This window comes from Pristiophorus japonicus, chromosome 3, assembly GCF_044704955.1.
Source record: "Pristiophorus japonicus isolate sPriJap1 chromosome 3, sPriJap1.hap1, whole genome shotgun sequence".
Lineage (NCBI taxonomy): Eukaryota > Metazoa > Chordata > Chondrichthyes > Pristiophoridae > Pristiophorus > Pristiophorus japonicus.
In genome coordinates, this window is record NC_091979.1 from 123,079,866 (window position 1) to 123,151,954 (window position 72,089).

At 44.4% G+C, this 72,089-nt stretch overlaps 1 protein-coding gene across 3 annotated transcripts; it reads left to right on the plus strand.

Moving 5' to 3' along the window:
* The first annotated feature begins 21,944 nt into the window (after positions 1 to 21,944).
* plekha3 (pleckstrin homology domain containing, family A (phosphoinositide binding specific) member 3) lies at positions 21,945 to 55,438 on the plus strand. 3 transcript variants are annotated; one of them, XM_070875788.1, is made up of 9 exons: positions 21,945 to 22,212; positions 28,318 to 28,434; positions 32,687 to 32,842; positions 36,550 to 36,686; positions 37,551 to 37,721; positions 37,901 to 37,944; positions 43,472 to 43,599; positions 43,794 to 43,860; positions 52,263 to 52,349. In XM_070875788.1, exons 1-8 carry the CDS (start codon positions 22,173 to 22,175, stop codon positions 43,835 to 43,837), a joined length of 837 nt encoding a protein of 278 aa, XP_070731889.1. In that variant the 5' UTR covers positions 21,945 to 22,172; the 3' UTR covers positions 43,838 to 43,860; positions 52,263 to 52,349. The 3 variants fall into 3 exon arrangements, with proteins under 3 accessions (XP_070731889.1, XP_070731887.1, XP_070731888.1); XM_070875786.1 differs by lacking the exon at positions 43,794 to 43,860 and having other exon boundaries at positions 52,263 to 55,438; XM_070875787.1 differs by lacking the exon at positions 43,794 to 43,860 and having other exon boundaries at positions 43,475 to 43,599; positions 52,263 to 55,438.
* The last annotated feature ends 16,651 nt before the right edge of the window (positions 55,439 to 72,089 follow it).

A 72,089-nucleotide genomic window follows, 5' to 3' on the forward strand; every position in this document is an offset into this window, starting at 1 on the left:
CTGTCCATTTCACCAGTCTGCCTATATCCTTCTTATTGTTTACTACATTTTCAAGTTTCATGTCATCAGTAAACTTTGAAATTATGCCCTGTGTACCCAAGTCCAGGTCATTAATATATATCAAGAAGAGCGGTTGTCCTAATACCTAACACCACTGTATAATTACCTCCAGCCTGAAAATCACCTGTTCACCTCTACTCTCTGCTTTCTGTCCCTTAGCCAATATAATATCCATGCTATCACTGTCCCTTTTGTAAGATTTCTAAATCTCTGGCATTAAATTTGACAGTGAGACAATTCTTTTAAAAGAAATGGAACAGTTTATTAAAAAAACACACATAAATGCACATCCACCTTAGTTACAACAGATACAATGAGGTTATAATAAAGAGTGATATACGTTACTTCTCTTTGGCTGGCTAGTTCAAGAGAGAGAGAAGAGTCTTTGGCTGAGTTCTTTATACCTCTCAAAAGCCATTGTCCCTCAGAAAGTCTCAGGATTTCAGGTTCCAGGGCAGTTCCTTGTTGGCTCTCCTCATACATGTTGCTGTCTGGCCTGGCTCAGCCATCTCTTGATTAGATTAAATGCCGTTCCAATACACAAAACCCATGCGGCAGTTCTGTAGACTTCCATTTTGTTTCTTACAAAACTCAGCCCATGCTGGCAACCTGTGGGCTTTCATTTTGTTTCAACACAAACAGGCCTTTCCGTATAATCTACACTTTTAACACTTATACATACACAGAATCAATTTTAATTATTAATAAACACCTTTATTCTTACAAACTCCCCACCTTGAGGGGAAAATATCCTTATTGACCCCTCATATGGTTTATCTCCTCAGGGATCACATATCATAGACATTGAGAGGGAGAGAGAGAAAAGTGATGGCCTGACTTGTTCACCACCTCGTAAGGTGTAGGCCACGTAGGGGATTTATTATAGTCCAATCACATTGCTATGTCCTTACTATACAGTATAAATGCACATGAGACCCATACTTGAGAGAAGGTCACTCTGTAACCAGTAACCTTTATTTGCCAGCACTGAAGTGATGAAGGTGGGTGGAGCTTCCCCTTTTATACCTGAAAGTCCAGGTTAGGCGTGTCTCCCACAAATTCACCACCTATTGGTCAATGTTCTCACGGTGTACAACTTAGGTCAGTTTATACATGGGTTATAATGACAGTTGAATACATGACATCACCTCCCCCCCAAAGTCTTATTGGGATCACAGGTTAAGTCTCTCTGGTGGTTTACGCTCCCTTGTAGAGCGCCTGAGTTGGGGCTCCGGTTGTTGGGCGCTGGCCTGAGTGTCTGCTGTTTGCGGTGCCTCAAGCCTGTCCGGACTGCCCACAGTGACTGGGCTCTCCTCCACTCGGTTCTGGTGTTCGGTCACCTGTGGTGGAGTGAACTCTACATTGTGTTCTTCCTCTGCTTCTTCTAAGGGGTTGCTGAACCTCCTTTTTGTTTGATCCACGTGTTTGCGGCAGATTTGTCCATTGGTAAGTTTAACTACCAGAATCCTATTCCCCTCTTTGGCAATCACAGTGCCTGTGAGCCATTTAGGCCCTGCAGCATAGTTCAGGACAAAGACAGGGTCATTGACATCAATACATCGCGCCCTCGCATTCCCGTCATGGTAGTCACATTGTGACTGGTGCCTGCTCTCAACAATTATTTTCATGGTGGGGTGTATAAGGGATAACCTGGTTTTGAGCGTCCTTTTCATTAGCAGCTCTGTGGGTGGGACCACTGTGAGCGAGTGTGGTCGGGATCTATTGGCCAACAGGAGGCGTGATAAGCGGGTTTGTAGGGAACCCCCTTGGATTCTGAGCATCCCCTGTTTGATTATCTGCACTGCTCGTTCCGCCTGGCCGTTTGAGGCCGGCTTGAACGGTGCAGTTCTGACATGGTTGATACCATTTCCTGCCATGAAGTCCTGGAATTCAATGCTTGTAAAGCATGGGCCATTGTCACTGACCAAGACGTCCAGTAGACCATGGGCAGCGAACATTGCCCGTAGACTTTCTACCGTGGCAGAGGATGTGCTTGAATTGAGAATGTCACACTCGATCTGTTTGGAGTAGGCATCTACTACAACCAAAAACATTTTTCCCATGAAAGGACCTGCGTAGTCCACATGGATGCATAACCATGGCTTGGCGGGCCAGGACCAGGGGCTAAGGGGGGCTTCCCTGGGTGCATTGCCCAGCTGGGCACACGTGTTGCACCTGCAAACACAAAGTTCCAGGTCTGCATCTATCCCTGACCACCAAACGTGTTACCTGGCAATTGCCTTCATCATGACAATGCCCGGGTGCTCATTGTGGATTTCTCTGATGAACATCTCTCTGCCCCTCTGGGGCATGACTACACGGTTTCCCCACAGTAGGCAATCAGCCTGAATCGGGAGTTCATCCTTGTGCCTGTGAAATGGTTTGAATTCCTCAGGACATGCCCCGTACGTGGCTGCCCAGTCCCCATTCAGGACACATTTCTTGACTAAAGACAGTAGCGGGTCTCTATTTGTCCAGACTTTGATCTGACGGGCTGTCACGGGTGAGCCTTCGCTTTTGAAAGCTTCAACAGCCATGACCATCTCAGCAGCATGCTCGGTTGCCCCCTCGGTGGTGGCTAGTGGGAGCCTGCTGAGTGCATCGGCGTAGTTTTCAGTGCCCGGTCTATGCCAAATTGTATAGTCATAGGCGGCTTATGAGAGCGCCCACCTCTGTATGCGGGCCGATGCATTTACATTTATGGCCTTGTTGTCGGCCAAAAGGGACGTTAGGGGTTTGTGATCTGTCTCCAGCTCAAATTTCCTGCCAAACAGGTACTGGTGCATTTTTTTTACTGCATATACACATGCAAGCGCTTCCTTTTCTACCATCCCATAGCCCCTTTCTGCCTGGGACAGACTTCTGGAGGCATAAGCTACCGGCTGTAACTGACCCTTGGCATTAACATGCTGTAACACACACAAGACCCCATAGGACGACGCATTGCACATTAAAACAAGTTTCTTACATGGGTCATATCGCGTTAACAGATTGTTGGAGCATTAGAAATTGCGTGCTCTATCAAAAGCCCTTCCTGGCTGTCCCTCCAGGCCCATTCGCGACCTTTGTGTAGGAGCACATATAGCGGCTCTAGCAGCGTGCTCAATTTGGGAAGAAAGTTACCAAAATAGTTCAGGAGCCCCAAGAACAAACACAGCTCCGTTGTGTTACGGGGTCTGGGTGCTCTCTGGATCGCTTCCGTTTTGGACGCAGTAGGTCTGATCCTGTCTGCTGCTACCCTCATCCCCAGGAACTCTACCTCTGGAGCTAGGAAGACGCACTTTGTCTTTTTCAGTCGCAGACCTATCTGGTCTGCGTAGCACCTCCTCCAGGTTGTGGAGGTGTTCTTCAGTATCACGATCCATGATGAGGATGTTGTCTTGAAAAACCACCGTCCCTGGAATCGACTTGAGGAGGCTTTCCATATTTCGCTGAAAGATCGCGGCGGCCAAGCGAATCCCGAACGGACATCTGTTGTACTCAAACAATCCCTTGTGTATAGTGATGGTGGTCAGCTTCTTCGACTCACTCACCAGCTCCTGGGTCATGTAAGCTGAGGTCAGGTCCAATTTTGAAAAAAGTTTGCCACCGGATAGCGTTGCAAAGAGGTCCTCCGCTCTCGGTAGCGGGTACTGATCTTGGAGTGACACCCGATTTATGGTGGCCTTATAATCACCACATATCCTGACCGACCCATCCGCCTTGAGCACTGGCACAATCGGGCTCGCCCAGTCACTGAATTCGACTGGCAAGATGATGCCTTCCCGCAGCAGGCGGTCCAATTCGCCTTCTATCTTTTCCCGCATCACGTACGGCACCGCTCTGGCCTTGTGTTGTACTGGCCTGGCGTTGAAGTTTATGTGAATCACTGCCTTGGTCCCCATGAAAGTGCCAATGCCGGGTTGAAATAGTGAATCAATTTTGTCCAGGACCTGTGAGCATGATATTCGCTCCACAGAAGAAATTGCATTGACATCGCCCAATTCCCAGTTCATGACAGCAGTGCGGGACCGTCGCCCCGGACAATCCAGAGTGGCAATCTGTTCTCCGAATCTTTGTGGGTCACAACTACCGCGGAGCTGCCTAGCACCGGAATGATCTCCTTTGTATATGTTCGTAGCTGTGCGTTGATCGGCAATAATTTTGGCCTCCTGGCCTTGGACACCCACAACTTTTCGAACTGTTTGATACTCATCAGGGACTGGCTGGCCCCCCGTGTCTAGCTCCATTGATACTGGGATGCCATTGAGGAGCACTTTCATCATTATCGGTGGCGTCCTGGTCTATGAACTGTATATGTGCTCCACATGAACTCGCTGAACTTCAGCTTCCAGCGATTTCCCCCAGTGTCCATTTGGCCTCGTCGGGCTTACATCGGGCCCATCCTCCTCGTTCATCAACCTGGCTGCAGGCTTCTTGCACATACATGCCAAGTGACCGCTGACATTGCAATTTCTGCAGGTATATTGCTGATACCTGCAAGCTCTGGCTGGGTGTTTGCCTCCACACCTGCAACATGAGCCGTTGTTGAAACAAAAGGTTCATTACCAGTCGATCGTCTCTGACTGTCTCTGTAACTGTCCTTAAGCACACCATTGACAGGTGTTGATGGCCCCATTACTGGCCGCATTGTCCCTTGCGATGGCATGAATCACCGTTCAGCTAGCCATTGTCTCTGTTGAATTCCCCCTTTGGGTTCGACTACATGCTCGGGCATGTCCGATGGCCCCTGTCTGCCTGGAGAACTTATGCTACGTTAACAATGTTGACTCCCTGTCCATTTGCTGCATTTAAGCCAAGATTTTTGTCAAACATCATTCTGGTCTCTTCCTCTCCTGAGATAAATGTCTGGGCCATCAAAGCCGCCTTTTCCAGGGTCAAGTCTTTGGTCTCAATCAGTTTCCTGAAAACCCCAGCGTGCCCGATGCCCTCAATAAAAAAGTCTCGCAGTATCTCCACTCTGCATGCATCTGGGAACTTACATAGGCTCGCCAGTTGCCGGAGGTCTGCCACGAAGTCTGGAACGCTTTGCCCTTCTCGCCGCCGGTGCGTGTAAAACCGGTGTCTCGCCATATGCATGCTGCTCGCCGGTTTAAAGTATTCCCCAATCAACTTACTGAGCTTTTCAAAAGTCTTGTTCGCTGGCTTCTCTGGCGCTAGAAGGTTCTTCATCAGGGAGTACGTCCTGGATCCACAAACCGTCAGGAGATGAGCCCTGCGTTTGTCGGTCGAATCCTGTCCCAACCATTCCTTAGTGACGAAATTTTGCTGTAGTCTCTCAATAAAATCGTCCCAATCATCACCAACACAGTACCTCTCGTCTGTGCTGCTAATGGCCATGCTCACGTGGTTTAAATCCCAGTTTCTCGTCGCCAATGATATGTCCTTACTATACAGTACAAATGCACACAAGGCCCATGCTTGAGAGAAAGTCACTCTGTGACCAGTTACCGTTATTTGCCAGCACTGAAGTGATGAAGGTGGGTGGAGCTTCCCCTTTTATACCTGAAAGTCCAGGTTAGGAGTGTCTCCCACAAGTTCACCACCTAGTGGTCAATGTTCTCACGGTGTACAACTTAGGTCAGCTTTATACATGGGTTATAATGACCCTTGAATACATGACACACATCTCCAGAGGAGACTCTCCCCTTCCTGTATCTTTAGTGCACCGTCGCTTCTCAAAGCATATTAATGATTGATGATGTTCGTGAGTCATGCTGCAGCTCCCACTTCTCCATCTTCCCTCGGCTTCGGTCGTGGCCGGTATCGTCCTGACAATCGTGAGGATCCGTAACATGGTCTGTGGGAAACAAGATCAGTGCAGTATTTACTCTTTGGCAGTTTTTGTACTTAATGTCATTTTCCCCCGCTAACTGAATCAAATAAACCGCGGGGTTCAATCGGTCTATAATCTTATGCAGTCTCCACCACCCGGACTCAAAGGCAGCTTCTTTTTCCCATAATTTGGAATCATTACTGAGTCTCTCACCTCGTATTCAAAGGGATGTACTTTCTTGTCAAAGTACTTTTTAATTTGTTTTCTTGACTTCCCCAATTTGGTGGCCACAAATCGATTGATCTGATCGGTGTGATCTACCACTTGTTCCAGCCACTTGGAACTACATGTTTTCATTGTCAGGGGACTCATCCCTGTTAGTGTTAGCTGGCCTGGTGTTCTCATGAGCCTCCCCGTCATAGCCCGATATTGGGAGACCCCTGTTGTTCTATGAGGTGTGGAGCTCATTGCCATTAAGCACATTGACAGCATGTTAGCCCATTGAGTGGGGTGGTCCGTGCATAATTTTTTTAACATTAACTTGAGGGTCCTGTTCCCCCTTTCGACCCCTCCGGACAACTGGTGATGGTGAGCAATATGTAATTTGTGTTTTATCCGCAACGTTTCCTGCAGGTGGGTAAAAATTTTATCGGTAAAGTATGAACCTTGATCGCTGTCCACTTGTACTGGTATTCCCCATCTACAAAACACATGATTCAATAGTGTTTTGGCTGCTGTGATTGCGGTGTTGGAGCGGCAGGGGAATGCTTCAATCCATTTAGTGAATTGATTCACCACCACTAGGGCATGCTGAAAATTGCCTTGCGTCTATGGAAGTGGCCCAATGAAGTCTATCTGGAGGTGAGTCCATGGCCCTTGAGGTGGAGGTGCACTTTGAAGCAAGGCTCAGTTAGTGCATGTGGGAAGATTGTGTTGCAGGCACGGTAGGCATCGTGCCACGTATTGGTTGATTGTTTCCCTCATGGAAGGCCACCAAGCTATGGATGCCACCTTATAGAAGGTTACCAGGGCCGAATAGTGCCCTGCTGTGGGGTGGGAGTGAAAGAGGGAGAGCAGTTCCTGACCCATCTCTGGTGGAACACACACAAGCGGGCAGGCGTTTGGCTTTCTTTTGAACATCAGCAACTGCTCATCTGAGTCAGGGGCAGTGGCTAGTATGGTATTGGGAGCTCAGGCTGTTGGTTGCTGTTTAAGGTATGACCAGAGCAGGCATAACCAAGACCCATGGACCAGGGCTTTACCGTCTATCGTACAATAGTCATTTTTGTGGTATAGGGGCAGGGAGAGCATGGTGTTTATAGCATAGGCACTATCGGATCAAATATTCACAGGTCTATCTGAGGTCTCAGTTACAGCAGTTAGAAGTGTGGCGATTTGTGAAGACCTGTTGCATCTTCGCTGGATGGTTCTTTCTGGCAATACGACAGCATATCGCTGTCCTGGTGTGTGCTACTATGGTTGCAAATAACATTTCAATTGGGGCTCGTTGGATTTATTTATTAGTTTTGTACTTTCACATGTTTTCATTAACTATAGCGGTACAAGTTTCATATCTCATATTTCAAATACAAATATAGAAAGCTTTAAAATTTTAGACAGGGAAATGGCGATAAAGAAAATTTAAAGGCAAAGATGTTGATATTTTCTGTGAAACATGATTGTGTACAAGACTCAATAAAGATACCTGTACTGCATTTCAAAAATCAACATGTTGGTATTTTGTTACATAATTTTAACAAAATGCTGATATATGAAATGTCCAAGTACCAGTTTTGGTAACTGTGCAGTTCTACATATTTTGCCAACAATTCTAACTTCGCTATTTGTTTTTGTTTAATGCATTCAGTAACTGTCTCGCAATGAAATATGTAATGTGAATGTTCTCTAAAATACTTACATCTAAATTTAATATTGAGGAACAATTTGCCGTTTAATTAAAAGTTTTTTAAATTATTTAAAAGTTTTTTAAAGTCTTTAGAAGGAAATTTCAATGCTACAAACAAAAAAAAGTTTCTGTGGGCATGCCTTAGTTTTAACAGATTTTGTGGGCATAGGCTGCACGCTACGTTCCTGTACTCAGTGATGCAATATGTTGTGCACAACTCTGCAGCGCACAAGGCAAGTGCGAATTCTCTTTGTCGATCGGTGGCGTACTCCATAGCCGCCAACCGCAATTCTAATTTTTCAATGTTTATTTCCAGATGGGGATTTGTGAAATGCTTGAAGATTTAAGATAGAGGCATTTTGGGGTGAAATGATAATGCCTTTTTCCACACTTGCTATTTTCAGTGGAAGTCTTCTTGACAAACCACAGGTGTGTATGAAAACAAAGACAACCCAATAGTTTGCAATCCTTCTAAAAGATGACAGAACTGCAACACAAATCTGAAATGATTCATTTGTACCTTATGCTAAAAACAGCCTAACATATGTAGGAATACCCACAAGGGATAGTACGTTAGCCAAGGTGAAATTTCAGGACTAGGCTGAAGCTGCTTTTATATTGCGCTAAGACATACTCCTGATAGCCAAATCCTGCACCGCTAACTGCAATCCAAGAGTAAATTTGTTAGGATTTGCTAAGACTGGTAACCATATAAGAACATAAAAATATAGCAGGATTAGTTTATACGGCCCCTCAAGGCGGCTACTGTTGTCAGGTCAATCAGCTACTAATAACCAACCTATGTAAGCAGTTATGGAATGATGTGAAGAATCTCACAATCAAGAATGCCATGCGAGAGTTAAGGTGACCGTTGCATTGCTCATTGTAAAGACCTTTAAGATGACTGCTAAGATAGCAGTAATAATCAACTCTGTAAGAATAAAAGTGTTTAGTAATGATAAAATTGATTGTGTGTGTATATATATATATATCTAAATGTTAAAAGTGTAGATTATACGAAAAGACAAGTTTGAAGAGACAAAATGGATACTTTCCCCGTTCATGTCTCCTGGCTGGGCAGAGCTCAAGTTACAAAAGAAGCATGGCTTTGAAACTCACCAAACTAGAAAAGATGTTAATTGGAAAAACATTAACATAATCAAGGAATGGCACCGACCCTCCAGACAGACATATGTATGAGGAGGCTAATCAGGAACCGAGACCCAATCTTGAGGCTTTCTGAGAAAATATGGCCTTAAGAGGTATAAAAACTCAAGCAAAAGATTGTTCTGTCTCTTTTCTTAAGCACACGGCAAAAAGCAAGACCTTCCTCTACAGACAAAGGAGCAGGCCTCGTGCTTTGCCAGAAGGAAGTAAAGTATACCTTTTTATACCTTTTTTATTGTAACATCATTGTATCTGTTGTAATTAAGTAGAGTCCATAGGATACTAATAGACTGCTGTTGTGCTCGATAGGCTATTTGCACGTGTGTGTTTAATAAACTTATTCCAAATTGTTTCAAAAGAATTGATCTTGCTGTCAATTTAATGCCAGAGATTTAGAAATCTTACAACTCCTTCATGATTAAATGTGTCAGCTAGGTAAACTGCTGCTTTGTCAGGACAATTGCTCATTACATCAGCATCCCAATAAATAATTGTAATGTTTCTGCACCTTGTTGGAAACCCAGGTGAGAAGTGTCTCCCACAAGCTCACCCCTTGTGGTCAGTGTGTGCATTTCAAGGGTACAGGTACAGTGTGCATGAGTTACAGTTACATAACTATTGTCATTGCAAGATGGGAAATACATGACATCACCTCCCCCCTTAAGTCTTTTAGTTTCAGAGGTTAAGTCTATCGGGTGGTCGACGCTCTCTCGTGGAGCGCCGCAGTTCTGGCTCTGGTGGCTGAGCCTCAGCACGCGTCTCTGTCACTTGAGGTGATTCCGGACTGTGCATGCTGAGGGCAGTCTTTGTTGCTCGTACGCTGGCAGTGGTGTGGGTGCTATCTCATCATGCTCTTCTTCCGGTTCCTCCGTGTCTATGCTGAACCTTGTCTTTACTTGGTCCAAGTGTTTGCGGCATATCTGCCCATTGTTTAGTCTGACCACCATGACCCTGTTTCCTTCTTTGCCAATTACGGTGCTCTCAAGCCATTTGGGTCCCAAAGCATAGTTAAGAACAAATACCGGGACATCTATTTCTATACACCTCTCCCTTGAGCCTCGATCATGGAGCTCGGTTTGGGACTGGCGCTTGCCTCAACAATGTCTGCCAGGGCTGGGTGAATGAGGGACAGCCGCGTCTTGAGCGTGCATTACATGAGGAGTTCAGCTGGCGGGATTCCTGTGAGCGAGTGCGGCCGGGACCTGTAGGCCAGCAGGAGGCACGATAGGCGGTACTGAAGGGAGGGTCCTTGGATGCGTAGCATGCCCTGCTTTATGACTTGGACCGCCTGTTCCGCCTGGCCATTGGAAGCCAGTTTGAACGGCGCTGTCCGGACATGTTTGATGCCATTACCTGACATAAACTCCTGGAATTCATGGCTGGTAAAACATGAGCCATTGTCGCTGACCAGATGTCTGGCAAGCCGTGGGACGCAAAAACCATACGCAGACTCTCCACTGTGATGGATGTCGTGCACGAGTTCAATACGATGCACTCGATCCACTTCGAGTATGCATCGACAACGATCAGGAACATTTTCCCCATGAACGGGCCCGCATAGTCTACGTGAATACGTGACCATGGTCTGGTGGGCCAGGGCCACGGGCTGAGTGGGGCCTCCCTGGGGGCATTGCCGAGCTGGGCACACATCATGCACATGCGAACCCAGTGTTCCAGGTCTGAGTCAATCCCCGGCCACCATACATGTGACCGGGCAATGGCCTTCATTAACACGATGCCAGGGTGCTCGCTGTGGAGTTCCCTGATGAACGCTTCCCTTCCTTTCTGGGGCATGACTACCCGGCTGCCCCATAACAGGCAGTCGGCTTGGATGGAGAGTTCATCCATCCGTCTCTGAAACGGCCTGACTTCCTCGGGGCATGCCCTGTTTGCGGGCGCCCAATCCCCAGTCAGGACACATTTCTTTATCATGGATAGGAGGTGGTCCCTGTTGGTCCAGAGTTTGATCTGGCGGGCTGTGATGGGGGAGCCCGCAGTGTCAAAAGCCTCAATGGCCATGACCATCTCGGCGCTCTGCTCCGACGCCCCCTTGGCGGTGGCCAGTGGGAGCCTGCTGAGTGCGTTGGCGCAATTTTCGGTGCCTGGCCGGTGCCGTATGGTGTAGTCATACGCAGCCAGCGTGAAGGCCCATTGGTGTATGCGAGCTGACGCGTTAGCGTTGACAGCCTTGCTGTCAGACAACAGGAATGTTAACGGCTCGTGGCCCGTCTCTAGCTCGAACTGTCTACCGAAAAGGTACTGGTGCATCTTTTTCATATCGTACACACACGCGAGTGCCTCCTTCTCGACCACGCGCTGCCTGGGAGAACGACTTGGAGGCTTAAGCCACCGGTTGGAGTCGGCCATCATCGTTACCTTGCTGCAACAGACACCCAACCACGTAGGATGACGCATCGCATGTTAAAACCAGTTTTTTGCAGGGGTCATACAAAGTCAAGTTTGTTGGAACACATCAGGTTCCACGCCTTATTGAAAGCCCGTTCTTGACAATCCCCCCAAAACCATTCACACCCTTTACGGAGGAGCATGTGTAACGGCTCCAACAATGTGCTTAAGTTCGGCAGAAAGTTCCCAAAATAGTTCAAAAGTCCCAGGAATGATCGCAACTCCAACGTGTTGCTGGGCCTGGGCACCCGGCGGATCGCCTCCGTTTTTGATTCAGTGGGCCGGATCCCATCTGCGGCAGCCCTCCTGCCCAGGAACTCGACCTCTGGGGCCAAAAACGCGCACTTGGCCTTTTTCAGCCGCAAGCCTACCCAATCCAATCGGTGTAGCACCTCCTCCAGGTTGCGGAGGTGTTCCTCGGTGTCTCGACCCGTTATAAGGACGTCGTCTTGGAATACACCCATTCCAGGGATGGACTTGAGCAAGCTTTCCTTGTTTCGCTGAAAGATAGCCGCTGCCGAACGAATGCCAAACGGGCACCTGTTGTAGACAAATAATCCCTTGTGCGTCGCGATGGTGGTCAGAAGCTTGGAATCTTCCGCCAGTTCCTGAGTCATGTAGGCCGAAGTGAGGTCCAACTTCGTGAACAGCTTGCCACCTGCCAGCATGGCAAAAAGATCCTCTGTTCTCAGAAGCGGGTATTGGTCCTGCAGCGACACTCGATTGATGGTGGCTTTGTAGTCGCCACAAATCCTAACCGAGCCATCTGCTTTGAGGACGGGAGGTCGAGAGGTGGCGGCAGTCAGAGAGAGGCGTGGCTTGTACAGCTCCAGCCGGGAGAAAAAGCAAAAAAGACGTAGAAAGAAATCAAAAGGCGACGTCACAGCCAAAGGGGTAAGTGGTTGGTTGGTGATTGGTGAGTAGCTTTTCTTTTTCTTTTTTATATCAGTAAGTAACCTGTTAACAGTGTTGTCGCCAAATTAAGTGTATCTAAGGGTTAAGTCATGGCAGGAGAGCTAGGTCACGTGATATGCTCCTCCTGTACCATGTAGGAACTCAGGGACACTTCCGGTGTCCCTGACAACTACGTGTGCGGGAAGTGTATCCGCCTCCAGCACCTCCCCGACTGCGTTGCGGAATTGGAGCTGAGGGTGGATTCACTCTGAAGCATCTACGATGCTGAGAATGACGTGAGTAGCACGTGTAGCGAGTTGGTCGTACCGCAGGGAAAGGGTCCACAGCCAGATAGGGAATGGAAGACCAGCAGGAAGAGCAGTGCAAGGAAGGTAGTGCAGGGGTCCCCTGCGGTCATCCCCCTGCAAAACAGATACACCGCTTTGAGTACTGTTGAGGGGGATGACTCATCAGGGGAGGGCAGCAGCAGCCAAGTTCATGGCACCGTGGCTGGCTCTGCTGCACAGGAGGGCAGGAAAAAGAGTGGGAGAGCGATAGTGATAGGGGATTCAATTGTAAGGGGAATAGATAGGCGTTTCTGCGGCCGCAACCGAGACTCCAAGATGGTATGTTGCCTCCCTGATGCAAGGGTCAAGGATGTCTCGGAGCGAGCGCAGGACATTCTGAAAAGGGAGGGTAAACAGCCAGTTGTCATGGTGCACATTGGTACCAACGATATAGGTAAATAAAGGGATGAGGTCCTACGAGACGAATTTAAGGAGCTAGGAGCTAAATTAAAAAGTTGGACCTCAAAAGTAGTAATCTCGGGATTGCTACCAGTGACATGTGCTAGTCAGAGTAGGAATCGCAGGATAACTCAGATGAATACGTGGCTTGAGCAGTGGTGCAGCAGGGAGGGATTCAAATTCCTGGGGCATTGGAACCGGTTCTGGGGAAGGTGGGACCAGTACAAACCTGACGGTGTGCACCTAGGCAGGACCGGAACCAATGTCCTAGGGGGAGTGTTTGCTAGTGCTGTTGGGGAGGAGTTAAACTAATATGGCAGGGGGATGGGAACCAATGCAGGGAGACAGAGGCAAATAAAATGGAGACAGAAGCAACAGACAGAAAGGAGATGAGTAAAAGTGGAGGGCAGAGAAACCCAAGGCAAAAAACAAAAAGGGCCACTGTACAGGAAAATTCTAAAGGGTCAAAGTGTAATAAAAAGGCAAGCCTGAAAGCTCGGTGCCTCAATGCGAGGAGTATTCGGAACCCAGGAGAGGGCTCTGAGCTAGTTATAGAGTGAGCGAGAGCTCAGATGAACAGGACCCCAAGAAAGAATGCAAAAGGCAGGAGGCAACAGAGCAGAGTAGCACTGGGGTAAGTGTAAACCACAAAGTGATAGGAAGGGACAATATGTATGAATATAAAGGGGCTGCAGGAGGGGTCAAAACTAAAAATCATGGTTTAAAAACTAGTATTAAAACACTCTACCTGAACACACGCAGCATTCAAAATAAAGTAAATGAGTTGACGGCACAAATCATTACAAATGGGTATGATTTGGTGGCCATTACAGAAACGTGGTTGCAGGGTGGCCAAGACTGGGAATTAAACATACAGGGGTATCTGACAATTCGGAAAGATAGACAAGAAGGGAAAGGAGGTGGGGTAGCTCTGTTAATAAAAGATGATATCAGGGCAGTTGTGAGAGACGATATTGGCTCTAATGAACAAAATGTTGAATCATTGTGGGTCGAGTTTAGAGATAGTAAGGGGAAAAAGTCACTGGTGGCCATAATTTATAGGCCCCCAAATAATAACTTCACGGTGGGGCGGACAATATTCAAGGGAATAATGGAGGCATATGAAAAAGGAACAGCAGTAATCATGGGGGATTTTAACCTACATATCAATTGGTCAAATCAAATCGCACAGGGTAGCCTTGAGGAGGAATTCATAGAATGCATACGGGATTGTTTCTTAGAACAGTATGTTACAGAACCTACAAGGGAGCAAGCTATCTTAGATCTGGTCCTGTGTAATGAGACAGGAATAATAAATGATCTCCTAGTAAAAGATCCTCTCAGAATGAGTGATCACAGTATGGTTGAATTTGTAATACAGACTGAGGGTGAGGAAGTAGTGTCTCAACGAGCGTACTATGCTTAAACAAAGGGGACTACAGTGGGATGAGGGCAGAGTTGGCTAAAGTAGACTGGGAACACAGACTAAACGGTGGCAGAATTGAGGAACAGTGGAGGACTTTTAAGGAGCTCTTTCATAGTGCTCAACAAAAATATATTCCAGTGAAAAAGAAGGGCGGTAAGAGAAGGGATAACTAGCCATGGATAACCAAGGAAATAAAGGAGAGTATCAAATTAAAAACCAATGAATATAAGGTGGCCAAGATTAGTGGGAAACTAGAATATTGGGAAAATTTTAAATGACAGCAAAGAATGACTAAGAAAGCAATAAAGAAAGGAAAGATAGATTACGAAAGTAAACTTGCGCAAAACATAAAAACAGATCTTAAAAGCTTTCACCGATAAATAAAACGGAAAAGAGTGACTAAAGTAAATGTTGGTCCCTTAGAAGATGAGAAGGGGGATTTAATAATGGGAAATGTGGAAATGGCTGAGACCTTAAACAATTATTTTGCTTCGGTCTTCACAGTGGAAGACACAAAATCCATGCCAGAAATTGCTGGTCACGGGAATGTGGGAAGGGAGGACCTTGAGATAATCACTATCACTAGGGGGGTAGTGCTGGACAGGCTAATGGGACTCAAGGTAGACAAGTCCCCTGGTCCTGATGAAATGCATCCCAGAATACTAAAAGAGATGGCGGAAGTTATAGCAGATGCATTCGTTATAATCTACCAAAATTCTCTGGACTCTGGGGAAGTACCAGCGGATTGGAAAGCAGCTAATGTAACGCCTCTGTTTAAAAAAGGGGGCAGACAAAAGGCAGGTAACTATAGGCCGGTTAGTTTAACATCTGTAGTGGGGAAAATGCTTGAAGCCATCATTAAGGAAGAAATAGCGGGACATCTAGATAGGAATAGTGCAATCAAGTAGACGCAACATGGATTCATGAAGGGGAAATCATGTTTAACTAATTTACTGGAATTCTTTGAGGATATAACGAGCATAGTGGATTGAGGTGTACCGATGGATGTGATGTATTTAGGTTTCCAAAAGGCATTCGATAAGGTGCCACACAAAAGATTACTGCTGAAGATAAAGGTACGTGGAGTCAGAGGAAATGTATTAGCATGGATCGAAAATTGGCTGGGATAAATGGGTCCTTTTCGGGTTGGAAATCGGTGGTTAGTGGTGTGCCACAGGGATCGGTGCTGGGCCCACAACTGTTTACAATATACATAGATGACCTAGAAGAGGGGACAGAGTGTAGTGTAACAAAATTTGCAGATGACACAAAGATTAGTGGGAAAGTGGGTTGTGTAGAGGACACAGAGAGGCTGCAAAGAGATTTAGATAGGTTAAGCGAATGGGCTAAGGTTTGGCAGATGGAATACAATGTCGGAAAATGTGAAGTCATCCACCTTGGAAAAAAAAACAGTAAAAGGGAATATTATTTGAATGGGGAGAAATTACAACATGCTGCGGTGCAGAGGGACCTGGGGGTCCTTGTGCATGAATCCCAAAAAGTTAGTTTGCAGGTGCAGCAGGTAATCAGGAAGGGGCGAATGCAATGTTGGCCTTCATTGGGAGAGGGATGGAGTACAAAAGCAAGGAGGTCCTGCTGCAACTGTACAGGGTATTTGTGAGGCCGCACCTGGAGTACTGCGTGCAGCTTTGGTCACCTTACTTAAGGAAGGATATACTAGCTTTGGAGGGGGTACAGAGACGATTCACTAGGCTGATTCCGGAGATGAGGGGGTTACCTTATGATGATAGATTGAGTAGACTGGGTTTTTACTCGTTGGAGTTCAGAAGGATGAGGGGTGATCTTATAGAAACATTTAAAATAATGAACGGGATAGACAAGATAGAGGCAGAGAGGTTGTTTCCACTGGTCGGGGAGACTAGAACTAGGGGGCACAGCCTCAAAATACGGGGGAGCCAATTTAAAGCCGAGTTGAGAAGGAATTTCTTCTCCCAGAGGTTTGTGAATCTGTGGAATCCTCTGCCCAAGGAAGCAGTTGAGGCTAGCTTATTGAATGTATTCAAATCACAGATAGATAGATTTTTAACCAATAAGGGAATTAAGGGTTATGGGGAGCGGGCGGGTAAGTGGAGCTGAGTCCACAGCCAGATCAGCCATGATCTTGTTGAATGGCGGAGCAGGCTCGAGGGGCTAGATGGCCATCCTCGTGGTTCGGTGATTCCCGTTTCTCGTCGCCAAATGTAGTGTCTCTGCACCTTGTTACAAACTCACACGAGGCATGTATATATCAGACACGGTCACTCTCTGACCTTCACTTTATTCCCAGGACCAAGGAGTGCTGACCCTGAGTGGGACCTCCCCTTTTATACCTGGAAACCCAGGTGAGGAGTGTCTCCCGCAAACTCACCCCCTGTGGTCAGGGTGTGCACTTCAAGGGTACAGGTACAGTGTGCATGAGTTACAGTTACATTACTATTGTCATTGCAAGATGGGAAACACATGACAATAATAGCTTAAAGTCCTATGAACAATCTATCTACCTTCTAAAAGTCTGCATCTATACAAATCATAACAAGACTACCACTTGATGAACATACGGGCTATGTTTGGTGTCAATAGCCTTTTCTCATATTTGAGTTTCCGTCATGACATGCATTTTAGTAACTCTGGTTTGTCTGATATTTTCAGTGGTAACAAGATGAAAAAAAGTTGGCTTGTCAAGATTAGGATGGCTGACATGAGAATGAAAGAAATTCACATTAACGGAGTATAGCACACTTTTCTGGAGTTGGGGTTCAATTACACTGTTGGGCAGAGTGGAGTGAGCTTTACTGTAAAACTAGCCATATGGCATCTTACACTGTACTGCTTCATATTAACACATATCAGTGAAAGTGCTTCCACAGCATTGGCAGGAGTACATAACTTCACATATAGTATCATAACTTCACATATAGTATTGTAACTATATGAAGAAGTTATTTTAATGTGCTATGAATGGTCAGTCTTTAAGATTGTAACAAGGTGGAAAAATACAGATTGTTTGTAAAACTCGCTTATAAATGATAGAAAATGGCCGTATAACATTGAAGTGGGACAGTAGGTCACACTGGACATATAATCAGACATGGATAAAGGATTAAATGTGAACGTGCAAAAGCCAGGTTGGTGAAGCAGCAGTACAGCTGTGAGTTAGTGACAAAATAGGCACCACTTGCCTGCAATAACAGGATGGATGGGGGGCCCCTCTGGTCAAGCAGCAAGAGAGATAAGGTAACATTCCAATGTGCAAATGCACTCGCGGGACACAGTGAGGTTTGTGGAGACACAGTGAGGTACTGGAGACAAGCTGGTCAGTATAGTATCATACCTTTGCTTTGAGTGATAAGGGTTTTGACCATTCAAATCAATGTATGTCTCAAGTATTGAATGTCCGGCCATTATAGGCCGAGTAACTGTGTAAAAAGCCCGTGTTTTCTTTGTTCGAAGAGAGCAAGTGTGGACAACTCAGCAACAGGTTGACTGCAGACTCGACTCTCCCTTGTAAGCAAAATAAGCTCTGTTTTAGGCTGCTAAGGCAGAGCTTACCCCACCATATGCCAGAATGAAAGATTGTTTCAAACCTATCTCGAGTCTGTCATCAATTGGGCGTAGATACTCTATTTCAGTGGGTCCGTTCGGGCGAGAGGAAGGTTTCTCCACAACAATTGGAGTAGTCTTGGCAGGATCCTGCGGCACCCGAGTGTGACCAGCAAAGGTGAACCAAAAAGGGTGAGTATTTTAAGTTACCACCCAATAATTGGGTTCAACCAAATGCTGGTCGCCCGGTAAGACCAAGGTATTCGAACAAATTTGAGACAGTCCCAAGGGAAGATGCGATCGGGTCGGAACGTACTTGTAAAGCTGCGTAACTATAGAGCGAACCACAGAGTCAGATCTGTTAAAGAACAGAAAAGCAAGTCGCGCAAGAACCACCCAAAAGCAGTGGTAGGGAAAAACCTGCTAGGCTTACGATTTTAAAGGCATAGCCGAAACAACCATGGATTGGGGACCCGGGGGGTCGATTACTATGTTCCTAGCTGATGGACGAAACAACCATGGATTGGGGACCCGGGGGGTCGATTACTAAATTCTTGGCCGAGAGAGAAAAAAAGAGAAAGATGTGAAAGTGTGTGTGTAAGTTTTCTTGACTGTGGAATGTTTGGGGTGGGAGTTAATGAATTTTTCATTTGTCTAAAAGCCTGTCTTTTAAAAAGAAAGTAGAATCTTTGTTTGTTTTAGCTCCTCCACTTTTCGGATATGGAGCTGAAAGCTTTTTTAACCCTTTGTAATGTTGTACTGGAAATGGGAAAGTATGAATAAATGTTCATTGTGTACCTAGAATTGAACTAGACTTTAAATTAGAAATGCAGGTGCAGATTTATGATTTTTGCTAGGAAAAATAAAAGTTGCCGTTTGGTTGTTTGGAAAATTTTATTTTAAATTACGGGAAAGTTTCTAGTTCAGTAAAATAAATTTAAATTTCAGGTTTGGAAACCTTTTTAAAATGGATGATACTGGACAGTTTGGAAATAATGCTAGAAACTTTAGAGGCAATCTAAAATGCCGTAATCTCTGGTGAGAGACAGTCGTGCTCGAGGTGGGGAGATCGAGATGAATTGCGCGCACTTGCCTTTCATATCAGGGAAGGTTCTAAAAAGAATTACCCGAATACCCGAATCGGGCGTAGATACTCTATTTCAGTGGGTCCACTCAGGAGAGAGGAAGATTTCTCCACAACCAGATGATCAGTCTTCAGATCAGCCATGATCTTATTGAATGGCGAAGCAGGCACAAGGGGTCAAATTTCTTATGTTTTTATATTCTTATGACAGTGGACATTAGATTCAAAAGCGAATCAAGCCAAGAAATATATATGGGGACTAGAATATAGTCCTAGACTTGTACTTCTAAGAACAAAAAGTTAATGGAAACCCAATGGAAACATGAATACAATAATATTAACAGCAATTTGCTACACTAAGTATGATTTTGCAATGTAATGGTTAAAAAAACTATATCTATGGTAAAAATGTGAACCTGGCTTTGGCCCTATCTGTTTGCATCTCACATTTATCAATCAAGTGACAAAATTAAGTATAATTATTTGCATGGGTTGGTAAGAGAATGTGCAATGGAGGTGGGAAAGCCATATACTGGCGCAGAAGATGCAACAACTGCCCTTTTACCTCTTGTCTTCCCACCATCAAGGGCCCCAAACACTCCTTCCAGGTGAAACAGCGATTTACTTGTACTTCTTTCAATTTAGTATACTGTATTTGCTGCTCACAATGCGGTTTCCTCATCACTGGGAAGACCAAATGCAGATTGGGTGACTGCTTTGCAGAACATTTCTGTTCGGTCCGCAAACATGGCCCCGAGCTTCCAGTCGCCTGTCACTTTAATTCTTTGCTCCACTCCCACTGAGTCTCTTACACTGTTATAACAAAGCTCAACATAAGCTCGAGGAACAGCATCTCATCTTTCGATTAGGCATTTTACAGCCTTCTGAACTCAACATCGAGTTCAACAATTTCAGACTTTAACCTCTGCCCCCATTTTTTCGGATGGCAGCTGTTGATGACTCTGCCATTCCCATTTACACATCTCTAGACCCATCTTTTGTTTCTTTACTTGTCCCATTACCATCTCCTTTTGCTTTGTACAATCATAGCTTTTGTCATTTAATCTCTCCTGCCCTCCAACCTATCACAGACCTTCCCTTTTGTTCTTTCCTCCCCCTCCCCCCCCACTTTCCTTGCCTCTGCACTTGCTTAAAATCTGTTACATCTTTTTCCGGTTCTGATGAAAGGTCATCGACCTGAAACATTAACTCTGTTTCTCTCTCCGCAGATGCTGCCTGACCTGCTGAATATTTCCAGCATTTTTTGTTTTTATTTCAGTTTTCCAGTATCCAGTCTTTTGCTGTTGTACATATAAAGTGCTTGGTTTTGCACTTGAAGTGCTGTAACTTACAGGGCTACAGACCAAAAGCTGGAAAGTGGGATTATGCTGGATAGCTCTTTTTACATAAGCACATATGAAATAGGAGCAGGAATAGGCCTTTTGAGCCTGCTCCACCATTCAATAAGATCATCGCTGATCTGATCTTGGCCTCAACTCCACTTTCATGCCCGCTCCCTATAACCCTTGAATTCCCAATCATTCAAAAATCTGTCTATCTCTACCTTAAATATATTCAATGACCTAGCCTCAATAGCTCTCTGGAGTAGAGAATTTCAAAGATTCACAACCCTCTGAGAGAAGAAATTAGCCTCATCTCCATTTTACGGCCGGCACAGACATGATGGGCTGAATGGCCTCCTTCTGTGCCATAAATTTCTTTGATGCTATGATTTAGTTGGAGGTCTGAGTGGAAAAGCAGTGATGGCTTCCTCATCAGGGCAGAGCTGCTGGGTGGTGGATCATGGGCCAGATAAGATCAAGGCTGGCAAGCTCTAAAATGTTATTTAAAGTTTCCTTGTAGGACAAGCGAAGCAGGAGTACTTACGTAACTGAGTGCACATTTATTTTGTAGGACAGTTGGAATTTGCTGGTCAAAAATTACAATTGATGTCAGATTAGCCATGTTCTTATCGAATGGTGGAGCAGGCTCGAAGGACCGTATGGCCTACACCTATTTCTTATGTTCTTAGGCAGGATTTACTTCAGCTTTAACACATGATCTCAGGTGGTATCATGGCAGCTGGAAAAGGAAAATCAGGCAAAAACCCTGCCGACTGGAAATGTGATGGGTTTGCATACCGGCATGTTTCAGTGAGTGGCATTCAAGCTCTAACTGCAAACAACTTGTATTTATATAGCACCTTTAACATAGTAAAAAGTCCCAAGGTGCTTCACAGGAGTATTATAAGACAAAAAAGTTGACACTGGGCTACATAAGGAGAAAATCTTGGTCAAAGAGGTAAGTTTTAAGGTGTCTTAAAGGCAGAAAGAGAGGTAGGGGTAGAGAGATGAAGAGGTTTAGGCAGGGAATTCCAGAGCTTAGGGCTTTGGCAGCTGAAGGCAAGGCCACCAATGATGGAGTGATTAAAATCAGAGATTCTCAAGAGGGCAGAATTAGAGGAGTGTAGATATTTTGGGAGGTTGTGGGGCTGGAGGACATTACAGAGAGGGAGGGGTGGGGGCCATGGAGGGATTTGAAAACAAGTATGAGAATTATGAACGCAAGACGTTGCTTCACCGGGAGCCAATGTAAGTGCATTTTAGACATTTTAAAACGATTTTTCTGGGGATTTTCTCGTTTCCACTATTAATGTGGTCAGTGGAAGTTGCTGCAGGCAAAGCAGATATACCGACCGCACAGATGTCCGCTGAATGCACCACATTAACAGTCCCCACATCTCAGCCACCCCTGAACCTGACCCCGACCGCACACAAACGCGGGGCGGGGCCGGCTGTCCTGGTGACTATGACGACCTGGTGATGCAAGGCGGGCTGTGATGTCATTGGACGGCGATCGATCTCTCCGGTATTCGGCTCGATGGCCTGAGGTTCGCTGGCGGCTGCGCCGGTACAGCCGCTTCCGGTGCGGAGGTGAGAGGTGAGAGGTGAGCGCTGTCGTTCCCAGGGAGGCTGTGTGACGGGATGCTGGCGAGCCGGCGATGTGTGTGTGAAGCAGGAGCCGGGGGCGAGCCGAGGCCCGCGCAGCAATGAGAGCCAGAACGCGGGCCGGCCCGGGCCACTCGCTGTGTGCTGCGGGCGCCGCCTCGGTGTGAGTCGCTCGGCACCGACTGACGCAGCAGTGAGGCGGAATCGGAAGATGTGAAAATGGAAGGGATCCTGTACAAGTGGACGAATTACCTGACGGGTGAGCGGGGCCGGGCTGGGATCGCCCCCTAACCCCCGGGGTGAGCCCTGGGCTCTCCGCTCCAACAGTCCCGCCAAGCCGCGCGGCCCGGGCCCGATGTGATGACATTTTGGGCCCGCACCGAACTGGGCCGCGCGGCTGCTTAAAGGGACCACGTCCCCTCCCTCCCCAAATATATATATATATATATAGTGGGGGACATAGCTCTGCTCCCCACTCCAGCGGATCGGCGGAGCCTTGCGGCTCTTTAATGTCGCCTCTTCGTCTGGGACCCTCATTAGCTGAGAGTCCCGATAGTTTCCGAAATGAAAGTGTTTCAATGTTGGCGGTTTGTTGTTAAAAGGTCATTTACTCCGTGTGCCGAGCTGTTCAATATTACATAGAATTTTGCAGCACACAAACGGGCCTTTCGGCCCAACACGGCTGTGCCCACGAGTCTCCTCCCACCCTACTTCATCTAACCCTATCAACCTACCCTGTTCCCCTTTCCGTCATGTGGTTCTCTAGCTTCCCCTGGTGAGAATGTGGAACTCGCTACCACAGGGAGTGGTTGAAGCGAATATTATCGATGCATTTAAGGGGAGGTTAGATAAGCATAAGGGGGAGAAGTGACTGGAGGGTTAGGCTGATAGATTTAGATGAGGAAAGGCGGGAGGAGCCTCGAGTGGGCAATAATCAAGGGAATAATGGAGGCATGTGAAAAAGGAACGGCGGTAGTTATGGGGGATTTTAACCTACATATCGATTGGTCAAATCAAATCGCAGGGGGTAGCCTGGAGGAGGAATTCATAGAATGCATACGGGATTGTTTCTTAGAACTGTATGTAACAGAGCCTACAAGGGAGCATTTTGGATCTGGTCCTGTGTAACGAGACAGGAAAAATAAACGATCTCCTCGTAAAAGATCCTCTCGGAATGAGTGATCACAATATGGTTGAATTTGTAATACAGATTGAGGGTGAGGAAGTAGTGTCTCAAACGAGCGTACTATGCTTAAACAAAGGGGACTACAATGGGATGAGGGCAGAGTTGGCTAAAGTAGACTGGAAACAAGGACTAAACGGTGGCAGAATTGAGGAACAGTGGAGGACTTTTAAGGAGCTCTTTCATAATGTGCAACAAAAATATATTCCAGTGAAAAAGAAGGGCGGCAAGAGAAGAGATAACCAGCTGTGGATAACCAAGGAAATAAAGGAAAGTATCAAATCAAAGACCAATGTGTATAAGGTGGCCAAGGTTAGTGGGAAACTAGAGGATTGGGAAGATTTTAAGCAACAGCAAAGAATGACTAAAAAAGCAATAAAGAAAGGGAAGATAGATTACGAAGGTAAACTTGCGCAAAACATAAAAACAGATAGTAAAAGCTTTTACAGATATATAAAACGGAAAAGAGTGACTAAAGTAAATGTTGGTCCTTTAGAAGATGAAAAGGGGGATTTAATAATGGGAAATGTGGAAATGGCTGAGACCTTAAACAATTATTTTGCTTCTGTCTTCACAGTGGAAGACACAAAAACCATGCCAAAAATTGCTGGTCATAGGAATGTGGGAAGGGAGGACCTTGAGATGATCACTATCACTAGGGAGGTAGTGCTGGACAGACTAATGGGACTGAAGGTAGACAAGTCCCCTGGTCCTGATGAAATGCATCCCAGGGTATTAAAAGAGATGGCGGAAGTTATAGCAGATGCATTTGTTATAATCTACCAAAATTCTCTGGACTCTGGGGAGGTACCAGCAGATTGGAGAGCAGCCAATGTAACGCCTCTGTTTAAAAAAGGGGGCAGGCAAAAGGCAGGTAACTATAGGCCGGTTAGTTTAACATCTGTAGTGGGGAAAATGCTTGAAACTATCATTAAGGAAGAAATAGCGGGACATCTGGATAGGAATAGTGCAATCAAGCAGACGCAGCATGGATTCATGAAAGGGAAATCATGTTTAACTAACTTACTGGAATTCTTTGAGGATATAATGAGCATGGTGGATAGAGGTGTACCGATGGATGTGGTGCATTTAGATTTCCAAAAGGCATTCGATAAGGTGCCACACAAAAGGTTACTGCAGAAGATAAAGGTACGCGGAGTCAGAGGAAATGTATTAGCATGGATAGAGAATTGGCTGGCGAACAGAAAGCAGAGAGTCGGGATAAATGGGTCCTTTTCCGGTTGGAAATCAGTGGTTAGTGGTGTGCCACAGGGATCAGTGCTGGGACCACAACTGTTTACAATATACATAGATGACCTAGAGGAGGGGACAGAGTGTAGTGCAACAAAATTTGCAGATGACACTAAGATTAGTGGGAAAACGGGTTGTGTAGAGGACTCGGAGAGGCTGTAATGAGATTTGGATAGGTTAAGCGAATGGGCTAAGGTTTGGCAGATGGAATACAATGTCGGAAAGTGTGAGGTCATCCACCTTGGGGGAAAAAAAACAGTAAAAGGGAATATTATTTGAATGGGGAGAAATTACAACATGCTGTGGTGCAGAGGGACGTGGGGGTCCTTGTGCATGAATCCCAAAAGGTTAGTTTGCAGATGCAGCAGGTAATCAGGAAGGCAAATGGAATGTTGGCCTTCATTGCGAAAGGGATGGAGTACAAAAGCAGGGAGGTGTTGCTGCAACTGTATAAGGTATTGGTAAGGCCGCACCTGGAATACTACGTGCAGTTTTGGTCACCTTACTTAAGGAAGGATATACTAGCTTTGGAAGGGGTACAGAGACGATTCACTAGGCTGATTTGAGAAATGAGGGGGTTACCTTATGATGATAGATTGAGTAGACTGGGTCTTTACTCCTTGGAGTTCAGAAGGATGAGGGGCGATCTTATAGAAACATTTAAAATCATGAAAGGGATAGACAAGATAGAGGCAGAGAGGTTGTTTCCATTGGTGAGGGAGACTAGAACTAGGGGGCACAGCCTCAAAATACGGAGGAGCCAATTTAAAACCGAGTTGAGAAAGAATTTCTTCTCCCAGAGGGTTGTGAATCTGTGGAATTCTCTGCCCAAGGAAGCAGTTGAGGCTGGCTCATTGAATGTTTTCAAGTCAAAGATACATAGATTTTTAAGCAATAAGGGAATTAAGGGTTACGGGGTGAGGGCGGGTAAGTGGAGCTGAGTCCACGACCAGATCAGCCATGATCTTATTGAATGGCGGAGCAGGCTCGAGGGGCTAGATGGCCTACTCCTGTTCCTAATTCTTATGTTCTTATGTTCTTATGAGTGGACTGGCTTGTTTCTGTGCTGTATATCCTATGTAAATGCATCTATGCTATTCGCCTCAACCATTCCATGTGGTAATTATCATGCTGAGACCATGAGCTATGGTGTTTGGTGTCACTAGTTTTCCTTTTCAACCTAACCACAAACCCAGAGTAACATGATTAAATATGGTATTACACTTTTCCAAGAGCTTCCAGTCGTTTTTGTAATTGCACCAATCTTGTCAATTCTGGTTCCTTTTGTGTTATTTAAAACCTTGCATTTGAGGGAAAGGAATCCAATGTGCCTTTGGGAGCAAAAAAATAATGGTGGAAAACTATGCGAAACCCTAAAGTAGCTATTGAAAACATTAATCCCCAAATTAACACATTCTGTAGATTTTCTGAACTATTGCATTTGTTCAGCTATTCCATCTAAGACATTGCTTCACATGTTGCATTTGCTTGAATAACAGTAAATTTCAGAATGCAGTACAATTGGGCTGAGTTTTTTTTTCTGAGCTGAACCGTTCTTTTATTCAACTTTGATATAATTTTGACAATCTTGCTACAGGCTGGGTGAACAGTGGTTGAGAATGCACTTTGGGGATATGGATTTGGTTATTTAGGGCATTACATTAGGTGTCAGTCATGGCTAAATTGGTAGTATTTTCACCCTGCCGAGTCAGAAGGTTGTGGGTTCCCACTCTAGAGACTAGAACACAAAAATCTAGGATGACACTCCAGTGCAGTACTAAGGGAGTACTGTCTAAGGAGCCAAAAGTATTAAACCGGGACTCCTGTCCCCACCACTGGACATAAAAGATCCCATGGCGCTACATAAATGCAAGTCTTTCTTTTACATTTTGGGAGGTAATCTGAGTTTGAGATGAATGCAGGGCAAGGCTCACTCTAAAATGTCCCAATAATTTTCATTGCCACCAACTTAGCTCAGCTGCCGTAATGAAAATGCACTTCTGAAGTTGTCGATGAATATTTTTGTGACAGTTTAGAGCATTGGTCATACCAGACCAGAAGTTGCTAAATACTGTCAGTAAATGTGGGTGAGGGAAATAAAATGTTGTTGAGAATTAAAATGCACTAAGAAGGTAATTGTTAAATTGAGTGTACTGTTTATTCCCAAAGTAACATGGTGACAGTGGGGAAATTGGTATTGGCATATGGAGGCCTGATTTTGTGAAGTTCCTTGGCAACAGAACAGTCCTTTATCATGTAGTTGCAGATATTATGGAGATGTACACATTTAATTTTTTTTAAATTGTTTGTGGGATGTTGGGCAACTCTGGCAAGGCTGCATATAATCCTCAAACCTTGTTGCCATGAGATTTTAGACTGATACTTATAGTTGAGGAAGTGCTACATTGTTGGTGGTGCTATCTTTTAGATAAGATGTAAAACCAAGGCCAGGTGGAGTACAAGATCCCATTATACTATTCGTAGAAGAGCAGCGGAGTTCTCCCAGTATCCAGGTCATTATTAATCCCTCAATCAACACATCCTCTGAACATTACTATTTGTCGGACCTTATTGTGTAACAATTGACAGCCATGATTTCCTATATATGAAAAGAGACCGCAATGGTTGCACTTCAAAAGTAATTCAATGGCTATGAAGCACATTAGGACCTTCCTGAGGATGTGAAAGTTGCTACATAAATGCAAATATGTTTTTTCTTTAACAGTTTTTGAGTTTGTTTAATAACAAACGAGGAGTGGGAATTTTTTAAAATTTGAAAGTAGTAAAAAAAAGTATTTTTCTCTTTAACTCAGCTGCATCTTACAATCTATTCTCGCATCGGACAGTGGGCAGGGAATCTGCTATTAAACCACTGACAGTGGTATTCTTGACGTACCACCAGTTGAGTTTTTCTCCTGGATTTTTTTTCTTCAAATTAGAGCATATTGGCTACACCCAGTATGACCTCTGAACTTGTCATCATGAATCCAAGTTTTAAAATGCATGGTATGGTGATGTATGTTTGTGCTGGGAATGGAGCACTTTTCTGCTTCAGGCTCCAGTGCTGGTATCAAATACTCCCAGGCCAGGTGTGTAGCACAGCAAGTTCCAAAGTAAAGTTTATTTTCCAATGAGATGCTTTACTCTTACCTGAAATGTGCCAGTGTGGCATTTCCAACAACAACAGCTTTTATTTATATAGCGCCTTTAACGTAAAACATTCCAAGGCGCTTCACAGCAGTGTTATAAGACAAAACAAATAAATTTGACACTGAGCCACACAAGAAGAAATTACGGCAGATGATTAAAAGCTTGGTCAAAGAGATAGGTTTTGAGGAGTGTCTTAAAGGAGGAAGGAGAGGTTTAGGGAGGGAGTTCCAGAGCTTGGGGCCCAGGCAGCTGAAGGAATGGCCACCAATGGTTGAGCAGTTATAATCAGGGATGATCAAGAGGGCAAAATTCAGGAGCACAGATATCTCGTGGGGTTGTGGGGCTGAAAGAGATTACAGAGATGGGGAGAGGAGAGGCCATGGAGGGATTTGTAAATGAGTATGAGAATTTTGAAATCGAACCGTTGCTTAACCGGGAGCCAACATAGGTCAGCGAGCACAGGGATGGTGAGTGATCGGGACTTGGTGCGAGTTAGGACACGAGTTAATTACATTTAATGTTTAAGTTTATTTTCTTGTTTTTAGTTGTACAATATAAAATTGGAATCAAAATAAGAAAGAAAGAAATACTTGCATTTATGCAACGCCTTTCACGACCACCGGATGTCTCAAAGCACTTTACAGCCTTTTCACAGGCCAAAAATAGTTGCGTAAGATTAGTTTCAAATACACTGAAGATTAACTCCTGCCTATCCTGTGAACTTTGGTGCTTCAAAAAATTAGTTGCAATCTAACCTTCCAATTGTTATTTCTCTCCTAGGTTGGCAGCCTCGTTGGTTCGTACTGGATAATGGCATACTTTCCTATTATGATTCTCAGGATGATGTTAACAAAGGCAGCAAAGGAAGTATCAAAATGGCTGTATGTGAAATTAAAGGTAAGGAATAAAGACCTATAAATTGGCGCTGGTCACAAAACAGGCAGTGTTAAGGCCCAACGATGTTAAGCTGCGCCAGGTCAAAATGGTCTAGGTAGTACGCAAAATTCGTGCTCAGTCCTTATTAACATGATTCTATTCTTGATCTCAACACTAAAACTGCTGCTCATTGGCTTACTGCTCAACAGATGGACCAATATTAGGTCCAGTCTAATTCCCAGTCATGTTTGGCCCAGGCTTTAATCAGTACTTAAAGGCTGATGTGCATTGATGCTACAGCACCTCATTGTCAAGCCACTTACAACTTCAACTGGAATATCAGCAGTGGAAACACATGGCAGAGCCTCAGCACAGGGAACGAGACGATAGATTCTGCAACGCAGTTCTTGAGGAACTGGCTGTGAAGAGGAGGCGGGCTGTCCTCTTCCCATACACTGGCAGGAAGCCCTCGCCCCACAACTCGAAGATTTTGGCAGGAGATAGCCGTCTAAGTGACGGCCATTCAGTGTGGAAAGAAGTTTACTGATCTCACACAGCAGATCAAGGTGAGTGAAGGCTTCAGCAAATTCCATATCTCACCATCTGCACCACAAGCCCCTCACACACTGCTCAATGCATCACACCCCAGCACTTACCTGCCAACAACCTCTACCTATCACCACTCGCGCCTCACAATCAGCTTCATTTCACCCTCACAACCGTACCACTGCTGCAACACACACACCCACATCTCGCACCTTGCATATGTTGACAGCTATTCAATCATGGCAAGCACATTGCATCACACTCACTCACACACTTCTCTTTCTCTTGCAGGCCAAGGTCGCGCATAATTGGAGAGAGCAGCAGCAGACAGGCATGAGGCAAGCTGCCATCCAGGACTTCAACCAGCTGGAAGAGAGAGAAGCTAGATCATTGGGCAGCAGATAATAGAGGCCGTGACAACTGGTGTGATTGAACCCATTGGGGACAACAATGAAATGCTTATTTCATTCCTAATCCTTCTCATCCCATTTGCCCCTCATCTCACAATCTCTTCTCACTTGCTGCTGATGTATGCAGCATATTTTGCTCCCACCTCTCATAACCTGACCATAGCCATAATCTGACTTTCTGCTTTCACCTAATCAAGAACAAGCACCAGATCAGCCTGTCTCTGAGGTGATGCACAAGAGCGAGGGGGAGAAAAAGATGACCCAGCGTCACCTAATCTGCCACTCGCAGACCCCAACTCAGAAATGGGCACAGTGGGTACTTTAGAGGCTAGTATAGAAGCGGGATCTGCACAGAATGAGGCACTGGACGTGAGTGGGTTGCAGCAAGGCAAGGGTAGCTCGGGGACCAGTTTGCTGGAGGGCAAGATCGCGCACAAGTTCTGCTGCACAGGACTCAGATGAGGACCCAGAGGGGATGGCCTTCAGAAGAAGGGTGGTGGGCATGCACACCGAATTGCTAGGTGCAATGACCAGTCTGCCAGAGAGGCTCTTGACAATGCCAAGGAGCATGGAGGAGTCCGCCTCCAATATTGCATGGGGCTTTGTGCAGAGTTTGGAGCCCAGGATTTCCAGGCTGTCGATCCAGACCTGGTGCTGCGTGTGATTGGAGATGTCGCAGCTGCCATTGCAGCACAGGCGGAAGCGGCCCAACTTCTTAGTGGTGCAGCAGAAGCGCAGACCCGCTCTCGTGCAGTCTCAGCTTGATGACACCCAAGCACAGATTGCTCTCGTGAAATCTTAGCTTGCTGCCGTCATGGCTGGTTTTACCAGTGTCGACTGGGGCTTGCAGGGTGTTGCAGCAGCCTAGCAATCTCTGCTCCAACAGATTGCAAGGAATGCTGAAGCACTGCCCTGGGTGACTGGCAGTGGGTCTGTGGAGCAGGACCCTGCTGTCCCCTCAGGATGACAGCATTCCTGTTCCCACAACTGCCACTCCGCCATTGCCCTTGCCGCTGCTTGCCAGCCCAGACTGCTGCTGCCCATGCCAAGGTGGTGCAGTCTATCTATGGTCAGGCCTTCTAGGGCCAGAGCTGCTCAAGGCCATCCTGCAAGGCCACCTGAAGTCTTCCCCCATGGAAACTCAGCAGCTTTCAACCAGCCACGCTGCAGCCACTAGGGGCGCATGTTGTAAGAGCACTAGATCAGGAGAAGGCACCCGAATGACAGGCACTAAGGGATTGCACAAGGTGATTAGTGCATATCCTGTGTCAATTGATTTTGGATAAATTTATTAATTTAGTTTGGAATCTTTTGTGGTGGCTCTCATTTCAGTTTTGTGCCTCGGAGGACACTGATATTCCATGACTGAGGGATGGAATGATGGGATATGGTAAGCAATGGCGATCTGGGATTTCTTTCATTGGAATCTGAATTTGATGAGGCGTTCACGGACAGCCCGCCCGGAAGGGGGATTGGGTGCTGGCCGCATTCCTTCCTCCTCGTCCTCTTCCACTTGCTCACCTTCCTCTTCTTCTCCTCCTCCTCCTCCTGAGACGGTTCCGCAATCCCTGGTGGCCAAGTTGTGAAGCATGCAGCAGACCACTGCGAAATAGGACACCCACTTCGGCGTCTACTGGAGGGCTCCTCTCAAGCGATCAAGGCAGCGGAACCGTTGCTTCAGTAGCTCGATGGTCTGCTCGATGATGTTCCTGGTGGAAGCATGGCTGAGCACTCATACGATTGCGGAGGGGAGTCATGAGCTCGGTGCAGAGCGGATAGCCCTCATCTCCGAGCAGCTGTCCTCAGGTTTGATGTGGTTGCTGAAAGATTGTTGGCATACAGGATTGGCGCAGGATGAAGGCATCGTGGCTGCTGCCAGGATAGCGAGCATTGAGCGTTAGGAAGCACTGGACGTGGTCGCACACTAACTGCACCTTAAGTGAGTGGTAGCCTTTGTGGTTAAGGAAGATCTCAGGATTGCTTTACGCCACCCGCAAAGTGGGCCGATGATCCTGCACTGTGGAGAAGCCTGCTATCCATTCAAAGCCACGTGCGCTTGTCCTGCTTCTCTTTGCTCAGAGAGAAGAACACACAGTTTTTCTCCTGGTGTAGAGAGCCTCAGTGACCTCAGAGAAGCAGCGATGGATGGCGAACTGAGATGTTAGCTATGGGTCCTGTTGCAGACTGGAAGGATCCGCTGGTGATGAAATTGAGGGCCACGGTGACCTTGACTGCCACTACTAGAGCTGTGGTTGCCCTGCTCAGGCTAAAAGTCTGATTGCAGGAGATGGCAGAGTTCTGTGACTACCTTCTTGGTGAAACGTAACCTCCTAATACACTGCTCCTCACTTAAGTGGATATACGAGAAGTGCTTTCTGAAGACACTAGGTGGGTAAGGCCTCCTGTTGAGAGCACTCCTGCCCCCCCCCCCCTTCTCCCTCTGCGCAAGTCTTCTCGTCTTCACTGCCTCCACCCCCTCTCCTGAAGATACTCGAGCGCGAGGATGTGTGCTAGTAGAGCCTCCATGATCGTGAACAAATGTTGTGAGCTGAAGCCTTTAAATAGGAATGAAGGCGTTCTCCACTTGCAACAACACTCTGTTAATAAAGCTGGTGAAGTTGAAGAATATTTCACAGAAACATGTTGGGTGCAAGTAGTTGCTGGAGCCTCCCTCCTGCTTGTCAATGCTTGCTCAGCTTATGGCACTTAAGGCATGCCGGTAAGTGCAGCGACAAAGCTGAAACTCGTAGATTGAGGGTCAAGTGAACATTGCACGCTCACTGACTTTATGATCTGCATAATTTACATATCTCTAGTGAGCGTGGACATCGGCCACACTGCCGACCATCCAAAAATGGCAACCGCCATTTTTTCACCCGAATCTGGGGTTAACAGGTGGTGCTAAACACCAAATTTCTAAGCTTAAAGTGTTTTCCCAAGTCAAAGGATCATAAATGAAAGAAGTTTGGCACATACGTTTCTTTTTATAATCTGCGACATATTACTAGACTGAAATCTTTACTTCAGAGTTCCTTAAATTCTCTGTCTAGAGTTTAGGGTGGTATGTCCGAAGCATTGGTTTTATTCACACTTGCTTAACATAGAAACATAGAAACATAGAAAATAGGTGCAGGAGTAGGCCATTTGGCCCTTCGAGCCTGCACCACCATTCAAGGTTAGCTTTCAGAAAATTTGAAACTGATAATTTCTAAGATACCTTTTGTGGGTTTACTATATATTGCTAAACTTTTCATGGAAATTAGATTACTTGCAGTACGACTGGAGCGTTTCATAATTTGTTTCTCTTTTAAAATCAGTGCATCCAACTGACAATACACGAATGGAGCTGATCATTCCTGGAGAGCAACATTTCTATGTGAAATCGGTCAATGCTGCTGAGAGGCAGAGATGGTTGGTGGCACTAGGGAGTTCAAAAGCATGTCTGACCGATACCAGGACTAAAAAGGAAAAAGGTAATATTAAATGCAAGCAGGATTTGTAACACAAATAAAGGAAACTATAAGCCATCTGTCATAACTTTGTTTTCCTGACAAACTGTGGTGCAAATAATGAAGCTTTTCTGGTCACCCTTCTGACACTATTGTGTCCATTGTATTGTGTTGTTCATTGTTTTTTAAGACAGTAAGTAGATCTTGGAGCCATTTGGGGATGTGTTTCTATGAAAAAGTTGTCGTGTCAACAGATTATTGGCTGTGCCTATTAAACCCATGTGATTAGGAAAATGAATTAGCAATTATAACCTTGTAGATATATGGTGAAACATAATTATATAAGAACATAAGAATTAGGAACAGGAGTAGGCCATCTAGCCCCTCGAGCCTGCTCCGCCATTCAACAAGATCATGGCTGATCTGGCCGTGGACTCAGCTCCACTTAACCGCCCGCTCCCCGTAACCCTAAATTCCCTTATTGGTTAAAAATCTATCTATCTGTGATTTGAATACATTCAATGAGCTAGCCTCAACTGCTTCCTTGGGCAGAGAATTCCACAGATTCACAACCCTCTGGGAGAAGAAATTCCTTCTCAACACGGTTTTAAATTGGCTCCCCCATATTTTGAGGCTGTGCCCCCTAGTTCTAGTCTCCCCGACCAGTGGAAACAACCTCTCTGCCTCTATCTTGTCTATTCCTTTCATTATTTTAAATGTTTCTATAAGATCACCCCTCATCCTTCTGAACTCCAAGGAGTAAAGACCCAGTCTACTCAATCGATCATCATAAGGTAACCCCCTCATCTCCGGAATCAGCCCAGTGAATCATCTCTCTACCCCCTCTAAAGCTAGTATATCCTTCCTTAAGTAAGGTGACCAAAACTGCAGTACTCCAGGTGCGGCCTCACCAATACCCTGCACAGTTGCAGCAGGATATCCCTGCTTTTGTATCCATCCCTCGCAATGAAGGCCAACATTCCATTCACCTTCCTGATAACCTGCTGCACCTGCAAACTAACTTTTTGGGATTCATGCACAAGGACCCCCACGTCCCTTTGCACTGCAGCATGTTGTAATTTCTCCCCATTCAAATAATATTCCCTTTTACTGTTTTTCTTTTCCAAGGTGGATGACCTCACATTTTCCGACATTGTATTCCATCTGCCAAACCTTAGCCCATTCGCTTAACCTATCTAAATCTCTTTGCAGCCTCTCTGTGTCCTCTACACAACCCGCTTTCCCACTAATCTTTGTGTCATCTGCAAATTTTGTTACACTACACTCTGTCCCCTTTTCCAGTCATCTATGTATATTGTAAACAGTTGTGGTCCCAGCACCGATCCCTGTGGCACACCACTAACCACCGATTTCCAACCCGAAAAGGACCCATTTATCCCGACTCTCTGCATTCTGTTAGCCAGCCAATTCTCGATCCATGCTAATACATTTCCTCTGACTCCGCGTACCTTTATCTTTTGCAGTAACCTTTTGTGTGGCACCTTATCGAATGCCTTTTGGAAATCTAACTACATCACATCCATCAGTACACCTCTATCCACCATGCTCGTTATATCCTCAAAGAATTCCAGTAAATTAGTTAAACATGATTTCCCCTTCATGAATCCATGTTGCGTCAGCTTGATTGCACTATTCCTATCTAGATGTCCTGTTATTTCTTCCTTAATGATAGCTTCAAGCATTTTCCCCACTACAGAAGTTAACCGGCCTATAGTTACCTGCCTTTTGTCTGCCCCCTTTTTTTAAACAGGCGTTACATTAGCTGCTTTCCAATCCGATGGTACCTCCCCAGAGTCCAGAGAATTTTGGTAGATTTTAACGAAAGCATCTGCTATAACTTCCGCCATCTCTTTTAATACCCTGGGATGCATTTCATCAGGACCAGGGGACTTGTCTACCTTGAGTCCCATTAGCCTGTCCAGCACTACCCCCTTAGTGATAGTGATTGTCTCAAGGTCCTCCCTTCCCACCTTCCCGTGACCAGCAATTTTTGGCATGGTTTTTGTGTCTTCCACTGTGAAGACCGAAGCAAAATAATTATTTAAGGTCTTAGCCATTTCCACATTTCCCATTATTAAATCCCCCTTCTCATCTTCTAAGGGACCAACATTTACTTTAGTCACTCTCTTCCGTTTTATATATCGGTAAAAGCTTTTACTATCTGTTTTTATGTTTTGCGCAAGTTTACTTCCGTAATCTATCTTTCCTTTATTGCTTTCTTAGTCATTCTTTGCTGTCATTTAAAATTTTCCCAATCTTCTAGTTTCCCACTAACCTTGGCCACCTTATACGCATTGGTTTTTAATTTGATACTCTCCTTTATTTCCTTGGTTATCCATGGCTGGTTATCCCTTCTCTTGCCGCCCTTCTTTTTCACTGGAATATATTTTTGTTGAGCACTATGAAAGAGCTCCTTAAAAGTCCTCCACTGTTCCTCAATTGTGCCACCGTTTAGTCTGTGTTCCCAGTCTACTTTAGCCAACTCTGCCCTCATCCCACTGTAGTCCCTTTTGTTTAAGCATAGTACGCTTGTTTGAGACACTGCTTCCTCACCCTCAATCTGTATTACAAATTCAACCATACTGTGATCGCTCATTCCGAGGAGATGTTTTACTAGGAGATCGTTTATTATTCCTGTCATTACACAGGACCAGATCTAAGATAGCTTGCTCCCTTGTAGGTTCTGTAACATACTGTTCTAAGAAACAATCCCGTATGCATTCTATGAATTCCTCCTCCAGGCTACCCTGTGCGATTTGATTTGACCAATCGATATGTAGGTTAAAATCCCCCATGATTACTGCCGTTCCTTTTCACATGCCTCCATTATTCTCTTGATTATTGTCCGCCCCACCATGAAGTTATTATTTGGGGGCCTATAAACTATGCCCACCAGTGACTTTTTCCCCTTACTATCTCTAATCTCCACCCACAATGATTCAACATTTTGTTCATTAGAGCCAATATCGTCTCTCAAAACTGCCCTGATATCATCCTTTATTAACAGAGCTACCCCACCTCCTTTCCCTTCTTGTCTATCTTTCCGAATTGTCAGATGCCCCTGTATGTTTAATTCCCAGTCTTGGCCACCCTGCAACCATGTTTCAGTAATGGCCACCAAATCATACCCATTTGTAATGATTTGTGCCGTCAACTCATTTACTTTGTTTCGAATGCTGCGTGCGTTTAGGTGAAGTGTTTTAATACTAGTTTTTAAACCATGATTTTTAGTTTTGACCCCTCCTGCAGCCCCTTTATATTCATACATATTGTCCCTTCCTATCACCTTGTGGTTTACACTTACCCCAGTGCTACTCTGCTCTGTTGCCTCCTGCCTTTTGCATTCTTTCTTGGGGTTTTGGTCATCTGAGCTCTCACCCACTCTAACTAGCTCAGAGCCCTCTCCTGGGTTCCCATTCCCCTGCCAAGCTAGTTTAAAGCCCTCCCAACAGCACAATCAAAACCACCCGCGAAAACATTGGTCCCGTCTCTGTTGAGGTGTAACCTGTCCGACTTGTACAGGTCCCACCTACCCCAGAAGCGGGTATGGATGTTAGTCTTGCACTGACTTTCCTCATCAGTCCATTATAATTAATGCATTCTGTTCTTGCTAAACAAACTATATGGCACTGAACTTGTTTGTAAAAATGTGGTGAATTAATCCATTAGTTCATATCTGTAAATTGTGTACTTTTATTTGGTTTCTCTAGAAATCAGTGAAACCAATGAGTCTCTCAAAACTAAGATGTCAGAACTTCGGTTGTACTGTGACTTATTGTTGCAACAAGTTCATACAATACAAGAGTCTGTCAAACAAGACCAGCCAAGTTTGTCACCTGCTGCTGAGGTATGATATGTTTCAGAAGATATACTGGTGACTAGTTTAGATTTTGTAGATATGTGTTTATATTTCTTGCTCTAGGATATCCAGTGGAATATTGGGCCCTAACTAGAAGGTCCTGAATACAAATTCTAAGCCATCTGACTTTCTCTCATTGTACAATTTTTTTTACTATATCTAGGTCATTCTACTAGATCACAGAAATGCATAGAAGTTGCAATATGAAAATGGGCTATTCGCCCAAGAATTCCACATTGGCATTCATCCTTCACCTTTCACATTTATCCACCCTGTTCCCAGATCCTTTCAACCCCTTCATCCTTCATCCACCTATCCAATCTTGAATATTGACATCGTTTCTGCCATAACCATGAACCTGGAAGTTATATAGGCCTCACTATCTCTGAACATTATATGAAAGGCATTCAATAAGGTGTCACATGAAAAGCCACTACACAAGATAAAGGCTCATTCAGTTGGGGTAATATATTAGCATGGGTTGAAGATTGATTAAAGGACAGAAAACACAGTTAGGAATGAATGGGTCGATGTTTACATCATTATGGGATTACTTTAAAGTAAGTGATATTCTATGTGCCTGCTACAATTTAGTGAATTAATTAAAAGTTGTCCAGCTAAGTCTCTACAATGAACAAAAGTTGAGTTTTCTTTAAAATTATGTAATATAAATCCGGTAAAGTGTTGCTCCACGTTTTGTAATTTATTAAAAACACCATGTGGCTTGGAACCTGTAAATTGTGTAAAGCTTGTGGTTGTTTAGTATTTGGGCAACTATCGATCACCGTTGTGTACATATAAAACACGTTGTGAAATGTGTATAGTTAAATAACAATTTTGTTTGTTTCTTAGAACATGAATGAAGCCTCATCCTTGCTCAGTGCCACTTGCAATACCTTCATTACAACTCTTGAAGAGTGTATGAAAATAGCCAATGCCAAGTTTAAGCCAGAAATGTTCCAGTTTTCTCACTCTGATCCACTTGTCTCTCCTGTATCACCTTCACCTGTTCAGATGGTTCGGGTATGGTACTATAAAAAGCAACAAATATACATTTACTAATGCTTCTGCATTTTGTCTGCTGTTGTTTCTCATGTAAAATTTTATTGTCTTTCCAGTGACATGCACTTGATATAAATTGAGCTGTGATACAAGTCTAATATGATTTTCATGTTGGTAATGTTTTTTTTTCAATATTGCAGATGAAACGATCCATTAGTCATCCTGGTATCATTATTTATGATGGGTAAGGGAATGGCATTCTGTTATTGGTTACAGAAATAAATTATATTTGGGCACTGGTAATTGTGATGATCATTGTTTAATAGCGCAGATGAATACGTGGCTTGAGCAGGGAGGGATTCAAATTCCTGGGGCATTGGAACCAGTTCTGGGGGAGGTGGGACCAGTACAAACCGGACGGTCTGCACCTGGGCAGGACTGGAACCAATGTCCTAGGGGGAGTGTTTGCTAGTGCTGTTTGGGAGGAGTTAAACTAATATGGCAGGGGGATGGGAACCAATGCAGGGAGACAGAGGGAAACAAAAAGGAGACAAAAGCAAAAGACAGAAAGGCGATGAGGAAAAGTGGAGGGCAGAGAAACCCAAGGCAAAGAACAAAAAGGGCCACTGTTCAGCAAAATTCTAAAAGGACAGAGGGTGTTAAAAAAACAAGCATGAAGGCTTTGTGTCTTAATGCAAGGAGTATCCGTAATAAGGTGGATGAATTAACTGTGCAAATAGATGTTAACAAATATGATGTGATTGGGATTACGGAGACGTGGCTCCAGGATGATCAGGGCTGGGAACTCGACATCCAGGGGTATTCAATATTCAGGAACTTTTCAGAATGGCAGGCAGTGACTAGTGGGGTACCGCAAGGTTCTGTGCTGGGGCCCCAGCTGTTTACACTGTACATTAATGATTTAGACGAGGGGATTAAATGTAGTATCTCCAAATTTGCGGATGACACTAAGTTGGGTGGCAGTGTGAGCTGCGAGGAGGATGCTATGAGGCTGCAGAGCGACTTGGATAGGTTAGGTGAGTGGGCAAATGCATGGCAGATGAAGTATAATGTGGATAAATGTGAGGTTATCCACTTTGGTGGTAAAAACAGAGAGACAGACTATTATCTGAATGGTGACAGATTAGGAAAAGGGGAGGTGTCATGGTACATCAGTCATTGAAGGTTGGCATGCAGGTACGGCATGCAGGTACAGCAGGCGGTTAAGAAAGCAAATGGCATGTTGGCCTTCATAGCGAGGGGATTTGAGTACAGGGGCAGGGAGGTGTTGCTACAATTGTACAGGGCCTTGGTGAGGCCACACCTGGAGTATTGTGTACAGTTTTGGTCTCCTAACCTGAGGAAGGACATTCTTGCTATTGAGGGAGTGCAGCGAAGGTTCACCAGACTGATTCCCGGGATGGCGGGACTGACCTATCAAGAAAGACTGGATCAACTGGGCTTGTATTCACGAGTTCAGAAGAATGAGAGGGGACCTCATAGAAACGTTTAAAATTCTGACGGGGTTAGACAGGTTAGATGCAGGAAGAATGTTCCCAATGTTGGGGAAGTCCAGAACCAGGGGACACAGTCTAAGGATAAGGGGGAAGCCATTTAGGACCGAGATGAGGAGGAATTTCTTCACCCAGAGAGTGGTGAACCTGTGGAATTCTCTACCACAGAAAGTTGTTGAGGCCAATTCACTAAATATATTCAAAAAGGAGTTAGATGAAGTCCTTACTACTCGGGGAATCAAGGGGTATGGTGAGAAAGCAGGAATGGGGTACTGAAGTTGCATGTTCAGCCATGAACTCATTGAATGGCGGTGCAGGCTAGAAGGGCCGAATGGCCTACTCCTGCACCTAGTTTCTATGTTTCTATGATAGAATAAAAGGAAAAGGAGGTGGGGTAGCATTGCTGGTTAAGGAGGAGATTAATGCAATAGTTAGGAAGGACATTAGCTTGGATGATGTGGAATCTATATTGGTAGAGCTGCAGAACACCAAAGGACAAAAAACGTTAGTGGGAGTTGTGTACAGACCTTCCTACAGTAGTAGTGATGTTGGGGAGGGCATCAAACAGGAAATTAGGGGTGCATGCAATAAAGGTGCAGCAGTTATAACGGGTGACTTTAATATGCACATAGATTGGGCGAGCCAAACTGGAAGCAATACGGTGGAGGAGGGTTTCCTGGAGTGCATAAAGGATGGTTTTCTAGACCAATATGTCGAGGAACCAACTAGGGGGGAGGCCATCTTAAACTGGGTGTTGTGTAATGAGAGAGGATTAATTAGCAATCTCGTTGTGCGAGGCCCCTTGGGGAAAAGTGACCATAATATGGTGGAATTCTGCATTAGGATGGAGAATGAAACAGTTAATTCAGAGACCATGGTCCAGAACTTAAAGAAGGCTAACTTTGAAGGTATGAGGCGTGAATTGGCTAGGATAGATTGGCGAATTATACTTAAGGGGTTGACTGTGGATGGGCAATGGCAGACATTTAGAGACCGCATGGATGAACTACAACAATTGTACATTCCAGTCTGGTGTAAAAATAAAAAAGGGAAGGTGGCTCAACCGTGGCTATCAAGGAAATCAGGGATAGTATTAAAGCCAAGGAAGTGGCATACAAATTGGCCAGAAATAGCAGCGAACCCGGGGACTGGGAGAAATTTAGAACTCAGCAGAGGAGGACAAAGGGTTTGATTAGGGCAGGGAAAATGGAGTACGAGAAGAAGCTTGCAGGGAACATTAAGACGGATTGCAAAAGTTTCTATAGATATGTAAAGAGAAAAAGGTTAGTAAAGACAAACGTAGGTCCCCTGCAGTCAGAATCAGGGGAAGTCATAACGGGGAACAAAGAAATGGCAGACCAATTGAACAAGTACTTTGGTTCGGTATTCACTAAGGAGGACACAAACAACCTTCCGGATATAAAAGGGGTCAGAGGGTCTAGTAAGGAGGAGGAACTGAGGGAAATCCTTATTAGTCGGGAAATTGTGTTGGGGAAATTGATGGGATTGAAGGCCGATAAATCCCCAGGGCCTGATGGACTGCATCCCAGAGTACTTAAGGAGGTGGCCTTGGAAATAGCGGATGCATTGACAGTCATTTTCCAACATTCCATTGACTCTGGATCAGTTCCTATCGAGTGGAGGGTAGCCAATGTAACCCCACTTTTTAAAATAGGAGGGAGAGAGAAAACAGGGAATTATAGACCGGTCAGCCTGACATCGGTAGTGGGTAAAATGATGGAATTAATTATTAAGGATGTCATAGCAGCACATGTGGAAAGAGGTGACATGATCGGTCCAAGTCAGCATAGATTTGTGAAAGGGAAATCATGCTTGACAAATCTTCTGGAATTTTTTGAGGATGTTTCCAGTAGAGTGGACAAGGGAGAACCAGTTGATGTGGTATATTTGGACTTTCAGAAGGCTTTCGACAAGGTCCCACACAAGAGATTAATGTGCAAAGTTGAAGCACATGGGATTGGGGGTAGTGTGCTGACATGGATTGAGAACTGGTTGTCAGACAGGAAGCAAAGAGTAGGAGTAAATGGGGACTTTTCAGAATGGCAGGCAGTGACTAGTGGTGTACCGCAAGGTTCTGTGCTGGGGCCCCAGCTGTTTACACTGTACATTAATGATTTAGACGAGGGGATTAAATGTAGTATCTCCAAATTTGCGGATGACACTAAGTTGGATGGCAGTGTGAGCTGCGAGGAGGATGCTATGAGGCTGCAGAGCGACTTGGATAGGTTAGGTGAGTGGGCAAATGCATGGCAGATGAAGTATAATGTGGATAAATGTGAGGTTATCCACTTTGGTGCTAAAAACAGAGAGACAGACTATTATCTGAATGGTGACAGATTAGGAAAAGGGGAGGTGCAACGAGACCTGAGTGTCATGGTACATCAGTCATTGAAGGTTGGCATGCAGGTACAGCAGGTGGTTAAGAAAGCAAATGGCATGTTGGCCTTCATAGCGAGGGGATTTGAGTACAGGGGCAGGGAGGTGTTGCTACAGTTGTACAGGGCCTTGGTGAGGCCACATCTGGCGTATTGTGTACAGTTTTGGTCTCCTAACCTGAGGAAGGACATTCTTGCTATTGAGGGAGTGCAGCGAAGGTTCACCAGACTGATTCCCGGGATGGCGTGACTGACCTATCAAGAAAGACTGGATCAACTGGGCTTGTATTCACTGGAGTTCAGAAGAATGAGAGGGGACCTGATAGAAATGTTTAAAATTCTGATGGGTTTAGACAGGTTAGATGCAGGAAGAATGTTGCCAATGTTGGGGAAGTCCAGAACCAGGGGACACAGTCTAAGGATAAGGGGTAAGCCACTTAGGACCGAGATGAGGAGAAACTTCTTCACCCAGAGAGTGGTGAACCTGTGGAATTCTCTACCACAGAAAGTTGTTGAGGCCAATTCACTAAATATATTCAAAAAGGAGTTGGATGAAGTCCTTACTACTAGGGGGATCAAGGGGTATGGTGAGAAAGCAGGAATGGGGTACTGAAGTTGCATGTTCAGCCATGAACTCATTGAATGGCGGTGCAGGCTAGAAGGGCAGAATGGCCTACTCCACCTATTTTCTATGTTTCTATTAGACTTTTTAAACAACAGTATTTTCTAGCCCAATATTTTAGTCAACATTGCCCCATATCCAATATAAATACGGTTGCTGTAGAACATGCTGTCAATCAACATTTGCAGTAACAAATACAATCCTTAATTCTTCATTGTGATTGCACATCAACATACCATTGCTGGCACAACTGGTCACCATTGACTTAAATGTATGCAGGAAATGAATAGGATATTAACACTGTAGTGATGTTTAAAATCTAATTGCTAGGTACTAATTATAAAACGTTCCATCTTATTGTAGTTATGGGTTTTGGTTTTATATATTGTGGCTGCCAGTGCACCACCTTTCAGTACTTGCAGCTTGACTTCTCTATTTTATCGATGTAACTATTTGTACTGCCCTTTTTTTGACAGTCAGACAGACAGGCGTCTGCCAAGCCCCGCCACCCCATGCCCGTACTGCACTTTTTTGGACCGACATGCGACAAGCCCCGTTCCCCCCCCCTGCCCCCGAATCATTCCATCGACGTGGTGCTGAGAAACAGGACCTGAGGACCTGACTTTTCTTTTCTCCCCCACCCCCACCCCGGGCCAAGAGTGACAGGGGACGGGGGGGTGGGGGCGGGGGGTGGAATTGGAGGGGAGAGAGGGAACTCGGGGAAGACGACGGATCACGTTCTTGCAACCCCCTACAAGGGACATCGTTGGAGTGGATTATATCCAGAAGTCATGACACTGTCACTATTCACTTCATACCCAATAAACCTGTTAACAATCCGTACACAATGCCTGCCCCATCTATGGTGGGGTGGGTGGGGGGCGAAGGATGCACTTGTGCTGGGGTAAGGCATTTTGGCTGGGGGAGGGATGCTCTTGGACTGGGGTAAAGCACTTTGGTTGGCCTTTGCTGTCTTCTGGGGAGCTCTCTTCTGTTGCTTCAGGAAGTCAAAGTGGATCGCATTACAATTTGCAAAGTCAGTGAGACCTTAGGATGGGTGGATCCAGTTACACATTCCAGTGCAACTTCAGGGTGTGGCTTATCGTCCAAGGAGACCAATCATAGACAAAGGGTGGAGCGTGGTGGCCATTTTGGCAGTACAGATAAGCATGTCTTTATTTTATACACATGATGATTTCATTCCTGGGCACTCTGTTAAAATGAAATTTTTATTTTCAGCAGGAGACCGGACACTAATCACCAAAAGGAAACTCTTATTGTGATGTCACATGCTGAAGAACACAGGAGAATACAGACATATTCAGATACTGAATCATACAGTGACGGCGCTCTGGAAGATGCAGAAAGTAAGCATAGAAATTGATTTCTTTGAGAAATCATACATGTAATTCTTTGAATAATGGAGTCAATGGCATTCTTAGTATAAAATGTACAGGTTTCACTTGCTAATTTAATTCAAGAAAATTTCTATTTGTTACTTTTTTAAACTTTGATTTGACATTGAAATATTTGATTGTTTTATTCGTTACTTTCAATACAGAAAAATTCCATGCCAGTTATAAGAAGCAGAACAGTGTAGGATAGAGGGACGAAAGGTGCTCAAACATGTTGAGTATTTTTGACATTGGTTTTTCCTGTAGCTAAAGTAGGTTTTAAGAACATCAGAGTTAAATGATCCCACAATCAATGGATCAGATCAAAGCTATGCAGCCCTGCCATAGCCAGTTGTGAATGGTGGTAGACAATTAAATAACTAATGGGAGGAGGAGGAGGCTCAATGAATATCCCCATCCTCAATGATGGCAAAGCCCAGCACACAAGTGCAAAAGACAAGGCTGAAGCGTTTGCAGCCATCTCCAGCTAAAAGTGCCGAGTGGATGATCCATATCTGCCTCCTCCTGAGGTCCCCACCATCACAGAAGCCAGCTTTCAACCAATTCGATTCATTCCACATGATATCAGGAAACAGCTGAGCACACTGGATACAGCAACGGCTGTGGGCCCCAACAGCAGGCCGGCTGTTGTGCTGAAGATTTGTGCTCCAGAAGTAACCGTGCCTCTAGCCAAGCTGTTCCAGTACAGCTATAACAGCGGCATCTACCCAACCAATGTGGAAAACTACCTAGGTATTTCCTGTCCACAAAAACAGGACAAATCCAATCTGGCCAATTACCGCTCCATCCGCCTACTCTCAATCATCAGCAAAGTGATGGAAGGTGTCGTTGACAGTGCTATCAAGAGGCACTTAATCACCAACAACCTGCTCACTGATGCTTAGTTTGGGTTCCGCCAGGACCACTCGGTTCCAGACTTCATTACAGCCTTGGTCTAAACATGGACAAAAGAGCTGAATTCCAGAGGTGAGGCGAGAGTAACTGCCCTTCATCAAGGCAGCATTTGACAATGTGGTGTCAAGAAGCCTTAGTAAAATTGAAGTCAATGGGAATCGGCAGGAAAATTCTCCACTGACTGAGCACTGAACATCTCCACTTTTGACCTTATGATGGAGGGAACATCATTGATGAAGCAGCTAAAGATGATTGGTTCCTGGGACTGAGATGATTGACCTCCAACACCCACAACCATTTTCCTTTTGTGTTAGGTATGACTCCAGCCACCACCATTCATGACTGCAGGACTGCAGAACGTTGATCTGATCCGTTGGTTGCGGGATCACTTAGCTTTGTCTATAGCATGCTGCTTCCACTGTTTAGCATGTGTTGTAGCTTCACCACATTGGCACTTCATTTTAGGTATACCTGGTGCTGCTGCTCCTCATATGCACTTCGACACTCTTCATTGAACTTGGGTTGGTCCCTGGCTTGATGATAACGGTAGAGTGAAGAATATGCTGGGCATGAGGTTAGAGATTGTGGTGGAATACAATTTTGCTGCTAATGGCCCACAGCGTCTTATGGATGCCCAGTTTTGAGCTGCTAGATCGGTTCTAAATCTGTCCCATTTAACACAGTGGTAGTGCCACACAACACGATGGTGGGTGTCCTCAGTGTGAAGACGGGACGTTGTCCTACCAATACTGGCATGGACAGATGCATCAGTGCACAAAAATCTTATCTATCTCAATCATGGATATATTCATTGGCTGAGCATCCACAGCCCTCTCGGGTAGTCCTAAATGGTGATCATTTTCCAACAGTCTATCGACTCGGGATCAGTTCCTATGAACTGGAGGGCAGCTAATGTAACAACACTTTTTAAAAAGGGAGGGAGAGAGAAAGCGGGTAATTATAGACCGGTTAGCCGACATCAGTGGTGGGGAAAATGTTGGAATCAATTATTAAGGATGAAATAGCAGTGCATTTGGAAAGCAGTGACAGGATCGGTTCAAGTCAGCATGGATTTATGAAGGGGAAATCATGCTTGACAACTCTTCTGGAATTTTTTGAGCATGTAACTAGTAGAGTGGACAAGGGAGAACCAGTGGATGTGGTATATTTGGACTTTCAAAAGGCTTTTGACAAGGTCCCACACAAAAGATTGGTGTGCAAAATCAAAGCACATGGTATTGGGGGTAATATACTGTCGTGGATAGAGAACTGGTTGGCAGACAGGAAGCAGAGAGTTGAGATAAAAGGGTCCTTTTCAGAATGGCAGGCAGTGACTAGTGGAGTGCCACAGGGGCCCCAGCTCTTTACAATATACATCAATGATTTGGATGAAGGAATTGAGTGTAATATCTCCAAGTTTGCAGATGACACTAAACTGGGTGGCGGTGTGAGCTGTGAGGGGGACACGAAGAGACTGAAGGGTGACTTAGATAGGTTAGGTGAGTGGGCAAATGCATGGCAGATGCAATATAATGTGGATAAATGTGAGGTTATCCACTTTAGGGGCAAAAACGCAAAGACAGAATATTATCTGAATGATGGCAGATTAGGAAAAGGGGAGGTGCAACGAGACCTGGGTGTCATGGTTCATCAGTCATTGAAAGTTGGCATACAGGTACAGCAGGCGGTAAAGAAGGCAAATGGTATGTTGGCTTTCATAGCTAGGGATTTTGAGTATAGGAGCAGGGAGGTCTTACTGCTGTTGTACAGGGCTTTGGTGAGGCCTCACCTGGGATATTGTGTTCAGTTTTGTTTCCTCATCTGAGGAAGGACGTTCTTGCTATTGAGGGAGTGCAGCGAAGGTTCACCAGACTGATTCTTGGGATGGCTGGACTGACATATGAGGAGAGACCAGATCAACTGGGCCTTTATACATTGGAGTTTAGAAGAATGAGAGGGGATCTCCTAGAAACATACAAGATTCTGACGGGACAGGTTAGATGCGGGTAGATTGTTCCCGATGTTGGGAGAAGTCCAGAACCAGGGGACACAGTCTTAGGATAAGGGGTAGGCCATTTAGGACTGATGAGGAGAAACTTCTTCAGAGAGTTGTTAACCTGTGGAATTCCCTATCGCAGAGAGTTGTTGATGCCAATTCATTGGATATATTCAAGAGGGAGTTAGGTATATTCCAGAGGGAGTTAGATATGGCCCTTATGACTAAGGGGATCAAGGGATATGGAGAGAAAGCAGGAAAGGGGTACTGAGGGAATGATCAGCTATGATCTTATCCAATGGTAGTGCAGGCTCGAAGGGCCGAATGGCCTACTCCTGCACCTATTTTCTATGTTAAATGGCCGACCCCCTAATCCTGAGACAATGGCCCCTAGTTCTAGACGCTCCAGCCAAGGGAAACAGCCTCTCAGCATCTATTCTGTCAAGCCCTGTAAGAATTTTATATATTTCAATAAGATCACCTCTCTTTCTTCTAAACGCCGGATAGTACAGGTCCATTCTACTCAACCTCTTAGAATTATAGAAATTTACAGCACAGAAGGAAGCCATTTGGCCCACTGTGTGTGTGTCAGCAGAAAAACAGCTATCCAGCCTAATCCCACTTCCCAGCTCTTGGTCCGTAGCTGTTTAGTTTATGGCACTTCCAAGTGCATATCCAAATACCCTCATTGCATTTAACAGCCTTTCAGGCAATGAGTTCCAGACCCCCACAACCTTCTGGGTGAAAAAAGTTCTCCTCAGCTCTGCTCTAATCCTTCTACCAATTATTTTAAATCTGTGCCTTTGATTATTGACCTCTCTGCTAAGGGATATAGGTACTTCCTATCCACTCTGTCTAGGCCCCTCATAATTTTATACACCTCAATTGAGTCTCCCATCAACCTCCTGTTCCAAAGAAATAACCCAGCCTATCCAATCTTTCCTCATAGCTAAAATTCTGAAGTCCAGGCAACATCCTCATAACTCTCCTCTATACCCTCTCTAGGGCAATGACATCTTTCTTGTAATTTGACCAGAACTGTATGCAGTATTCTAGCTGTGGCCTGACTAGTATTTTGTACAGTTAAAGCATAGCCTCACTGCTCTTGTATCCCAGAGCTGCGCATGCGCATCACCCAGCAGTTGCGGCCTTGCAGCGTGGACATATTTTCTTCAGCTCCGTGGGCGAACTGGCTGGGGGGAGGAGGAGAAGGGGAGGGAGACTGAGGGATGAAGGGGGACGGAGTGGGGGGGGGCGGTGTGGGGAAGGGGGCAGGGGAGGGTGGGGGAGAGAGACTGGGGGGAGGGGGAGATGGAGTGGGGGGGGAAGAGATGGGCGGGGGGTGAGGGACAGAGGGGAGACAGGTGGAGGAGGAGAAGGGAGAGGGTGGCGGGGGAGACAGGTGGAGGAGGAGAAGGGAGAGGGTGGCGGAGGAGCGGGGGGAGGGAGAGGTGAGAGAGAGATGGAGATGGGGGGGGGGGCGCGGAGGAGAGAGATAGAGACTGGAGGGGATGAGAGAGAGAGAGAGAAACTGGGGGGGTGGTGGAGGAGAGAGAGAGAGCGAGCGAGAAAGTCTGGGGGGTGGAAGAGAGAGAGTCTGGGGGGACGGGGGACGTGAGAGAGATCGAGACTGGGGCAAGAGGGAGAAATAGAGACCAGGAGAGAGAGAGAGACTAGGAAAGAGACTGGGGGTGTGGGGGGAAGAGAGAGAGACTAGGAAAGAGGTGGGGGGTGGGGGGGGGGGAAGAGAGAGACTAGGAAAGAGACTGGGGGTGGGGGGGAGAGAGAGACTGAGGGGAAAGATTGTGGGGGCGCGGTGAGAACGAGAACACTTCCGGAAATACTAGGGGACCAAGGGTCTAGTGAGAAGGAGGAACTGAAGGAAATCCTTATTAGTCAGGAAATTGTGTTCAGGAAATTGATGGGACTGAAGGCTGATAAATCCCCAGGGCCTGATGGTCTGCATCCCAGAGTACTTAAGGAAGTAGCCCTAGAAATAGTGGATGCATTGGTGGTCATTTTCCAACATTCTACAGACTCTGGATCAGTTCCTTTTTGATTGGAGGGTAGTTAATGTAACCCCACTTTTTAAAAAAGGAGGGAGAGAGGGATAACCAGTGGATGTGGTGTATTTGGACTTTCAAAAGGCTTTTGACAAGGTCCCACACAAGAGATTGGTGTGCAAGATTAAAGCACATGGTATTGGGGGTAATGTATTGACGTGGATAGAGAACTGGTTGGCAGACAGGAAGCAGAGTGGGAATAAACACGTCCTTTTCAAAATGGCAGGCGCGACTAGTGGGGTATTGCAAGGTTCAGTGCTGGGACCCCAGCTATTTACAATATACATTGATGATTTAGACGAAGGAATTGAATGTAATATCTCCAAGTTTGCAGATGACACTAAGCTGGGTGGCAGTGTGAGCTGTGAGGAGGATGCTAAGAGGCTGCAGGGTGACTTGGACAGGTTAGGTGAGTGGCAAATGCATGGCAGATGCAGTATAATGTAGAAAAATGTGAGGTTATCCACTTTGGTGGCAAAAACAGGAAGGCAGAATATTATCTGAATGGTGACAGATTAGGAAAAGGGGAGGTGCAACGAGACCTGGTATATCAGTCATTGAAAGTTGGCATGCAGGTACAGCAGGCGGTGAAGAAAGCAAATGGCATGTTGGCCTTCATAGCGAGAGGATTTGAGTATAGGAACAGGGGAGGTCTTACTGCAGTTGTACAGGGCCTTGTTGAGGCCACACCTTGAATATTGTGTAAAATATTGGTTTCCTAATCTGAGGAAGGACATTCTTGCTATTGAGGGAGTGCAGCAAAGGTTCACCAGACTGATTCCAGGGATATCAGGACTGACATATGAAGAAAGATTGGATCGACTAGGCTTATATTCACTGGAATTTAAAAGAATGCGAGGGAATCTCATAGAAAACAGATAAAATTCTGATGGGATTGGACAGGTTAGATGCAGGAAGAATGTTCCCGATGTTGGGGACGTCCAGAACCAGGGGTCATAGTTGAAGGGTAAGGGGTAAGCCATTTAGGACTGAGATGAGGAGAAACTTCTTCACTCAGAGAATTGTGAACCTGTGGAATTCTGTACCACAAAGTTGTTGAGGCCAGTTCATTAGATATATTCAAAAGCGAGTTAGATGTAGCCCTTATGGCTAAAGGGATGAAGGGGTATGGAGAGAAAGCAGGAATGGGGTACTAAAGTTGCAAAAATGATCAGCCATCATCATATTGAATGGTGGTGCAGGTTCGAAGGGCCAAATGGCCTACTCCTGCACCTATTTTCTATGTTTCAATGAAACTGGGGGAAGAGAGTTTGTATGATGAACTAAAAGCTTTTAATTAATTCTACCATAAACTTGCAGAATGGGAATGTGAATGACACATTCATTTCAATATAGTTAAGTGTGAGGTGATGCAAAGGGATCTAGGGGTATAGCTTCACAAATCATTAAAAGTATCAATGCAGGTTTTTAAAAAAAAAAAGCCATAAATGTGCAAATAAAGCACTGCGATTCATTCTAGAGGAAGAGTTCAAAAAGTTACATTAAATCTGTATAGAACCTTATTTGATTGATTGTCTCATGATTTGAGACAGTGGGATGGCAATATGGCATTATTGTATATATGCTTTTAAATGGTTGCTGTTGTAAAAGTTGTTGTAAAATTTGCCCACAGACGAAAAGGTCACACTCAAAGGAGTTCATGGCCCGCTCAGTACTAAGTAAAAAAAATTAGAGGGAATGTTGGACCTAGTACTGAGCACTGCTGAACCCCACTGGAAACGGCATTCCAGCCACAAAAATACTGTTACCCTTTGCTTCCTGCCACAGCCAATTTTGGATCCAACTTGCCACTTTCCCTTGGATCCCATGGGCTTTTACTTTTTCTGACCTGTCTACCATGTGGGACCTTGTAAGAAATAAAGCCTGGCTAAAATCCATGTAGACTGCATCAAACGTGCTACCCTCATCAATCCTCCTTGTTACCTCCCCCAAAAAAATCAATCAAGTTAGTCAGACACGACCTTCCCTTAACAAATCCATGCTAACTGTCCTTGATTAATCCGTGCCTTTCTAAATGAAGATTTATCCCTGTCCCTCAGAATTTGTTCCAATAATTTGCTCACTATCGAGGTTAGGCTGATTGGTCTATAATTACTCGGTCTATCCCTTTCTCCCTTTTTAAACAATGGTACAACGTTAGCAGTCCTCCAGCACCACACCTGTAGCTGGATTGGAAAATGATGGCCAGGGTCTCCACTATTTCATCCCTTGCTTCTCTTAACAGCTTGAGATACATTTCATCCGGGCCTGCCGATTTATCTACTTTCAAAGTTGCTAAACCCCTTAATACTTACTCTCTTTCTATGTTTATCTCATCTAATATTTCACGCTCCTCCTTCACTCTCTTCTTATCCCAGGAATCATTCTGGTGAATGTTGTTACACCCTCTCTGAGGCAAGTATAGGTATAAGATTACATTTTAGAGCTTTTAGTACAGAGAGAAGGCAACACTTTTTTTTTTTAGTGGGTGATGAGACTGTGGAACGCAATACCAGAGTTGGTGATTAAAACAGAAACCACGTTAATGGCCCAGAAATTCCAATGTCCCGAACTTGACAAATCCTAGACAGATTGGGAGCAAGGACATTTGCATGGGCAAGATTGCGGGATTTACACTTATCTTGCCCGGCCAATGTCCTCAAAACGCTTGCGCATAGCCTACTTTTACAAGCGTAAGAGTTTTAAAACACACTTAAAACATAAAAAATAAAATTTAAAAAACCCTGCCCAATACATTACATTTATTTTAACCAGAATTAAAACTTTTTTTAAAAATCGGCAAATTTTTTTTCTTTACAAAAACATTTATAACAACTTTAATTTCTATTAGTGTATTTATGTGAGGTGTTTTTTAAAATGTTTTATGTAGTGTTTGTGTGTATTGGGGTGTTTCTCATTCATAGTAATAGGAGATTCGACTTACAAATCTCCTATTACTATGAATGAGAAAATACTTACCTGTGATTGGGTGTCCAGGCCCATGTGACTCCTGCGGACGTCCCAATGTGAACGTGCTGCGACCCGCAGTCACGAGAGGCCTCCAGACCGTGATCTCGAGCGGACCTAGCAGCTTCAGATAAGTGCGCATTTTCTGTCCATTCTTTCGCGCTTTGCCTGCGGGAAGACCTCGAGAGGAATTTCTGGGCCAATATTTATGAATAGTTTTGATAGGTGATTGAAGGTGAAAAGATATGGAAATGGAGGTTGGGGGCACATGAATCGTGTGCAGGATAAATATCAACACTGACTAGTTGGGTTGAACAGCTTGTTTTTAGTGTAAACACTTTTCATGACACTATATAAGTGTAAAATATATGCATATAAATGCTACTAGACTGTTAAATGTACTTCAGAGTGTGCAGCTGTGTGTTTAAATTGCACCAGTGATTGATACTCTGAGCCACCAGCCATGCAGACAGGACCCTCTCTCGAACAGTGTGAGGATACTGACTTAGCCCATCTGTGCACTGTACCAAGTTGTACTTCTCAGCTCTCTGCAAGGCAAAACTAATCCCAGAGTGGAGGATTTTAATATCTGATTACTCGCATCTGAAGCACCATACTTGGAAGCAAGCATCTGTAGAGGTAAAATGTATACACTGAACCAAGATTGTAAACTAATTCTTTCAACCCTTTTACAGAGACTGCTCACATTTCTCGAAATTCATTACTGACTGCAAATGGTGAATTCCCTCCAGTGACAATTCCAGAGGAAAATACTGCAATCTCAAGGAATAAAACATCTGAGACAGAGAGTCCTTTTGTTGCACTTTCAAGTTGAAAACATGTGAATTAAAATGGATTGAAAAGATGGTCACTCCGCTAATATTGCTATGCAATTACTGCTGGCATTTAGATATCGCAACAAGGGGAAGTGGTTCTGTAATTTCCCAGTTAAATGGCTTTCTCTGCACTTTATAATACTACATAAAATCAGAAAACTTGACAAGCTTACCTAACCTTATTCCTATTATATTTTCAGTAAATTACAACTGTATTTTCTACACTATATTGTGTAATAAATCCATTGAGGATTAGTGATGGTCTGGTCCAGAACTCCATATAGAGCAAGGTGCCATTAAAAGTTAGTAGCAACAGTGAAACTTGATTGAAAAATAAGGATGTAGCATATAACAGAAGACTGGAGGTGTGTACTTTTGTGACTGTTGCCAGGACAGGTTTAATACCAGGAATTTTATCCTTGAGGCTGTACATATCCATTGTTTGCACCTATCTATCCATAGGGAATGTGCATTCTGGAGGAATTGCTGTTAAATGTTGTTTTATTTACATCTTTTATTTAATTTTGGTGTTGATACATTTTGGATGGAATCTGTTATGTACATCAGTGCTGTACACTGTCTCAGGATGAGGTTTGGATTGTGCTTCATCTTTTCTAGTAGCAGCCAATTAGTACTGGTTATACCAGAACTCAAATACTTGTAGAAACAGTTTCCGGAACATAAAGTTAAAACTAATGTGTTCTGCACTATTATAAAATCTTTTGTAAAAGAGACAAGAGTAAATTCTTCCCAATTCAAAGTGTATGCAATTTAACAGAGACTATGAACATAGTGTATTTTATATCCAATAAAAATAGATAAACGAAAGACAGTGGAGACCCAGAAACAAAATGTAACTAGCAGCAACTTAGAAAATAAATGTTAAACAATTCTGTGTGACCATCTCCAGCTGAAGTAAAGGATAGAGCTTTTCTCTTAAATTGACGTATCTATAATGGCTTATTTATCTGAGCTGGAAGACAAAGGTGTTATTGTCTGGTGGTGTAAAAGGAGCTATAGTTCATACCTTTTTTCTTATTTTTTCATTCCCTCAACCAGTTGTTTCCTACCTAGTTTGCAGATATTTAACTGCAATAAAAACATTTCAGAGCTCTTGCATTTCTGTATCCATCGTGCCATATTTAAGAGAGGACTTGAGAGTATTTCAGAACAGTAAAATGTATTGCTCTCAAATGGTGTCTAGACTGAGTGCATTTAAATTAGAAGAAAATGTACTTCAAGAGGATACATTGGCCAACTTTTCCCAAGAATGTTTTATATAGGATACCAACCAATTAGCAGCAAAAATAGTGCTTAGTTGAAGAAAGGTCTATCCTAATTAGTTGCTCTTTTATATATGCTGGTTATTTTTGTTTAATAGTGTAGATAATTCTTCAAATACGAACAATACCATTACTAAAAGGGGGGAAATGAAACAACTTTTAATTTTATTTTAGCAACTAAGGGGAAACAAAATAATTGTATATAATCTTTCTTCTACATATTAAATTGAAATTAAGCTTGATAGCACTCCAGTCTTTTAGACCACATCTTCCTCCTTGCCATAGGTTTAGATTATCAAAATATTTGAAGCTCTGATGTGTGTATTTTATCTGCTGGATAACCAGTCTTGATTGCAAGATTATGAGCAATATGTAAAAACTACATTTCTGACATGTTAGCACTATCTGAGCAGTATATCCTTGATATCATAACTCACTGGTGTGCAAAGTACAGCACTTTAATCTCCCAAACCCTGTAGCCAAGTCCAAAAGGAATATATATTATATTTTCCAGGAGATTGCCTAATCTTGGTTCATTAACTAACTCAGCTTTTAAAGGTCAAGAAAGTATTAAGCAAGTAAAAATGTTAGCATTTAGGTGTACCAGTGAATGATGGAGTTAATGGTACCAATTGATTAGATATGGATGTACGTTGTTAACCATTTTGTTCTTGTGTACCTTTTTATATTTACAATGAATATTAAATGCTGTGAATATTAAGAGTTTGCATGCAAAATTATATTAGTTGTCAAATGAACAGATTTTTATATCCTGTAGTGTCTTTGCAAATACATCAATTTAGGTATTGATGCTTAAAGTACATGATTTCACAATGCCAATAATTCAATGAGTTCATCCAGTGAAAATCTGAGTCATACGTTAAGATCTCTGGTCTTTGTTGAGTTGCCTGATCGCAGCTGGAGCACCAATAAGGACAATTCAATGACTTTGACACCCTGGGTTACAGAAGGGGAAAAAAAATCAGCTAGTGTTCCAATAACCAACTACTATTGACCTTGCCTTTCCTGATAACGGCATATGTAGATGTGGGTGAAGACGGGGTCAAGCTCAATCCTCACTCTCCCACTCTTCCCCGCCTCCACCCTGATTTTTCCACAATTCATGGTCCAATGGCCACTTAACATTAATTGTCACAGTTCACACATGAATAATGGCCACGTGGACAAGGTACTGGATTGAACCCAAAGCTCGGAAGCAAGAATTAAAGCTTTCAGGAAGGGAGGGAAGAACATGGATGAGGAATAAAGAAAAATTCCCAATTATTTGTCTTAACGATGTAGCACTAAGTTTTATTAGTGACATTTTCCACTGTTAAAATTTAGAATGATAGAAACATTACTACACTTTTTGAATCTTTGCTTTTCAGTAGTCCAGTTAATCTTAACAGTTTAAAGTTTAGTACATTAGATTTACAGATTTAAAGATGAAGCAAACTTAAGGAACAATTTGTTTAATGCACTGTAAAGTAGGCATTTTGAAGTATTATAATCCTAATAACTGGGTAATGCTGAGCCATTAAGATCTGAACATAGTTGATTTATAATGTGTACAATGTGAATTTGCTTTCAAAGAATGTAAAATAACTTTTAGGAGATGGAGAATAATACTGCTGTGTCAGTGTATCCATTAGGATGTGCTGGTTTGGTGTGTGACATGACTTTTATTGCTGATCACTATGCTATTTCTCAGACATTTTTTTCATATAAAGAAATTAAACTTTTATAAAAATACTTTTGATCAAGCTTAATTTAATTTACATTGAGAAAATAACGGGAAAAGCGCATTCCCTTCAGAGAGAAGGGAAATATCCAATCAGATTTGTTGCTCCGATTTTACATTGCTGAGTAGAGGTGATTGAATATTAGTGGACTCTGCTGTACTGTAATATGTACATGTACCTGCTGTTGTGACAATCAATTATGCTAATTATGATTAACCCAACAAATCTGATCTTTTACGTTTGAAAAGAATAATTAACTTATAGGAAGGATGGTGGCATTTTATGCTATTCCAATAATGGAATGAATGAAATTTGTGCTTTGTTTGTTTATTTAAAGCTAGGTGACCTATGTGGGGGAGTGGAGTTATTAGTATACTGATTTGCTAGTCATCTTTTCAGTCACATTCAAAAAAAGGTCCAGTGGTGAGGTTTGTATATTTGCAATTTTTATTAATTATTGATCTCTTGTTAACCTTGCTCCTTTTGTATAACCTTAAAACCATAGTAACAAATATTTACCATCTACCAACACAAAATATTGAACCCTGGATTATTGTACAAGCAAATCCTAGTATGACAGTTCTATCAGTAAAGTGTAAATAGCCATTGTTTCCTTAAAGGCACTTCTCCATTATATTCAAGGCATCAGTAAATGCAACTTTGTCTTGATAACTTATTTCCCCAAGCTTTATGATCGCCTTCCGAAACAACGTCATATTGACAATTTATAGAATGAATTACATTCACATTGCATATATTTTATGACCACGTGTAATTTATAATTTTTTAAGCATTTTGCAAATTTTCCTTCACTAACTCCTGAGCATGTACTCGCCCCTACCAAATTCCATGTGTATGCTTACACTGCTAAGCCAAATATAACCCTACACTTTTGCGATGCACCATTCTGGACTGTGATTGTATTCAAATTTTGCATGAAATAATGAAACCATGCTGTAGATAAGGTGGTGTTCCATCAGTTCCCATCCTGACATACACAGTATATCTTCAGTACCTTGTGCTGCGAAGTAAAATAGTCGTGTTTTTCTATTAGACTGCTGAAATTTTGATTTTTAGGAAGTCAGTATGTTCAACCGTAGCAATAACACCGAGAAAACAAAAGATTAAAATGTGGAAACATTTTAGTCTTTCTAAACTGTTTTCTGAAGTCTGAGAAAATGCTAAATAGTTACAAGTTTAAGATTGCCACTAAAATGTAAGTATAACTCTTGAAAATAATATCTTCCTGTTTTGAAGCAAATCCATTCATTGCTGTTACAACCAACAGTCTTAATCTTTTTGTTATAAGACGGGTGAATGTCTTGCAACATAAAGAATGCAGAACTGTTTAAAAGTACTTTATATTGAGAAATTATGTAATAGATAAATATCTTTAAATACTGTAGCTTCATTCAATGACCAACTGACACCTGTATCAACTAGCCAATGATTCTAACTTTCACAAGTACTAGAAAACTACCAAATGTAGCTGTTAAAGATGGGCTCTACTGTAAGATTGTAGTTAAGTCTGGATGTGTATGATGCATTGTTTGTGATCCATTTTTTTGTAGTTCCAATTTCTTTCAAAACAAAATCGCAAGTTCTGTTTGTTTGAGCAATTGGACCAAAAACTACATTCAGGTGTATTAACTAGTTTTCTTTTGTATAACTAAAGCAAAAACACAATTGGGTTATATGTATAGACATAGGGAATATTTTATGAGAAATATATAAAGATACTCAGTTAAAGTTTTACTTGGTCACTACACTGAACATGATCTCTATTGTAAGAATTAAAACATTTCTACTGCTACCTTGTCTGTGGTTTCTTACCTTGTTCCCTATCTGAATTCAAATTGATCAAATAAAATAAGGAAAGATTCCTGTGCCTGCAGAGCTTACATACCTGTGCATAATGGAAGGTAAGCAGTGATATGCCTAGTTTTCTGAGTAAGAAAGCCATAAATACAGGGGTTTTACAAATCTGGTTATTAACTCAAAGTTGGAGCTTATGAATTTAATAACAATTGGGTTGATAATTTCCTAACCGTGTCTGTTTAACACACCAGCAAGGAATGATTGTCAGTACCTACACTCCACATCCTTTTTTGTACTGATTCATGTACTACTATAAATCCCTGCCCCCCCCCCCCCTTCTATAAAAAGATATCAAAAAGCTTGCTGGCATCGCCTCAATCTCAAAAGTCTAGTCCTAAATAATTCTATATGTGTTACTGCTAGATTATCCCTTTCTGGGAGCACACAACTGGGAAAAGAACCAAACAATTCAGGTTTATGCTAAAATAACATAAGTATGCTGTCCGTTCTGATTGATGGTGATCACTTGGGGCTGTTCATAAATATTCTGAAAGAAAAAAAGACTTTCATTTATATAGCATCTTTCACTACCACCAGACACCCCAAAGCACTTTAAAGCCAATGAAGTACTTTTGGAGTGTCGTTACTGTTGTAAGAAAAAATTGGCATTAGGGGTATAAGGGAAATAAGGTTTAAAGTGCTGGCTTCTACATCGGCTCAGCAAAAGGGGAAAAAGGTCTCTAGCTGACCTCACACATTCTAACATATTCCAGTGCCAAGGAGCTGGAGGCCTCTGATTCAACATTGATGTACGAGGACATTAGATAACATTAAGGTATGTCCAGTCCGACAAAGTAAGAGACCATGGAAGACTTAAACCGATTCAGGGAAGACTAAACAGATTCAGATAAGACTGTGAAAAGACTTTAAACAGAGTTTTAGGTGCGATGTACGATCAGGAAATTCTCACCCACTGAGGTCATCCCAGTTAAGATCTAAGGTTGCCTTGAGATCCTGGTCTGTCAATCCAAAATATTACTGATAATGTAACCCAATTAGAGATCGAGGGAGGTCGTACTGGGGGGGGGGGGGGAATGGATCTATGAAATGTATAAATGATGTATGAATTTGCTATTCGGGGAACATCTCCATTCACAGGCGCCTGTGATGAGAAGTGTTCCCGGATGTCCGTAATTAAAGATTGTTATACCTTGCCATCCGTCTCCATCTACTAACTTTGAGGGCCGCTATGCGGGTTGGGACGAGCGTCGACCCTTTTATATCAGAGGGCCCACTCGTGGGAAGAGAGGCCTTCCCAATTTCCCCTTCAATTTGGCGCTACAAGAGCTTCCCGAACGGAACAATGATCCAGCTGTTGGGGTGTGTATGTTTAATTTACTACCTTCAAGTTAGAGCTGTGGCATTGTAACCGGGGAGGGAAGGATATCTGTACAAAGAATCATCTGTAGCAGGTCCTGGAGGGATGGGGACAGAGGACAGGAACGATCTAGGGGTGGGAGGGGGTTAAAAGGCATACTCTGTGACGCGTGTAGGAAGTGCGGCAGTGCGAGGATACGACACAAGGGAAGATATATGGACGAGACCTATTGACCCAAGCGGTATAAGCGCACGGCGCAGGGACGAGACATATTGACCTGGAAGCGTGGCAGTACGGGTGTACGACGCAAAAAGAACACATATCGACGACGTCCCCGCAGAGACGCGACATATTGACCCAGAAGCATGGCAGTACGCGTGTACGCCGCCAAGGGGAGACATAGACGACGTCCTGCATCCCGAACACAAATTAAAGGGAATGCCCAAGACCCCGACACGTTCCCCAAAGTAAGATGGGTAACCCAGCTAGTAAAAAGGCGAATAAAACCAATGAGGGAACAGAAACCCAGGCCAGCAAAAAAAAAAGGAGGAAGAATGTAACAGGACCAAAAGGTCTTTTCTAAATTTGCTGGGCAAAAAATAGGCAACATTAATGGAAGAAATGAAACGGAAAGGGTGACAGCCCACAGATACGCCGATAGACAGAAAAAATGGTGGGATAGTCAGACCAAACACAAGGTTGAAATATCGGGAACAAGTAATTATCCTCACCTCTTACCGGGAACAGGTAAAAGAAATAGATACCCACACTGAATTGATTCAGGAATTAAAAACTAAAATAACGGAATTAGAAAAGGCTGTAAAGGGAAAACGGACAAACTCTACAGTGCACATCAGCAACACCCGACCCCAAAATAACCCCCCCCAGTACCCCAAATATACCCCTCCCTGAAAGAGGTACAGACAGGGGAGTCCGAAGATAATAACAGGACCCAGAAAGGGCCCCCGGCATATGACAGGTACGTGCAGGCAGCTCCTGTACGTACTACCACCGTCCTGCACAGGGGCAGCAACCCGGTCACATCACCATACAAGAAGTTCCCCTCACCCCACATGAGAGACAGACACTGCTACCCACCCCCAAACCAAATAGCAGAAATACAGAATTCTGGCAAAAGGTTGAGAAAATGTTCGATGCACCTAATCTAACCTAGGAGACATACACGGTCTGGTTAAGGCCAAAACCGGTAATGTAAACTGGCAAAGGGCTACTCAAGCCGTGCAAAATGCAACTGGATGACGATGGGAAACCCAATGCGATCTAAGGCACAGCGGATATTAGACCTCAAGCACGGGATGGATGAATGTTGGGGACCAATAAGAACTAATTGTCGCAGGATATTAAAAGTAATCCAAAAACTGAACGAAACTGTCGGGGAATATGGAGAGCGGAAATGTCACGAGTACAAGGACCACTCCGGTGCTAACAACCCCGATAAAGAGGATGCGGCATTTTTAGAAATGTTTAAGGATGGACTGGGGGAGGCGCATCAAAAAATAATTAAGCTGGGATTCAAGATAGGAGATGATTATGATGAAATCTTAGAATGGGCACAAAACGTGGAGGAATTAAAGGCCGAGCAAAAGGAAAAGGGAGCCAAGATAGGAGCGGCAGCATTAGTGACGGGAGAAAAGGAAGATAGGTGGGACCTCCGCGCAGCCCCCTTGACGTGTTACACATGTCATCAGCACGGGCATTTTAGCAGAGATTGCCCGCAAAGGGATGCTGAAAAAGGGACGGATAGACCCAGGTGCCGTAATTGCAACAAACTGGGACACATAGAAACATAGAAAAATAGGTGCAGGAGTAGGCCATTCGGCCCTTCTAGCCTGCACCGCCATTCAATGAGTTCATGGCTGAACATGCAACTTCAGTACCCCCTTCCTGCTTTCTCGCCATACCCCTTGATCCCCCTCGTAGTAAGGACTTCATCTAACTCCCTTTTGAATATATTTAGTGAATTGGCCTCAACAACTTTCTGTGGTAGAGAATTCCACAGGTTCACCACTCTCTGGGTGAAGAAGTTTCTCCTCATCTCGGTCCTAAATGGCTTACCCCTTATCCTTAGACTGTGACCCCTGGTTCTGGACTTCACCAACATTGGGAACATTCTTCCTGCATCCAACCTGTCTAAACCTGTCAGAATTTTAAACGTTTCTATGAGATCCCCTCTCATTCTTCTGAACTCCAGTGAATACAAGCCCAGTTGATCCAGTCTTTCTTGATTATGTCAGTCCCGCCATCCCGGGAATCAGTCTGGTGAACCTTCGCTGCACTCTCTCAATAGCAAGAATGTCCTTCCTCAAGTTAGGAGACCAAAACTGTACACAATACTCCAGGTGTGGCCTCACCAAGGCCCTGTACAACTGTAGCAACACCTCCCTGCCCCGAATGTGCGGTGTGGGCCGTGAGGACCAGCGAGCCTATAGTGATGACCGGGCAGGTCATCTTACATATGCCACATACCCTTGTGGAATTACTTAACACAGGAAAGTTAAGAACAGTATCCGACGCATGGCACGCCAATTGGAAAGCGATGCTCTTACCCCCAAACGTCGCCGTGACTATAATAAAGGACAACGGGAATAATCCCACAGGATGGATAGTCACCGAAGGTAAAGGACACCAGTATGGTCTCCCGGGAAATGAGGGGGAAGGGAGTCAGATTAGCGAAACTCTGCTTGAAAAGGCAGATATGGACCTCTGTAGATGGATCCCGTCAATATGTAGATGGAACCCCACGAACAGGATGGGCAGTGGTGGACAACAATGGACGTCAGGAAAAGGAGACTCTTAGAGGGAAACCTATCGGCTCAGGTCACGGAATTGATAGACCTAACCGAAGCATTAAAATTAGCAGCAGGGAAAAGGGTCAACATATACACCGATAGTCGTTACGCCTTCGGGGTGGTACATGATTATATGACTGCTTGGAAGAGGCGGGGGTACGTGACATCGGGAAGAGGACCCATCAGGCACGAAGAGATAGTTAAGGAACTGGTAGAAGCATCCGTCCTCCCTCAGGAAAGTGCAGTGATAAAAATTAAAACGCCTGGGCAGACGAAGCTGCCAAACAGGCAGCCGAATTAGATATGACTAGCTTGGCTTATGTCTTACCCAAGCGGAGGAAGTAAACATACTCAAGATACGGGGAATCCACCCCGCAAGAAACAGAAGGGTGGGAACAGAACGGAGCTAAAAGGGGGTCGATGGGGTTTGGAGGAAAAATGACAATGTACACCGATAGCCGTTACGCCTTCGGGGTGGTACATGGTTATATGACTGCTTGGAAGAGGCAGGGGTGCGTGACATCGGGAGGGGGACCGGAATGTATCCAACAGAACCTATTGAGTCTCTACCACGGATACACCCATACCGGTAGGACCGCAATGATCAGCTCCATGTCACGATGTTGGTGGTGGAAAGGAATGAGTAGAGACATAGAAAACCTTTGTAGGAAATGTAAAACATGCGCTAAACACAACCCGGGGAAAAAGATAAAGGTCAGGCTGGGACACCAAACTTGCCCAAAGGGACCCTGGGAAGCCTTACAAATAGACTTTACTGGGCCACTGCCCAGCCAAAGGGGAAAAATATACTGTCTGGTAATAATAGACCAATTTACAAAATGGGTAGAAGCCTTCGCCACTAGAAACTGCACCGCTGATACAGTAGTTAAGATCCTGGCCAGTAAATTAATACCCAGGTGGGGAATGCCATTACTGTTGGACTCAGACCAGGGTACACACTTTACGGGAAAAATCATTAAGCAAGCTTGCGCCCTGTTAGGGATTAAACAAAAATTCCACATCCCATATCACCTGGAGTCTTCCGGATTGGTAGAGCGAATGAATAGGACCTTAAAAACAGCACTGGCTAAGGCAATCGAGGAGACCGGACAGGGGTGGGTTGAGTTACTACCACGAATCCTAATGAAATTAAGAGCTACCCCTAACCAGACTACCGGACTGACTCCCTTTGAACTAATGACAGGTAGAGCCATGAGGCTGCCAGAAGTGTTGGTTACTGGGAGTGAAGACGTAGAGCCCTACAAGGATAAGATACGGAGGTTCGTGATGGAGCTCTGTAAACAATCATATGAATTAGGAGCACAAGCCAGAGACCAACAAACTATTAGGGATCTAGAAAGGGACTCGAAGGAACAAAGGGTTCAGGTACCCCAAATAGGGAGCCGGGTCATGGTAAAGATAAATTCTGAAAAACCCCTGTTCTCACCAAAAGGGACCGGACCCCACCAGGTGATTATGGTTAGTGACACATGCGCTTGCATAGACATGGGAGGTGTTGGCAAATGGAAACACTGGACCCAGTTGAAACAATTTGGATCCTAACCAACCGGTGGCCACCGGGAAAAATTGTGTTTTACATGATCCTATCCCTCCTTGGAGCCGGAACATCCACTGACGAAGAAAGTAACGGACCTCAAGGCCTATATTATAAGACATCGGAAAACGTTAGCTGTGATCCCGATTCAAAAACCCTAATGGTGGTAGTCGGCACAAAGGTAGATTTAAATTCTAGCATTGGACTAACAGGCATAACACAACTTAACAGAGATTCTAACTGAAAGTGGGGGTGGAACAATAACAAGGGCATAACGTTAGCAGTAAATGAGACCGCAGTATGCTTCGTGTTAGAAGAAGAACGAGGAAGTTGCACTCGTAGGGAGGTGATACAGATAAGGTGCTCAATTCTCTCAATTCTCGAGAAGGCCACGACAAGGGGATACCAGGTGGAAGATATGTCTGGCCCCCCCGTGCGTGGGTATGGACCAGTAGTGTTGGGACATCCTTGTCCAAGATAGACCCCCTACCGCTGCCTCGGCAACCACCCTGGGGACAACAACTTTTCCCAGCACAACCACGCAAGCCCCCCGCATATGCCCGCCCATAAAGACTGGAGCCAAAGGGGGGCTAGTAATAAAGGAATCTAAGGAAAGGATATATTTTGGGATGCGTCAGTGACTACTTACGGTAGTCCTAAACCTAACGGATATCATCCTTCCTGGCTTCTGTGGGAATGAAACTATAAGTCTATACCAGAACCTGACACAACGAATCCTCGAAGGCCTGGAATCCACTACCCTGAGATTTAATGTCAGAAAAGGAACAGAACAAGGTCAAATGAAAAGGGGAATACTGGAAACACTAGACACGGGTTATGCGGCGGGGGTTGTGACGGTGAATTCTATAGACCTGTATGCAATAGACGACCGGGTTAACACCTTAACGCAAATCTTAAGGGGTTTGTTGGGGAGGGAAATAGATAGCCAAGCCCTACAAGCGCGGTTGGGAGATGGCGCAGAAGGGGAACTGTTACAAGTGGCCCATACATTACAGGAGCATGCCAAGACCATAAATTTGATCCACGCAATGGGGAACGACCTAAGTAAACGATTACAAGCTAAGATAGTTTGCTCCGGGTATGGGGCCTGGATACTGAGTGAGGTACAACATAACCTGGAGCAACTCCAAAATGGGTACCTACCAGATTGGATCCCGAATGGCATATTTAGTAATTGGACTCTAGACAAAAACATGAACAACACGTGCGAGGTACGGAAAAATAGTCACGCATGGGTGCCAAAATTTAAATGTATAACTGAACATGTGAATATGATCGGATTCGTGTTATCAATACCACAGTATGACGTAACAAAGGGAGACCACTTATACCAAACCGACAATATCGGTGAAGTAAGAAACCGAACACGGTTGCGTTACCATCAACCCTCCAGACAAGTGATTAAAATTAACAATAGTACCAAAGGCATTGACATAACCAACTGCTATAAAAATAACCAAGTGGTTTTATGCCGAGGTACGCTAAGAATGACGGATGATGATTGCGGATTCCACCAAACAAACGGATGCATGCTGAGTATCACTCCTCTTGAACGCGATTCCGAAACAATCGCTGCTCCACAAGGGAATGGAGATTTGGTGCGTGAGCACAGGAGCAGCCAACCTGACGACTAAGACCAGGGGAGGAGTCACCCCCTGTGTCATCACCAACCCTAACTTCTGTTTCAGAAAAATAGACATAAATGGATACCACATACATCCCGAGACAACGGAAATTATCCACGGAACGGTCACGGATACCCTCCGAGAAGGGTACAAGGAGGTGGTATGGAAACCGCAAGGAAAACAGATACCCGGATTAAATGAGGAACAATTGCAATTGGTGCAAGGAATCCAAAACCAAAGACGACAGTATACCCGGCTGATGGAAGAAATAGACAACCTACAAAGAGACACTAACGTGATGCTGGCCGACCAGCGTTGGTACTCAAAACTGTGGAACATTGGACTTAAAATTCAGATCCACCCCTGGATCAGGATTATATCACATGTGCTTGTAGTAATACAGGGCCTGGTCCTGATGGTAGTGGTAGGGTTAACCTGTGCACGAATTGAACAGGCCAAACGACACGTTAGGGCACGCACTATGATTAAGACAATAAGGGACGAAAATTTAAACAGTCCTGCAGGAAGCCCTCTGGGAGAAGTCACAGGAAGTCCTGAAGTTTGGGAGATAGCCACCCAGGCGAATGGACATATCTGGAACTTGCCCACTGGGAAGTAGTTTCCAGGGAATATGGCCTATTTGGCCAAAGGGCCAAAGAGGGGAATTGTAAGAGAAAATTGGCATTAGGGGTATAAGGGAAATAAGGTTTAAAGTGCCAGCTTCTACATCGGCTCAGCAAAAGGGGCAAAAGGTCTCTAGCTGACCTCACTCATTCTAACATATTCCAGTACCAAGGACCCAGAGGCCTCTGATTCAACATTGATGTACTAGGACATTAGATAACATTAAGGTATGTCCAGTCCGACAAAATAAGACACCATGGAAGACTCTAAACAAGATACTGATAAGACTCTGTGAAAAGACTTTAAACAGACTTTTAGGCGCCATGTACGATCAGCAGATTCTCACCTAATGAGGTCATCCCAGTTAAGGTCTAAGGTTGCCTTGAGATCTTGGTCTGTCAATCCAAAATATTATTGATAAGGTAACCCAATTAGAGATCAAGGGAGGTCGTACCGGGGGCGCGAATGGATCTATGACATGTATAAATGATGTACGATTTTGCTATTCGGGGAACATCTCCACTCACAGGAGGCTGTGATGAGAAGTGTTCCCGGACGTCCATAATTAAAGATCGTTATACCTTGCCATCAGTCTCCGTCTACTAACTTCGAGGGCTGCTACGCGGGTTAGGACGAGCGCGACCCTTTATATCAGAGGGCCCACTCGTGGGAAGAGAAGCCTTCCCATTTTCCCCTTCACTGTTGTAATGTGGGAAACACGGCAGCCAATTTGCGCACAGCAAGCTCCTACAAACAGTAATGTGATAATGACCAGATAAACTTTCTGTTATGTTGATTGAGGGATAAATATTTGCTAAAACACCGAGGATAACTCTGATGCTCTTCAAAATAGTGCATGGGATCTTTTACATCCACCTGTGAAAGCAAACGGCCTCGGTTTAACGTCTCATCCGAAAGACAAGGAAGAAATGACTAATGCCAGACCTTTATTGAGGCCCCAAAGCATTCTGGTGCTATGTTTCTGTGCTTGCCAATATAGCAAAAACACATCTGTGGAAAATGAAGCCTTCTAACTTATGAAGGAACTTGTCAGAAGTCTTTATGATGGTGAAGGGGGAAAAAGAGAGCAGACATGTGCAAAGTTACTTTATTTTCGGTGAGTCAACCTGTTTTAAAAAAAGTCTTAGATGGCAGCCGATTCCTGTTCGGGTTTGTGTCTCTGCATTCTGGCTATGGGGCTGCAGGTAGCGTCCTCGCCTCCACCACCACCACCACCACCTTCAGGTTCGGCAAGCAGCAAGCCTTTTTTCATGCCAATATTATGAATCATGCAATGTACTACAATAATATTGGTGACTCTGGCTGGAATGTACAGCTGTGCTCCACCAGACATATCCAGGCACCTAAAATGAGACTTCACGATGCATACAGTGTTTTTTTATTCGTTCACGGGATGTGGGCGTCGCAGGCAAGACCAGCATTTATTGCCCATCCCTAATTGCCCTTGAGAAGATGGTGGTGAGCCACCTTCTTGAACCACTGCAGTGCATGTGGTGAAGGTGTCTCACAGTGGTGTAAAGGAGGGAATTCCAGGACTTTGACCCAGCGACGATGAAGGAACAGCAATATGCTTCCAAATCAGGATGGTGTGTGACGTGGAGGTAATGGTGTTCCCATGCGCTTGCTGCCCTTGTCCTTCTACTTGGTAGAGGCCGAAGAAGCCTTGGCAAGTTGCTGCAGTGCATCTTGTAGATGGTACACACTACAGCCACGGTACGCCAGTGGTGGAGGGAGTGGATGTTTAAGGTGGTGGATGGGGTGCCAATCAAGCGGGTTGCTTTGTTCTGGATGGTGTTGAGCTTCTTAAATGTTGTTGGAGCTGCGCTCATCCAGGCAAGTGGAGAGTATTCTATCACACTCCTGACTTGTGTCTTGTAGATGGTGGAAAGGCTTTGGGGAGTCAGGAGGTGAGACACTCGCTGAAGAATATCCAGCCTCTGACCTGCTCTTGTTGCTACAGTATTTACGTGGCTGGTCCAGTTAAGTTTCTGGTCAATGGTAACCCCCAGTATGTTGACGGTAGTGGATTCGGTGAAATTAATGCCATTGAATGTTAAGGGGCGGTGGTTCGGTTCTTGCTTGTTTGAGATAGTCATTGGCTGGCACTTGTGTGGCGCGAATGTTACTTACCACTTATCAGCTCAAGCCTGAATGTTGTCCAAGTCTTGCTGTATGCGGGCATGGACTGCTCCATTATCTGAGGAGTTGTGAATGGAACTGAACACTGCAGTCATCAGCGAACATCCCTACTTCTGACCTTATGATTGAAGGAAAGTCATTGCTGAACCAACTGAAGATGGCAACTATAGTGTGCTCTATGGCATACCTTGTGGTTGCATAAACCTTGTTATATCTGTTCTGCCCCCTCTTTCTACATCATCCATGATTGAAAGAGACAGCCATGATTCACTACCCTGATACATAGCCTTTAATCATGAGGGCTCCAATGATGGATTTTATCACATAATAAATCATTGTTCCCCATGGAAATGTAGGATCAAGTTATCAGCATAATACAATAGCTGTACATTGATGGAATGGAGGTCCTTTCTCTACATTTTGATAGAGGCCTTTGCATGGCATGAGTTATGTTAATTGTTCCCTGCTAACCAGCTAACAGAACTGGATAGCTTGCTTGCACTTTGCTTCTGTAGTGGAAGAAAATTCATTGTGCACCCTCTTGCTGAGAACATCAGTAAGCTTGACACAGTGGTAAGCTGCTGACTGACTAATGTGGCACAGAACACCTGATGTTGCCTGAAAGGCTCCAGATGCATAGAAGTTTAAACCAGTGGTGACCTAGATCAACACAGCTAATATGGTTCTCCTGAAGGAAGTGGGCTGGTTCAGCAGTACTTTGAGTAGAGATGAGTAAAAGTAACAGCAAAAAGTGTGGACTCAATTTACTTTAAAGAACACAATGCAGACAAAGAAACACCAACCTTCTGTATGACAGGACACAATTATTTACTGTCAGTTGTGGCTCAGTTGGTAGTACTCTTGCACCTGTGTCAGTAGGTAGTGGGTTTAAGTCTCACTTCAAAACCTTGAACACAAAATCTAGGCTGACAGTCCAGTACAGGACTGAGAGAATGCTGGAGCTGATGTCCCATCTGCCCTCTCAGGGGGACATAAAAATCCCCATGGCACTATTTTGAAGAAGAGTAGTGGAGTTCTCCCGGGTGTTCTGGCCAATATTTATCCCTCAACCAACATCGCTAAAACAGATCTGGTCATTATCACGTTTGTGAAAGCTTGCTATGCATAAAATGGTGGCCATGTTTCCTACAGTACAAAAGTTTCTACACTTCAAAAGTACTTCACTGGGACACCTGAGGTTATGAAAGGCACTATATAAATGCAAGTTCTTTTGGCATCTAATAATTCCCTAGAAGTGGATGGTAAATCCCCAGATGGTTGTTTGATGAGGAGTTAAGGTGAAGGGATAAAAGATTCATCTGGTTCTGTTTTTTAAATAATATACCTCCCAGGAGATGGCAGGATTGGGGGTGGGGTAGGAAGTGTTTAGTCATGATGCTCGCGGCATCATGAGTGTGGGGTAGGCTTGATGGACCAGTTGATCTTTTACTGCCTGTCATTTTTGGATGTTCCTATGACAGTTCCTGATTTTGAGCTATCAGTTGTGGGAATGAGGTTCCACACTACCAGAGTACCTCAATGTCCTGCATTGTCTGTGGGACCAGCACACATTGGGTTAAGATCTGAAGATGAGTTCAAAAAAAACTTTCTGCTGAACATAGGGTTTTGTAAGTTCTGCACTGTATAAGGGACTGCAAAGTACGAGCATCTCTGCATATAAAGACGATGGTGGACTGTCTAACCACTCAACAATGTTTGTGAAGATTTGGAATATGTAGGCAGAGGCCTGATAACAGAGACCCTGCTCATTCTCATCTGTGAAATTGTGTGTAGAACAGGACTCATAGTTGTAACTTCTCAGAAGTAGGAATACCCTGGAGGAATCCCAAATAATAAACCTGCAGATTTAACTTGGAGACAATCATAAATACTCCACCCAAGCAAATATTTTACTTTTATGTAATTTATAGGTTATTTTGTAGCAACTGTAGTATGTGGCCGTGCAATTGAGTCATAAACTCAAGGCAGGCAAGTGGAGTTGAGATACACAAGCTATTATCTAATTGACTGGTATAGGCCATTCAGTCCCTTGAGTCTGTTCCACCATTCAATTCGATTATGGCTATGTGTATCTCAACTCCACTTGCCCGCCTTGGTTCCATATCCCTTAATAACTTTACCAACTCCAAATTGGGTGGTATAGTTAATACAGAGGAGGACTGCAACACAACACAGGAAGACATTAATAAACATGCAGAATGGGCATGTAATTGACAAATTAACTTCAATGGGAGTTGCTACATTTTGGTAGTAAGAATAAGGAGGTCTCATATTCCTTGGAAAAAAAATGTCTAAATGGGGTAGAGGAGCAGAGGGATCTAGGGGTACAGATACACAAATCACTAAAAGTAGTGTTGCAGGTTAATAAGGTTATTGCAAAAATGCAAACAAAGCACTTGGGTTTGTTTCCAGAGGGATAGAATTGAAAAGCAGATAAGTTATGTTAATCTTGCATAGAACCTTGGTTAGATCACACTTGGAATACTATGAATAATATGTCTCCATATTATAAAAAGGATATAGAGGCACTGAGAAGGGGCAAAAATGATTTACAAGGATGATAACAGAACTAAGAGGTTATACCCATCAGGAAAGATTGAACATTTGGGGCTCTTTAGAAAATAGAGGTCTTTAAGATTATAAAAGGGTTTGATAGGGTTGATGTGGAGATGTTTCCACTTGCAGGTGAGACCAGAACTAGGGGCCATAAATATAAGATAGTCACTCTCCAATAGGGACTTCAGGAGAAACTTCTTTACCCAGAGAGTGGTTAGAATGTGGAACTCGCTAACTACAAGGAGTAGTTGAGGCAAATAGCATAGATATATTAAGGGAAAGCTAGATAAACATATGAGTGAGAAAGGAATAGAAGGGAATGCTTATTGGGTTAAATGAAGGAGGGTGGGAGGAAGTTTGTGCTGAGCATAAACATCGGCATAGACCTGTTGGGCCAAATGGCATGTTGGCCTTCATAGCGAGGGGATTTGAGTATAGGAGCAGGGAGGTCTTAAAGCAGTTGGTGAAGCCTCACCTGGAATATTGTGTTCAGTTTTGGTTTCCTACTCTGAGGAAGGACGTTCTTGCTATTGAGGGCGTGCAGCGAAGGTTCACAAGATTGATTCCCGGGATGGCAGGACTGACATATGAGGAGAGACTGGATTGACTGGGCCTGTATTCACTGGAGTTTAGAAGAATGAGAGGGGATCTCATAGAAACATATAAAATTCTGACGGTACTGGACAGGTTAGATGCAGGAAGAATGTTCCCGATATTGGGGAAGTCTAGAACCAGGGGTCACAGTCTAAGGATAAGGGATAAGATGAGGAGAAACATTTTCACTCAGAGAATTGTTAACCTGTGGAATTCTCTACTGCAGAGAGTTGTTGATGCCAGTTCGTTAGATATATTCAAGAGGGAGTTAGATATGGCCCTTATGGCTAAAGGGATCAAGGGGTATGGAGAGAAAGCAAGAAAGGAGCACTGAGGTGAATGATCAGCCATGATCTTATTAAATGGCCGAATGGCTTACTCCTGCACCTATTTTCTATGTTTCTATGTTTCTATTTCTATGCTGTAAATTCTATGTAAATTGTGTAACACAAATCTATCAATCTCAGTTTTGAAATTTCCACCTGGGGGGGTGGGGTTGGGGGAGTGCTTCCGGACCCCATTGTGCCCTGCGGTGGCCCCTTTCTGCCGCACGGTGGAAATTGCCTAGCGCCACGAGGCTGCTGCGGGTGATGCATGCAACAGCTTCGCAGGTCGCGAACCATGCCGACCTCCTCTGCTGGGACGGAGGTTAAAGGGGAGGTGCACTGTGCCGCGCACCACCATTTTTTTCTTCGGCAGACTCACTGGTCGGCCCGAGCTCCATTGATGCCGTGTGGTGTGGGCTGTGCAACCCCTGCGGAGGCCAGTGGAGGCCATCAAAGGGCTTTTAACGGAAGGGAAGGAGTGCTGAAGCCGTGTAGCGTTGCCAATCCCACCCATGTAGCACCCAAGACACCGCCCCAACAGGAAGTGGAATATGCAACATTGTGCTCCACTTCCTGTTAGGGGCGGTAACCCGAATTTCACGGCTGGACATGGACTTCCATGCCGGGCATAGGAAGTCCCTTCTGACTTGGTTACCATCTCCAAATGGGGCTTAACCCAATATTAGCCCCCGTGGTGTCAACAATTGAATACAATACTCCAGACACAGTCTGACCAGAGCTTTATCCAACTGCAGCATAACTTCCAACATCTTATATTCCAACCATCCCTGCCGCCCCCCCCCTGAGATAAAGGTAACATTCTACTAGCCTTTTAAATTATTTTGTGTACCTGTTCTCTAGCTTTAGTGAGTTCTGTACATGGACCCCTAAATATCTCTACTCCTCCACAGTTCCTAGATTCTTACCATTTAGAAAATATTCTGATTTATCTTTCTTAGGTCCAAAGTGCGTGACCTCACACTTCCCCACATTGAACTCCATCTGCCACAGTTTTGCCCATTCACTTAATCTATCAATGTCCCTTTGCAGCCTTCTGCTCCCATCTACACTATGTATTTTGCCACCAAACTTAGTGTTGTCGGCAAACTTGGAGATATCCAAGAGAACTTTTTTAGTCAGTATTGGAAGGATTGGAAGCATCAAACCCCCAAG

Bases quoted from the DNA above. Each gene is read 5' to 3' on its own strand.
- plekha3 (XM_070875786.1), top strand. From the start codon at position 22,173: ATGGAAGGGATCCTGTACAAGTGGACGAATTACCTGACGG. The intron at 22,213-28,317 runs GTGAGCGGGGCC...TTTCTCTCCTAG, and splicing joins GTGGACGAATTACCTGACGG to GTTGGCAGCCTCGTTGGTTC. The intron at 37,945-43,471 runs GTAAGGGAATGG...TTTTATTTTCAG, and splicing joins GGTATCATTATTTATGATGG to CAGGAGACCGGACACTAATC.